Genomic DNA, 64,465 nt, shown 5'->3' on the forward strand with positions numbered 1-64,465 from the left:
CATATCAGATGGCCAGAGGATGCAGAGTTGGGGGATGACACAGATGATGGGTAGCCACTTGATTGCAAACATAGAACAATTGGGTACCTGCATTAATTTGTGAGAACAGGTATGCTGCATTCAAAACCCATCTGCTTTGAAGTGTGCCTTTTAAATAGTATTTTTTTTATTGATTTTAAGGACAGAGTTGAGCTCTTCTGATGAGATGTAAATAAGGGACTTCAGCTTGCCCACTGTTTAGTGAAATAGTGCAAAGTGTATGCAGGGTGGAGCATAGTGCTGCATTGAATAGTGGCATGTCTTACAAATACAAAGACCACCTTTCTCCCTCCTTCTCCAGGTGCAAGGCACAAGCACCTTATACAACTGACATCAGAAGAGCCATACTATCCCCTAAAGCTGTAGCTTAATTTTTATTGTTCTATTGATTGTCTCAGTTTCCGATCTTATCTGACATATCTGTGTTGTGCTTTGCTTCTGTGTACTTTCAGCATCCCAAGAAAAAATGAAGCAGCTTTTTAAGTTCTAGGTTGGATGGGAAATACCCATGACTGACATGAAGGTGGAGGTTGTCCGAGGACAGCATCCAACTTCATCCACATGCTTCCGCACCCTCAGGTTGCCTGGTCATATCTGCTCTTATGGAGATCTTTTTTTTCAGTTGGAGAGCTGCATCTCAACAAATGACAGTGGTTTTGGACTTTTGTAGGCAAGCTGTGTTAAAGGGTTCATTTGACTCAACAACGACAGGATTCTGAGGTCATTATTAAAAAGTCACGATTTCAGTTGACCTCTTCTGGAGTGTCGTCTCTTCTTTCTAATTTCAAAATTAATGATGATTAATTTTTTTTTACAGTTAAAGAACAATGTGATCCTGTGTTATGTTATGTCAACACTAATCACTTTCACTTGAAATGCTAGGGTTAAATAGCTGCCTGTTACCATTTTCACTGAAATTAACATTCTAGTTATTACAATCAAGACAACCCTAAACAAGGCAGACAAAATCATATCCTCAGTGAAACAAACAAGAACTTTGAAACCTTGTTTTGGCGGAAAAGCACCATTTTCTTTGTTTGACCCTTGTGGACTGTTGGGGTTGAAAACAGCCACTTTGAGTAAAATTTTCTGTTATTTGGGGTGCTGGTTTGGCTGAGTGGTGTAGCGTGAATTGGTGTCAAATAATGACCAGTGGCGTTTTCTCCCGGAGGCCAAGGGAATAGAATAGAAGAAAGAATAGAAATAGAAAAATACTTTATTTATCCCCGAGGGGAAATTCAGGAGTCACCGCAGCATTTAAGAAAACATAAGTAAGAAAGAGTATAGAAAGTGCAAAAATGTCCATAAGAAATTAGATGACGACATCCCGTCCACCACTCGTCCACCACTCGTCCACCACTCTCCAGCCCAGCCAGTCTCCACCTCCACAGGGTCCAGGACTGAGCCTCCCCAGCAGTCTGTTCAGTCTCTGTCTCCTGGATCCTGTCTGCTCACAGCAGGCGAAGCTCCTCCGATGTGTTGCGGCGTCCGATGTCTGCTCCGTCAGCCACGTCCGTGAACAGCATGATGCCGCTGGATTGGCACAGCTAGCTCATCCACCCCCCGGAGCGAGATTCCACGTTCCCAACAACGATGGATGGAAGGACAGGTCCACGTCGTCACCTCCCAGCTCACATCCGAGAACCAGCATTTCGTCCTCACCGCCTCCTCCTCAGCTCGAGGGAAATCATCAAGCCCTACACTAGTTAGCATTGACATGCTACAGGCTGCTAACCAGTGGCGGTTTTTCACGGAGGCCAAGGGAAGCCTGGCTTCCCCAAAAAATATAACAAGAAAGAAAAAAAATAGCCTATAAACAAGCTTAACCACAATGTATTTTATATTGTCATTTCCTTGTCAAAACACTACATTGGCGCACCTCTGCTTTGGCTTAGCGTGAGAAGCAAAACAGCGCCCTCCTGTCAAGCTCTCATTGTGTATTACACTACGTATCTCATGCCCTCTGCCCTGTCAGTCAGCACGGAGGCCCGCTTCACTTTGCCTCCCTTAGAAAAAAAAACAGCCTGTATTAGCCAATCAGGTTGAAGCAAGGCTCATCGCTTACTGGTTGATGCATCATTAAAAAAGATATGAGGGAGGCCAGATCGAATCTGGCTTCCAGCCAATAACACACCGTTACGAAAAAATAAACACACTGATTCAACTGTGCCGGCGCCAGTGTGAGTGTCAGTGTTAGCCCACACAGAAAGTTCAGCTATGGATGGTGACAAAGATCTTGATTTTTTTGTAAAAAATGACTTCAAAAAACTTCCTTTTGAGGTTCAACTAAAGGTCAAGCGGGACGGTAGGCCGACTCCAATGCTCCACTTAACGAAGGGCAGAGCCGATGGAAAAGTCCGCTCTTTTTGTGAAGCTAACTATGCTAGAAACGAGTGGCTAACAGGGAGTGCCAGGCTTAACCGGCTTTTCTGCTGGCCATGTCTGCTGTTTGACAGATCAGGCTCCTTGAACAACCCCTGAGCACCACAGGATTCGTGGATCTGGCCAACCTCGCGAGGGCCATGGAGAGGCATTCAAAGTCCAGAGGCCGTATAACATCTGAGCTCAAACTTAAACTTTTCGGACGAGTACGGATTGATGAAGCACTGGATCAAGCGGCTGCAATAAGCGTAACGAGGCACAACCAACAGGTTGGCAAAAACCGTGCCATTTTGAAGAGGTTGATTGCTGCTGTATTATATCTCGGAGGCCAGGAGCAGGCATTCCGGGGCCACAGTGAATCGACCAGCAGCTCCGGCAACAGGGGAAACTTCATGGAGCTTGTGCAGACTTTTGCTGAATTTGACACCACCATGGCGGAGCATTTATCATCAGCAACCGCATTTACCGGCACATCAAAGACAATTCAGAATGACATCATCGAAAGCACTGCTCATGTCATCCAGGAAGAAATTGATAAAGAAATAAATGCTGCTCCATTCATAGCCATTGAGGTGGATGATACCACTGACATATCGTGCAGGTGCCAGCTGACAGTCATAGTCCGCTATGTAAACGAGAGCGGCATCATATGTGAGAGGTTTCTTGGTTTCCATGATATTAGTCTGGAGAGAGATGCTGAAACCATTGCTGCAGTGGTGACGAAAACAATTGGCAGCTACAATCCCGAGACAAAGCTGATTTGTCAAACTTATGATGGCGCCAGCTGTATGAGTGGCCAGAGAGGAGGCGTTCAGGCGCTCGTAAAAGTAAAATGTCGGCACGCATTGTTTGTTCATTGCTATGCACACAAACTTAATTTAGTTTTGGCTCAGGGGACAAGCAATATTCGGGAATCAAGACTGTTTTTTGCTTCTCTCGACTCCTTCCACAACTTCTTCAGCCGCTCACCTAAGCGCACAGCACTGCTCAAAGAAGTGGACAGCATCTGCGTGCCCGGCGGCAGCACCACTCGGTGGAACTTTAAAAGCCGCGCAGTGCACGCAGTGCATGAGGGCCGAGGATCACTGATCACTGCATTGGATCGGATCACAGCTGAACCTGGTTGGGACAAGGATGCAATAGCACAGAGCTCGGCATTGAGACAGAAGCTGGATGACTTTGATTTCATGTTCATGCTTGGGGTTTTCAAGACGATTTTTGGTCTGACTGAGCCCCTTTTCCAGGTGCTTCAGAGCAGAGCGTTGGCCATTAGAAAATGTGAGGAAAGAGTCAATGGCACTTTGACTGCTTTAAAAGCAACCCGGAGCACCGAAACCTTCAATCAGCTGTACGAGGAGACAGTACAGGCTGTTGGGATGCCAAACTAGCTGCGACGCAAGCAGCGCTGCCGGGCCTGGGCAGATTTTGAGCTGGGAGTCACTCCGGATGGGGAACATGAGGACACAGGGCCTGTGGATGCCTACCGACGCCTCTTTTTCCAGCTGCTTGATGGTATTGTGCAGCACATGACACACAGGTTTGAGGACATGAAGTGTCTAAGTTTTTTTTGTGTCCTGGATAATGCGTCATTTAAGACGTATTCCCAGCCTGCAGGATTCCCGGGGGTTGAGATCTCTCAGTTGGTTAAAACCTACCCAGTTTTTGATGAACTGAGACTGAGAAATGAGCTGCAAGTCATCTATGCAGATACCCTCTTTCACAAGCCACCAGCTGAGCTCCTGAAGATGCTCATTAAAGATGAACTGACCTCTGCCTTGCCCGAAGTTTGCAAACTACTGAGGCTGATGCTCACCATACCTGTGTCAAGCACGTCTGCAGAGAGGTCCTTTTCCTGCTTGAAAAGGATCAAAACCTACTTGAGAAACAGCTGTGGACAAGACAGACTGGGACATTTGGCCAAGATCTCCATGGAGTCTTCTGTCACACAAGACCTCAAGTCCCGCGGGGAGCTATATGACAGAATCACTACTCGGTTTGCCACGATGAAGGATAGAAGAATGCCATTGCTCTTCAAGTAGCGGTGAGTTACATTAAAAAAATGTATGCATCTTGTGACAAATGGGCTGCCATGCCCCTGTACCTGTCCAGCTTCAGCACCGTGGACAGCACCATGGCCCGCCGTGGCCTTTTTGATGACAGAGTTGTCACATTTTTTCTTATGCATAATGTACCGTATTTTCCGCACTACAAGGCGCTTCGGAAATAGGGCGCACCTTCGATGACTGGCCTATTTGACAACTGTTTTCATATATTGGGCGCACCGCATTATAGGGCGCATAGATTAGAAGCTATAGTAGTGGCTGGGGTTGCGTTATGCATACACTAGATGGAGCTGCGCTAAAGGGAATGTCAACAAAACAGTCAATAAGTCAGTCAAACTCAGGCTACATCCACACGAAGCCGCACATTTTCCTGTCCAACTATTTTCTGTGCCGTTTTCAAGAAAAGTGCGCTGTAAAGACGAAGTCATTTCTGCCGCCAACAAAAGCCGTTTCCAGAGATCAGTTCGGTTCAGGTATTCTCCAGAACGTCCGCCCCCGCAGGCTTACTGTCTCTCACACATGCTGTCCTCTTTTTTTTCACTGGAATGAATGAGAAGTGGGTAGAATAAAAGTACTGTAACAGTAGGCTACATTGTTTGCATGGAAATAACAGGTGAATACTGAATTAAATTCGTTGTCCAAGCTGGCTTCCTCGGTAATTTTTATCACGGGCCGCCACTGCTGCTAACAGCTAATTGCGCATGTAAACAATGCAGCCATGGTTACATGTAGGATCTCCAGACAAACACAGGAGAAAAGTAGTAAAAAATACCGCCGAAGCCACAAAAAGTTTGGTGTCCGTGACCGACAATGAACCATACAAAGTGATGATCCACTCCAAATACAAAGATGACGAAAAAGAGACGAAAAAATTACAAGAAACGGACAAAGACGAGAGAGCTGCTGCAACAGGCAGCTACTCGGGTAGCGCCTAGCAACCGTAAAAGCCATGGGAAGCCATGCTTCATCACTTTTTTCAGACTGTAGCTGTGTTTTAATGAAAATACTCCTTTATAACAGTTTCGATAATTCTTCTGTGTTTCGTCACTGTCATCTCCTCCTTATTTCTCTCCTCTACTTATTGAGCATTTTACAATGTGTAAAACAGCGCCCTCCTAAATGTTATGCTGTGAATAAGTGGTGAAAATATGATACTGCACACTGTTGCCTGCAAGGAAGCCAAGCAGAGTTGGCGTCCCTTGGTGAAAAAAAAAAAATAAATAACCAATCAGATGAGGCTGCGGTCATGACACTACTCACCTGTGATTGGCCAAGACCGTGTCAAGGGAAGCCACCCTGTCTTTGGCCTCAAACCAATCAAATGACAGAATCATCATCATCATCATCAAGCCACTGAATGAAATCAGCGAGGTTAGCACATTAGCAGTGTGCATGAAGCGGCCGGTTGTGCGTTTGAGTGGGCGGTTGAGTAAATTAATAATACATTTAAGCTAAGTCAAGAGGACAATGTACGCGTGTGAATGAGTGACTGAGGGTGGGGGAGTGAAAGGTGTGTGTCGGTGTTCAAAGTAAGTAAAATGAGCGCTCTCTGGGCGCTCTAACAGGTCATTCCATTACATGAAAAAGCGATATACAAGCTGCAACAAAGTATTTTATGTACCCCACTCCCTAAAAATCATACAGATTAGAGGCTTTGTCTCACTTGGCTTCCTCAAAAAAAAAAAATCCCCACACCACGCCACTGATAATGACTAATTAATTATTAACAGCATTCCACTGGAGCGAAAGTATAGCTAACTTTCAAAAGACATCTAAACTTACAATATGTGAGTTTAAATTTAAGTCGGGGCACCACCCAGTTTTGGAGAAAACAGGGAAACTCTAGAAAGGTTTACTGTAAGAATTTGTCATTTAATAATTCATAGAATTATTAATTATCAAGTCTCAATAACAAAAGGACGCTACATCAATTGTGAATTCTTTTGAACGGTGTACAGACGTCGTTAATTTCAACCACACAAAGACAGAAACCAATTTCTTTATATATGAAAAGTTTATTTATTAACTAAAAGAAGAAATATGTGCATGAATAAATGAACAGGTAAAAGATATAAAAGGATAAATACATTGATGAATGGAAAGTGAAACTGATCATAAATAATGGAATAAATGGAATAAAAGGACATAAACCAACCCACATAAATCTCACTAACCCACCCAAGATCTCTGGGGCATTGACCACGATATACCAATAAATGCAAGATAGTCTTACGCAAGTTCTGAGGCCGATTGTGAGAGCGGAGGCGGCGACAGAGGTGACTGGGTCCCGCTGCAGATGTCTGCGGATGTCCGTTGAGGGGTGATGGACAGGCTAGAGGCCTACTGCAGGTCATCTGAGCGTCACGGAGGTGATGTCCAATGAGTTGAGTCCGTAGAGTCGATTCTAACAACGACAGTAGCGGCTGGAACAGCGGCGATGATGCCGGGCGTCGGGTTGAAACTTTGGCAGAGAACCACTGCAGGGAAAGCAGTGAGCAGCGCTCGTCTCCTGACGTCAGCACATGAGGGAGAGACCCAGGCACCAATAGATGACGCAGTCGGGCTGAGGTGACTCAGTCTCAGCCTGGAGAGTCTGGAGCAGGTGCTGAGTTGTGTACGTGTGAAGATTCAGGTGCAGAAGGAGAAGAGCCTTCTGGATGAAGGATGAAGAAAGAGCCTTCGCGAAGAAGGAGGAAGGAAGAGAGCCTTCGTGTAGAAGGATGAAGAGAGAGAGCCTTCGTGTAGAAGGATGAAGAGAGAGAGCCTTCAGGAGGAAGGATTAAAAGAGAGAGCCGAGCCTTCGCGAAGAAGGATGAAGAGAAAGAGCCAATGTTCTTGTCCTGGAGTGGAGTTTTACTCAGCTTTTCCCGCCGAGTCAGTAAGGTCACTTAATGCTGACGCCCCTCCACGTCTCATCTTTCTGCACGTGGATCAGATTGTCCCAGAGATTATTAACTAACTATAACTTTAAACTGTAAAGAGATTCCCACATGTAATAGTCAAAATCACATTTCTTATGATTTAAGCTTCACATCAAGACTAAACATGACAGGTTTTCCTCTTTAAGAACCCAATAAAATAAAAATCAAGATGTTACAATGGGATATGTTTCCAAGACAGCAGTTTTCACACACACACATTATCAATGATTTTCATTACACAGTACATGTTTGCAAAGGTGAAGATGTACATGTAAGTCTTTGTGTAAAAACATTATTTTTGTGCTGTTCTCAACTGTGTTAATCAAAGAGTCTTTGTTTTTAGGAGAAGGAGGGAAGCAGATCTTCCCCTTGGCATTCCTTCTCTCTTGTTCCCAGAGAGAAAGGTCGAGGGTCACAAAATACGAGATGGAGGCTGGGAGGTCTCTCCAAGAGCAAGATGTTTGTACAGTTTCACATGTCCGTCAGGTGTCAACGAAAAGTCTTTGAATTGACAGCGATGTCTTAATGTTTTACAGTCTTGCAAACATCAGAGAAGGGATGAGGCAGACTTCGGGAGAAAACCACTTTAGCGCAGAGGTCTGTTTTTTCAAAACTTGCTGTATTACCTCTCCTTCCTTGGGGGGGGGGGGGGGGGGGGGGGGGGGGGGGGGGGTTAATTTGGAGACCAGGTCAGAGCTGCGAAACCAGGTCCCAGCCTGACCTACGTTACAGTGGTTAGCAACCAGGCACTTACAAACTTCTGCTGGTCCAGGTTCAAATCCTGCCTGTGACCAGTTTGCAGAGTGTCTTCCCCTACTCTCTCACCCCCTTTAACAAGCCTATCCACTGTCTCTCTCCTATCAATAAAGGCACAGAATGCCCAAAAAATACATTAAAAATAATCTCAGTTATTTGACCATAACTTTTCTTGTATTGCAGCAACTTGAATACATTTTGGGCAGAAAGCTTAATTTACATAATTTATGCAAATACGATTTCAAATTCTTCAAAATGTAAAAAGATCACTGTGGACAAATTTACCGTATACTCGTACTGTTATGGATGTTTTCAGCCACTATACTTTTAACTGCTCTAAAACATATCAAATCGATTTTTTTCTTTACTTTATCTTCACTTATATATCTTAATTCTCTTCTGCCCTGCTCAGAACTACCAAGCATTGGAAAATGAATAATAAATTTAACCTTTTAATGGCCATTTGAAGAAATATTGCACAGATTATGGGAAGGGTAGCATCGAATGACCTATTTTTCAATTAAAAAAAACCATGACCAGAGACAATTTTTTTTTTTACGTGGCATTATAGTCTTAGATATGTCAAAGGTTAGAAGTATCATTGATTTTTAATCATCTTTCATTTAATTTGTAATATCATTTTTTTTTTCAAGAAGTTAGGCATGTACTGTGATGGCTGTTTTCAAGTCACTATACTTTTAATTGCTCTAAAAACATATCAGATCAATTTTTTTTCTACTTTTTTTTTCTTTCTCTGATCTCTTAATCCATTTCTGCTTTTTTCAAAATCACCAAGCATTGAAAAAAAAACAAAAACAAAAACAAAAAAAAAAAAACATTTAACCTGTTAATGGCCATTAAAAGAAATATTGGATGGATTATGGGAAGGGTGCAGCATCAAATGACATATTTTTCAATATGAAATATGATCAGAGACAGAATTTTTTTTTACATGGCAATATAGTCTTCAATATGTCAAAGATTAGTAGCGTCATTGATTTTTAACCCTCTATTACATCAATTATTTCTTAAAAATGGTAGAAAATGTTTTGAATGCTTTTATTACTTAAAATGGCCTAAATATAGATAAATGAAAAAAATACTACTATACTTTTAACTGCTCTAAAAACACATCAGATCAATATTTTTTCTACTTTTTTGCTTAAATTTCCATTCCAATACTGCCCTGCAAGCATTTAACAAAAAAAAAAAAAGTAACCCTTTGAGGGCAGTTTCAAGAAATAAGATCTCTTATCATGGATAAAACATGAATCAACTGATCTTCAAATGATTTAAAGCATATATAAGTAGGTTTTACATTCTGGATTTGACAAGTACATAAGGAAAAATGAGGCTTTTGTCATTCAATAGTCAATGTCTTTCTTGAGAATCCATCAATCCCTCCAAAAAGTACTATATTGTACTTTAAATAAGAGGGGACAAAAAGGCATTATCATCTATTACTGTTTTTCACATTGTTGGAAAATCTATCAAGAGGTGAGGAGTTAAAAATCATGATTACCTTATGAGTTTGTGGTTTGTGTCAATGTGCATCAATGATCTGGGGCCTGGGACAGAGTATGCTCTCTGCACAGCACACCGCAACTCTGACATTCTCAATACTACATTCTGCAGTGTCAACCCTGTGCATTGTTGCACGGACCCTCTGCCACTGCACTCTGTGCCCCTGTGCCCGCAGCAGTCCCAGCATCATGCTATATCCTGCATGTGGGTTAGTAGAGTGGAGGGCTGACACCAGGTTGTCAAGTTCAACGTCAGTAAGCTCACTATACAGAGCCCTTACAGACAACCCCCAATCATTCATACGCCTGCGCAGAGTCCGCTGAGAAACCCTGACAAGCTTTGCAATGCACTGAACTGACAGGCCCATGTTGAGAAGCTGAGTTACATACCGGTCGTCGTCATTGAGCACAACTCTGGGGCACCCCCCAGTTTGCCTCTCCAGGACAACAGTTGCACAGGTCTCCTTGTTATTCTGACCAGTCACTAGGTGATGCAAAGCTGTAAGTGCATGATTAACAGCTCGTGCGGTGTCAAGCTGGCTTGACAATGCACTGAATAAAATTAACTCTTGATAGTCTAGGGCCCTCCTCACAGGAGGGCGGCCCCGTATCATCTTGGAGTCGGCATCAAAACATGTATCACTGTTTACACATCGTATTGTGCATAGGCTTGTGCATTTACATAACGCAAAACTGTCGTCGGGTTGCCCGTCTGGTTCTGCTCCGAGGCGGATTCCACGTCAACAAGTGCTCATGCACGCGTAACATGCTGCGTCTCTGCATGAGCACTTGTTGTTGTTGCCATAGCTGGTGTTGTTCATGCTCTCTGAGAAAATGTTGATATAATAGTGGAAGCAATATTTGTAGCTGCTGGAACAATATCAGGGGCCTGTACTACGAAGCTGGATTAAGTCATCCAGGATAACTCTGTGACAACTCGCTGAACTTCACCGGATCTCCGTTATCCAGATCTGCTGTACTACAAAGCTCGTTATCAACTCAATAAGTAAATCTGGCTGGGAGCTGTGCGCGCACACATTAAATGGGCGTGGTTAGCGGCCCCAGAGCATTTTCCACAATGGAGAAGAGAGCAGCCTACTTTAAGGCTGAGGAGCAGCTAATAATCCTGCAAAAAATACGAGGAGTACTGCAGTATTATCCAGGCTGGAGGGATTGCTGCAAAAAATCACCGACTCTGTGAATGCGTAAATTTCCAAAATGCTGATATTAATAGACCTATCTCATCACGACGGACGACACGGGCAGTTAGGTCCTTATTCATTAATGTTGTCAGTCAGTGTGTGTGTGATCAGCATCATATCCGACCTCATAATTAGAAAGAGTCAACTTTCCTACAAATTCCAAGGAAAACGCTCATTATAGGCAATTTGTATTGCAGATGCAATAGCAGTGGGGGAAAAAATGACGTGGGAGCCCATAAAAAATAGATATAAAAGCATCCTTCCAAGTGGTCAGTATGAATTTCCTGAATTTCTCTTTGGTATTTTTCATTTAGTTTCATGTCATGAAAGATTCCATTTGCACACACTTCTACTTTTCCCTGACAATGTCTCAGTTATGATAATCAGTAAGATATCGTTTGCTCACAGCCCATAAGAAAAAATGGTGGGCCAAAAAGACAGGGGGCGGTCCCGCACCGGAGGACTTCACTCCGGCTGAGCAAATTGGTGACTGAGTGGTCTTTCATGCCCGCCCGAGAGAACCAATTGGTCAGCGGGCGGTCTGTCACACCCTGTGAGCTCTTATCCTGGAACTTAACCTGCTCTGGACCAGGGCTGTTTCCCAAAGCCCAGGTACCTTGCCTTGCCTTGCCTTGGTAGGCGGTGCCTCCGGAGCCACTTCCTTCCAATCCAAGGCAAGTGTCCTGCCTCTGCTCAAAAGGAGATGCTAATGGAACAGCCTACAAAGGCATATTGTGGGAGGAGCTCAGACGGCTTCAAATATTGTCATAACTTGCCACTTTTCTACACTTTCTGCTTTTTTATTGTCACATCATTGACACTCTGCAGGTGCAGCTTCTCAGTAATTATAGTTATGTGAGTGACACACAAAAGAGTTAAGTGGTGGACATGGTATAAGTTGTTATTTTCAGAGGTGTATTTTGTTACTTACATTTAATTTGGAATTTACCACGCGCCTCCGCTGGTGCGTCTTTTCCTTCCATTTTTTTTTTCCTTTTTTGTAGATTCACGCGTTGCATGTTGGGTATTTATAGCCATGGCAAGGCAGCGAAGGATAAACCTGTGTATCCTTGGTCAATTAGCCACATGCTAACCAAACGGAGGACATATGCCTCCGGAGGACATGAACATTGGAACAGCACTTGGGCAGCGACTGATGATGTGGATGCCTGCCCACGCCCACCCCACGCCCACATCAGACCAAGGCAAGGCAAGGTACCTTGGCTTTGGGAAACAGCCCAGGTTTGGCGTTCAGCATCAGTTACCGGGGCAACGTGTCTGGATAATCCACAGTCGTAGTACGGAAAACCCGAAACTTATCCTGGAAGTTGTCTCTCTAAGAGCTATTCCAGCTTCGTAGTACAGGCTCCAGAATCAGTCCGCCTGTCGCCATCGTTGTTGTTGTTGTGTGTGACATCGTGGGTTGGGGGGCGGGGAGTAGGAGGGGTACTATGAGGTCACCGTCTTTTCCGGACTTATCGGTTTATACCAAGTACAGCATGAAGACGAATACACAGATATGCACCTGTAGACCCGTTTTCAAAAAAGATGCGGAGTCATGGACAAATACGGGTCTCTGTGTGTCAATATCACTGGATCGATACTTTATTTTACCGGAGTCATAGAAATTCGTACTCATGTAAGACCCACATAGGTCCAGTGGGGCTCGGTCAAGGAGACTTGAAAGTATTATGGACAGCCTGTCCAGTAAGTGATTCAAGAGCATGTCCTAAAAGAGAAAGAGACAGGGAAGGGGTTGCAATAGTACATACAATAGTACGATAGTACAATAGTACATAAATAGTATGTACAATATGTGAGGAAACCATGAAACAAAACATTTTATAGTATTTTGTTTTAATATTACTGTTGCATAGATGTGTATGTTGCCTTTTACTGCTGTTTTTATTCAGGGCTATGCTCACTTAAGTGTTAAGAACTTGAGCACAGAAATACAAACACAAATGCAAGACACAAAACAGTGGGCAAAAAAGAGTATAATCAGAGTCCAGGCAGAGTTCGCTACACAAAGAGCCTTCTTTATGCCTCCTCACCTGCACCCGCTCCCGTGACCACATCACCCCCGTCCTCCAACATCTCCATTGGCTTCCTGTCACCTTCCGCATACAGTTTAAAATTCTCCTCCTCGCCCATAAAGCCCTCCACCACAGGTCCCCTCCTACCTCACTGACCTCCTCCACCACCACATTCCCTCCCATAACCTCCGTTCCTCACACACCAACCTCATGTCTCCCCCTCACAGAACCAAGCCCCGAACCTGGGGAGACGGAGCATTTTCCATAGCTGCCCCCACTCCCTTGAACTCTCTCCCCACGTAAATCCAAAACTGCTCCGACTTCTCTTTATTTTAAATCTCTGTTAAAAAATCACCATTTTAGATTAGCTTTTAACTTGTGATTGTACTGTTTTTTTGTTTTGTTTTGTTTTGTTCTGTTTGACTTCTGTTTGACTTCTGTTTGACTTCTGTTCATTGCTTGTATTGATTTTAACAGTTGTTAAGTGTCTTTGAGTTCCTGAAGAGCGCTATATAAATAAAATTTATTATTATTATTATTATTATTATTATTACAAAAGGCGGTCCAAAACAGGCAGAAGAAACAGGCAGACATGGGGCTAAAAGTAAGGTCAAAAAAGGCAGGCAAGGATCAGAACACTGCAAAACTCGAGGTGCGTTTCAAAGCAATAAAGTTCCATCCTTCCTTCCTCCATTTGCGTCGTTCAATTGCATCTTAGTCCCTCCCACCAGAGATGCACTGAGAGAGGCGAGGATATGAAGAGAGGAGCGAAGATGGAGGAGATTCGTTTTTAGAGCAATGGGACATCCTCTCCTCCAGAGCGTCACATGAAGCAACGTGTTTCATTGATGATGGCATCAGCTGATCACCTCTGGATCATCCGTCGTTCAGCTCTAACAGCTGTTTGTGTGTCTGCACATGTGTGCTGTAACAACTCTGATAAAACATAAACAGTAACAGAGCTTTGTCTGTTCCTGAAACCAGTTTAAGAAACACATTGCCATGAAAAAAACCTGCTCTCTGTTTATTCTGTGTGCAGTTAAGAAGCTCGAGGATCACTTTACCGGTAAAATGTGTAATTGTTAGATTTGTGAATTATTTATCCTTTACCTAGATCACATCTGATCGTGAACTCTGAAACGTATTAATAAAACCAAGTTTATTGTGTCGCAGGAAGATGTTATTTACTAAATTTTGGTATTCAGTATTAATCATCCGTCATGTTGATTCAATGATGGTTGTGTTCAGTATTTTGTGCTTTAAACTTACAACATTTTATTACCAGCTTTATGATCAGTTTCGGAACGATCCTCAGTGCCTGTTTTCAGCTCTTTTTTTTTCCTCATCAAACTCTGTTGTGTTTGTGAAGTTTCATGTAGAGAAGTCTGAACTGCTGCAGCGTTCAATCAGAGAGTGATATTCCATATGGGGGCATGTTTGTCACTGAAAAGACTTCCGCAAAGCCAGCTCTCCTGTTTTCTCGATGATGGCTCCTCCAATAAGTCTCCTCCCTCCTCTCCCCTCCGCTTTGGGGCAGCCTTAAAAATGGCGACTCAAAGTACTTCCGGTGCCTCAGAGGAGAGAAGAGAGAGGCGGCATGAAATTATCGCTGAGACGCACCCTGACTGCGACTGTGAGTGAAGGCTGGGATAAAGACTGTAAAGTACAACAAACTGGCAACAAGACAGTGAGACGCATAAGACACACAAGAGGTAATGAGGGTGATGCATACCCAGCCATCAATATGTCTTAGGACGTCTTAAGATGTCTTGATAACGAGATCAAGACGTCTCAAGACATGTTTGTATGTCAAGACGTCTTAAGGCATCTTAAGACAAAACTTTGAAGACGTCTTAAGACATGTCAGAGCAGAACATGAGATGCACCTGGACCAATTTGTGTCTTGAAGACACTGAGTGTCTCAAGATGTCTTAAGACATGAGACATTGAGTGTCTTAAGACATCTTGAGACACTCAGTGTCTTCAAGACATTGAATGTCTTAAGATGTCTGAAGACACTCAGTGTCTTCAAGACATTGAATGTCTTAAGACATGCTTCCTTTGTCTTGAAGGCATTCACATCTTAAGATTGCTTAAGACATGGTATGTAGTGTGGACCAATTATAGACACTTTTAAAGTGTTGGTTTTAACTCCCTAGGAGTTGAATCAACACTTCTGAATTTGCTGTGCAGGATCTTCAGACATTTCCGCAGTTGATGAACGTCTCTGCTGCATATTTTACTTCAACAAAAACACAAATAAATGGACTCCCACCGAAAAAATCTGATATCGGTCTGCATTCACGCTTTATTTAGAGAATTTTCAGCGTGTTACTGTCACGCAAAAACACAGCTAAATAGGGCTCTAGTTGTCACCGTGTCTCTTCATCCTGGCAGACTACCTGCATTTGTTTATTTCTGGCACGCTGCACGCAGACTGATACACTAAGCGGCGAGCATCTCGTAGCCAGCTGTGGCTCTGCAGCTGAGGTAGCGCCGTTTTACAACATGATGAGAACTAGTGCCTTATTTAGCGGTGTTTTTGTGTGAAAGTAATGCGCTGAAAATTCCCTAAATAAAGCGTGAATGCAGACCGAGAGATTTTTTCGGTGTGAGTCTGTTTATTTGTGTTTTTGTTGAAGTAAAATATGGCCCCGTCTGAATGCATAGGAAACCGGCTGACGAGCAGGGAGGGGGTGTTTGGTGCGAGTGCTCTGGGCTTCTGCTGCACAAAAACACTGCTGTAGGGGTAATTTCTGCCCTAAACCTTGTGATAGGACCCAACTTGTTCCATTCCAGAGTATCACTCTAAATGTGTTTTATGATTCATTATGCGACTGATCACTGTCGGCCTGTCTTCAAAAATGTATTCATTCATTCAATTCATTCAACACAGTGCTTTTTTATCAGTGCATCCAGCACACTGATATGCTCTGTGTTGTGATCAATGCCACATTTGTGCTCTCTACTTGCTCCAAAAAGCTTTCAAAATTAAACATCAAACTCCTGAGGTACCCACAAAAAGCTGACAGAAGCGATAAAGATATCTTCAGTATCTTAAATCATAAATTGAATCATGTCGTGGTGTTTTTTTTTTTGCTCTACAAAGACTTCTATGCATTAAACTGTAATGTTCTCTTTGTTGTGCTAAGTATTTAACACATTATCCCTTTTAAGCTCATATCACATAGCTTTAAGTAATACTTTTTGAATGAGTTGTTGCTGTTGAGTTGATGTGCTAGTTCACTCTGTAGAGTAGAAACTCAGCTATGGCTTCTAAAAACATAAAGGGGTTGTTGCTTTTTAGTGAGAAACTTACTAATCAACGCTCACAATATTTTCATTTGCTTCATAATACAATATCAGCAAGTTGTACTGTCTTTAAGGTACTTGGAACTAAAACGTGAATAGAAAACAAACCTTTACATTGTGACCACAAGATGGCAGCATGTGACTACAAGAGAAATCACTGCAAAAAATGTCATCCTCGTATTCAGGCTGAACAATATTGAATTAAAGATACAACACCCACCAAACCCAATTTATGAAATTAACGGTACAGGTGTGATTTTGGTATGTCTTGTTTGATGTGCGCGCTGCACAGGATCTCATGTGTTCACCTCTACTTTATTGTTTGAACGGTGGCACAGCAGCAGCGTTTGGTTTTCTCTTCAAGCCCCTCAAACCTTTTCTGTGCATTTTCTGATTGATGGGAGTTCCCAACTAGATCATCAATTTTTCCCTGCCTTGCATTTTTGTTAATCTAATCTCTAACGCTGTGATAACTTAAATCACTGACAGTATTACACACAGGAATTTACGAAAAGTGACGATTAATTCATTTCAAAATACAAACAGAAAACTAAACTATACCAAAAAGTATTGGGTGTATGAAATCAGTAATGTCAGTGGTGTACATGTGGGTGTGTGTGAAGGCATTAGAGTGTATGCGGTGTTGAAGAGTGCGTTAACAAAATCCAAACTAAAACAACGGGTAACTCCAGCTCCTGGCCTAGGCAGAACAGAAGAGAAAAAGGAAGGGGGGAAGAGCAAGAAATGCCCCCTTTTATCTGGGTAGAGCAATGAGCCCAGGTGCTCCAAATCACCCCAGCACCTTGAAAGACACAGTAACAACTGTTAGTCAAAGACGACCAGTAGGGGTCATCACAGTTATCTTATCTTATCTTATCTTATCTTATCTTATCTTATCTTATCTTATCTTATCTTATCTTATCTTATCTTATCTTATCTTCAGGGACCATGAGTATTTTTCTTGAAAAAAGTGTGGGTTTTTTATTTGACCCAAAAGGATAATGATAATCGCTGAAATTAACCTAGTGTGGCAGATTGCACTGCCAATCACTTATTTTAGACAACACAAGGCATAATCACCCAGAGAATTACTTTCAGATGATCTGCAGCATGAAAAGGAGACACACATTCCTCAGCTTAATAAACGGAACACTATTGACAATTGCCCTCATCTTGGTCCATCATAAAGGAGCACTTTTTTTTTTTTTTTGAATGATCATTGCTGCTTTTGCCAGATTCTTCCATTTACATTTTGAGTCCAGAAAAGAAGCAACAAATCCAATATAAAAGTCAGTTAAGTTCGGGGGTAGTGTTTTACTCTGTGCTCCACTAGAGGGCAACGATACTTCAGTGTTCAATGTCTATTGCTCTGTCATCTCTGTCAGTCTACTCTGTGTTGGAATAAATATCACTCTTCTTTTAAGGATTATTTATCCCCTAAAATGCCCCAGCTTTTAAATCTCACCCCTACAGAAAGCTTTATCATTTATTTTGTTATGCATAAGCTAACCAGGAGGAGCCTACATCAAGTCCCATCTGATGCTTACGATAAAGTGCTTGGTTAGTTGCATTAGGTGTGCTTGGGACAACACCTGACTTTCCTATGTGTCCTCTTAGATGCAGTTCTATTCATGGAGTTGAATTATTAGAAAAGAGAACAGCTATTACAAATTGAATTTGGTTTTGCAATTGGGTATTTAATTATTAGTTATGTTGAATTATAATATATATATATGTAATGTAAATAGAAACATTAAGTATTACTTACGTATCTAGTTCAAACTATTTATAGATGTGGGCAGCTATGAGCCAGAGCAAATGTGCCCAAACTTACTTTTGAAAAAGGACAAGGTCAGGCAGCTTTTGCTGATGTATTGTTTCACCCTGAAAGTATAATCTGAATGCTTTGTGTGAACTCTTTCTTTGAGTGATTTCTGTAAAATCAGTCCCTCAGTGAACTCAAACCTCCTTGTTCCATCTCACAGACTAATGACATCAAAGCTCACCTGTCCCTCAGGTGTCTCTGATCCCAGATGATCAGTGGTCAGTTTTCTGCAGTATTACGTGATTGCTTATACATCGGTAAACTCTGCTTCTGAACCAGGAACACATTTTCCATTAGGGGGCAATATGAGCAATACAAATCAGGATGTTTTTATGTCATGATCAGGATCTGGATTTGATCAGGATTGATTTTCATGTTCATACTATTCCGACCTCAAACAAGACTTCTAGACCAAAATACAGGTACATCTCAAAAAATTAGAATATCTTGAAAAAGTTAAATACATTTCATCACTCATTTCAGAATGTGTAACCCATACAGTATACAGATTTATTACAGATAGCGTGAAACATTTCAAACATTTATTGCTTGAAATTTTGGTAATTGTGGCTTATAGATAATGAAAACTTAAAGTCAATCAATCAATCAATCTTTATTTATATAGCGCCAAATCATAACAAATGTTATTTCAAGACACTTAACAAAAGTGTCTCAGGATATTAGAATATTACTTAAGATTAATAAAAAAAGATATTTTAAACAAAATGTCAGGCTACTGAAAAGTATGTTCATTTCCATGCACTCAGTACTTGGTTGGGCCTCCTTTTGCATGAATTACCGCATCAATGCGGCGTGGGAGCAATTAGTGTGTGGCACTGCTCAGGTGTAATGGAAGCCCAAGTTGCTTTGATAGCAGCCTTCAGGTCATCTGCATTGTTGAGTCTGGTGTCTCTCATCTTCCTCTTGACAATAATTGAGTTTGCTGGCCAATCAAGCACAGTAACACCATGGTCCAACCAGCTTTTGGTACCTTTGGCAGAGTGGGCAGGTGCCAAATCCTGCTGGAAAATGAAATCGGCATCTCCATAAAGCTGGTCAGCAAAAGGAAGCATGAAGTGCTCTAAAATTTCCTGGTAGATGGCTGTGCTGACTGTGCACTTCAGAAAACACAGTGGACCAACACCAGCAGATGACATGGCTCTGCAAATCATCTCTAACTGTGGAAACTTCACACTGGACTTCACAACATGGATTCTGTGCATCTCCACTCCTTCTCCAGACCCTGGGACCTTGATTTCCAAATGAAATTGGAAATTTGCTTACATCTGAAAAGAGGGCTTTGGACCACTGAGCAACAGTCCAGCCCTTTTTCTCCTAAGCCCAGGTAAGATGCTTCAGACGTCTCTGATTCTGTCCACTAAAAACAGCCTTGAGACCTACTTATGGGCCTCCATCAACAGGTTCAGAACCACCGCACTTGTAGATTGAATTTGAAGCTCGATCCTTCAAACATTGCTTTTTTATCATGAAGAATATGAGACCCGGGTAACCTCAGGATGAAGTAATCATTTTGAAAACAGTCAGTCAGTGAAACAGAGGATCAGAGCTGGGAGTGGCTTGACACGAAGAATACAACATTTGAAGCCCATTTCTAAAATTTGTCTGTGTGAAGTGGCTCTTGATGCACTCAGGATACCTTTGCATGTGTTTTGAGTTAATTAGTTGATTAGGGTGTGACACCATGACTTTACAGGAGAACTTTTTCACAATATTCTAATGTTCTAAGACACTGCAATTTTGGTTTTCATTATCTATAAGACACAACTATCAAAATTTCAAGGAATAAATGTTTGAAATTTTTTACTGTATCTGTAATGAATCTATGTAATATATGGGCTTCACATTCTGAAATAAGTGATAGAAAATTTTCATGATATTTTATTTTTTTGAGATGTACCTGTATTTCTGATTTCTTCATTCTGAACATTTTTTTCTGCCCCATTTCTAACTTTAATCTGCTTGTGTTTTCTGATGTGTTTTTTTGAAGTCTCACATTTTCACATCCCGATGAATCCAAATTTTTAAAGACATCAGCTGAAGAGTTGTTGAGTTCTGCTGAATGTACAGAGCTTTAGCTTCAGACCAGCAGCCTTTGCACATTCCAGATGGAGTTTAGTGAGATCTTACAGATAGACTTTGGTTTGGTTTGTGACTCTGACATAAAATGTAAATGTAAACATGATTTAAAACATGATTGGTAGCAGTGACATACATTGCAAGATGAAATGGAATTTCAAGCCTGACTTTGGACATGCCTGAGTAGAGGGCAAAAAAAGACACTTCATCCAACAAAAGCATTCCTTTAACAGAGTTATTCTAAAACATCAAGAAATGAGTGCTGTGCATAGATGTTACTTTGATTACTTTTGAGTTGGTAATTGTAAACTCGTTTCATACAGAGATAATCAAAGGGATCCCACACATGCAGCAGATGGTCTTGGGTCTGTCACCACAGGGCACTGCAATGTGTAATTTGATTTAACCCCTATACTTTAGCATGAGAACACGTGCTCGCTGTTAAACCACAGCTCTCCTGTTGGTGACATTTCACCCATGATGCCTTTATTAAATACTAGATAATAGCAACATAAATATTGCAGTCTAACATGGAATTGCTGTGTCTCTATATGCCAAAACATGACCAAAAGAACTCAAACCAGACCAAAACAAAAGAAAAACGTTTAAAACTCTCCCGATGTACATGCTTCAGTCTACTACCAAATGGACTGCAGGTGTTAGATAAAACCCGAAATTACAGGCACTCATAAAAACAAGCAATGAAGTATGTGCATGTGTGCTGTTCATACTTTTATGTGTGTGTGTGTGTGTGTGTGTGTGTGTGTGTGTGTGTGTGTGTGTGTGTGTGTGTGTGAGTGAGTGAGTGAGTGAGTGTGTGTCTCCACTCAGTCACTCAGTGTCCTATTCTGTGGTGAAGCTATAGCCACAATTTGTGCGGGCTTCCTGACACTCCCACCACTCCTTCTGCCAACCAGAGGGAGGACTGTCACCACCAAGTTAGGGCTTCACTCTATCCACTCTCTCCTCACTGTGGCATTCATCACGACATACTGAAAGAGAAAGGTAAGCCCTGTCATGTCTTTTCTGTTGTGTAACTTGTCTTAGCAGCTTTTTAAAGAGGATTCCTCTCATTGTAAACAGATATTGAGAATACCAGTGTCTTAAGACATGGAAATGAACTTATGAAGTGAAAGTGATGTTTGTCTCCAAAAGAAAGCATTCCATCAATACTTGTGATTAGTAAGTGGCCCCTTTTGTTTAATCTGCTTTTTTTGGTTAATAGGATGGTTGTTTTTCATTTAGCAACTATGTATAAATGCATGTTTATTTCTTGCTGTTACTTTTTAGCTTCTCCTTAACTTCATGTCACTGTTGCATGAGTTTGGTTTAACCACAAGTGACCAGCTATCAGGACAGAGAAGACAAGCTAAATATACAGTATAACTGCATACATGCACCTCTGTGATTATAGGTCAGCGAGGTCTCCTCTGCCTGAGCAGATGGCACAACTTCCCCTCTGTCTTTCGAGCTCAGTTGGCATTTCAAGTTGCATTTTTAGCATAGCCTAAAATAATTTGTTGTTCCAACCAAATTACCGAATATAACTTCTCTAATGTAATTGGAAGAAATGGAGAAGGTGAGTGGGATTGTATGCAAGACAGTCAATGGATGACTCTTAGTTTTGGATGTGTTCCCACACATGCAGCATTAAAGAGCTCACTTATCATGTATTACCACAAGTTTTTTTAAGGCAGGAAAGAAATCCTTTTTGTAGCTTTTCACTTTGAATGGAGTTGTACAAAGATTATTTATAGATTTTACACTACATTGTTTCTTCTTCTCTAAGCAGAAAGTATATGTCTACAAGCAATGAAACATGCACCAGCCCATGTTCAGATTAGACATGACTTATCTTGATTGAAAACAGCCTGCAGAAGCTAGCTGAAGGGAATGTCAATCAGTGTTAACAAGCATAAGACTTGACCTGCATGTGTCACCCTTTGATTTGGTCACATACTCTCTAAACATACTGTGATTAAATATAAATTCAGATCACAAAGCTAACTATGAAAATAGACTAAAGTGGCAAGTGGCACAAATACATTTGATAATATCAAAATTTTTCTGTGACTGTTTAGATCCTGAATAAGTGTGTCAGGTGAGCAGCAGCTAATTTTTACCCTTATATATACGTAGAGTTGGGTGTAGACCTCTGGTGGTTGTGGTTGTAATGAATGGTTCAATCTCAAGCCCTCTTACAGTGGGGGGGGGGGGGGGGGGGGGGGGGGGGGGGGGGGGGGGCTGACACACTTAACCAGGAGCCACATGAGACACCTAAATTGTGTCAGAGAGCCATCAACTTTCTTTCATTGTAAAATGAATTATTTTGAATAGCTGATACTGATAATCAGAAGGATAAAGCACTCTGTAAATATTTATATTGGGTTAAGTGAAATTGTGGTTTATAGGTCAAATAAGAAAACAAAATCAATTATTGAATCCTTAAATGATAGAGAAAATGTCTTTTCGTCTTTGTCAATCTGCATCATACATGAACTCACTTTTACCAATCGAGAGTGCTGGCAGGCTGCCAACACTCCTGAATATGGAGGCACTCTCCTATTTTTTTTTTTTTAACCCTTTTCCCCGCTGGTCTGCTGGCTTGTGGTTTCTCCTGATTGTCCCCCAACTTTAAGTATATTTCAGTGAGCTCTAATATTTTTCCAAGTCAATCAAGACCCGTACTTGGGCGTTATATTGAAAACTGAAAAAACATCCACCACTCTCTCTCTTAGTTGGTTTGATCCAAAGACGCTGCAGGACACCTCAGAGACAGAGACAGATAACTATGCCGCACTTGTTGATGCAGAGTTGATCAGAGCCTCAACTGTTTTCTTTCTTTCTTTTTTGGTGTTGACATGGCATGTCGTGAGTTAAACTAACCTAGCTCTGCTCTAACGCAGCATCCTCTCCAATAAGGAGAGTTTAGAGCAGCGTGAATCTTATAGTGAGAAGGCTGACTCTAAAATAGTGAAACGCTTGCCTTTGTTAAGCTCTGTCTGTCTTTGATGTGTGATGCGCATACGCGCTGCGCGTGTACACGACAGCACTCTTTCTTCAGAACAGGAGAGAGTGCAGTTGGAGGAGACTGACTGAGCCAGTGAAAGAGGGCAAATTCAAACCACAATGTCTTGGACAGTGCCTGTGATAGATGAAGTATTAAAACATAGAATAGAATAGAATAGAATAGAATAGAACTTTATTGTCATTGTAACGAGTACAATGAAATTGAAGTCACAGCAGCAATCAAGAAAACAAAAGTAAGAAAGTGTGTAGAAAGTGCAAAAAGGTCCATAAGAAAAAGTGATGACAGCGTGTCCATCATTCTCCAGTCAGCCAGCCTCCACCTCCACAGGGTCCAGGACTGAGCTTCTTCAGTCATGCTCCATCTCTGTCTTCTGTATCCTGTCTGCTTACAGTAGGTGAAGCTCTTCCAACATGGCGTTGGTGTCTGATGTTAGCTCTGTTAGCCATGTCTGTGAAAAGCATGATGCTACTCCGCCCTCTGGTTTTCCCTCTGTTGCTGGGTTAGCATGGCTAGCTCTTCCATCTTATTGGAGATAGATCTTACATTCTAAAGAACGATGGATGGAACATCGTTGATGACATGGACAGGTCCATGTCATCACTTCTATCATTGATATATGCTTACTGGTGCTAGAATATCATTGCAATTTCCTGTATACGAGCAACAAGATCACAAAGCTAAAGCAAATACTAAGTAAGCACTGTGTTTTCTGTACTGCTTTTTTGTATTTGCTTTTTATTAGATGCAACATGTTGAATATGTTGAAAAGGAATCTGGTGTCAGAGGGTAATGTAAATTTCTTTTTGTGTTCAGTTCTTTAGTCAAACTTCAAGTAGAAAATCCTGAATCAGAGTTTTCTTAGAAACTGTCATCTGCTAAGCTAAGATAGCTGGGGCAGAATAGCCAATGTAAGGCTGGCTCCTCCAGGGTGATGTAAAGAATCAACAAGGGAATGTTTAAAATTAAATGGTAAATGGACTTGAGCTTATATAGCGCTTTTCTAGTCATGGACCACTCAAAGTTGCTGTACACCACAGGTCACACTTACCCATCCACACCCATTTGCTCTCACATTCACACACTGATGGATCCAATCTTTACTATGACAGCTATCCATCAGTACATCTAACACAGTCACACCCTTTCATACCCATTCACACACCACTGGCGCAGCAGTGGGAGCAAGTAGGGGTTAAGTGTCCTGCCCAAGGACACATCGCCATGTGTCGCCCAGAGCTGGGCTTGAACCTGCAACCTTCCGATTACCAACCAAGCGCATTCTCCAGCTGCGCCACCGACGCTGATGATGTTGATGGATTGAACCATTTCTAATTGACCCTTATCAATACCCACCCCAAAACACCAGTGAATCTTTTCACATCAACAAAATATATAAGCATACCTATAAAATACTTATAGGCTCACGGAAGAAATTTTGCTATTAATCTCAGTCCCACTTTCTGAATCTGAAGACCAGTGAGGCTAAAAAACAGACCCAAGAAAACAAGTCGCACTACTCAATACCCTCAAAAGCAGTATGCAGTACCTCCTGCTACCATCACTTCATTTTCTAAAGGGGCAAGCAAAGTAGCCCTTCAGTCAAGAATCGCACCACTTGATACACCTAAATATTCCCCATAGTGCACCCTTAAACATTGAAGCAAAAATGTTTGTACTGCATTATGAGATATATTCTCTGATGCATCTTGTTAAGTTAAAGTAAGGATGGGTTCATTATGAGAAGTCTGAGCTTTACTGGATGTTATTTTTAATGAGAAGTTTGCTTACTCCAGTCATCTTTGTAGAGAGGTCAAAGACGCTGAGCAATCCAACATCATCTGCACATAAAGAATGCTCTGTGATGCTGAAGCCAGTGGAGTGTTTTGATGTGGTCAGTCTGCAGCACTGCTGGTTTTCCAAATGAAGAGTGAAGTTTGGAGGAATTTAGGTTTACTACCCACCTATCCACACTGTTTGTCTGTAATGACTAAGAGGCTTTAACATGAAAGAGGGATGTATAGATGAATCTGAGGAAGGTAGAAAGTGGAGCTTCTTTTTTTAGGATTCCAGATGAAAGACTTTTAGAAAAGTGACACATTTGATTAATTCTCCAGTAGTATGCTGAGAGTGTTGTTTACTGCAGGCACGAGGCCTCAACATTAGACTCCATGGGCTTCTTCGGGCTGAAAATTCATCACCGTGAAGGGCAGATTGATAGAATGAATGGATATTTGGAAAATAAAGTTGAAGGTTCAACAGCAGGGAAAATAAACAAAAACAACCTAGCAAACACAAATTCATTAAAATCAAACAATTTCTGTTGGGTGTTGACCTGAGGATTTCTATGGGTTTCATGGAGTCTTTGAGCAGTGGTGATTTTAGGGAGTGGCCTGGTGCCACCCCTAAAAACTCATTGGCCACCCCTTTGGCCACCTCAGATCTGATAGGTAGTTGGCCAAGTTTGTTAACACAAGAAACAAGAGAAATGCTGTCAATCAATGGTGATGGCTGACTGACTGATCTAGAGTCAGTTTTACACTTTTAACTACCACAATATGGTCGGACTGAGGCTGCAGAGAGCTGATTTCTGATCACTGGAAAAACAGTGACCATGCAGATCTGGGATCAGTAGAGCCATGAGATGAGCACGCTGCATCTCCGTGTCACCTGTAGCTCCAGCAGAACAGGACAGAGACAACATTCATTGTAACTTGATAAAAACGGATTCAGACATTTGAGAGGTACAGTGTTGGGCAGTAACATCAAATAGCATCTAGTTAGTAATTTAACTACATTTTTCAGTAACGACGTGGTAGCATCGTTGTTTACAAAAAGAAAGAACTTTTCAGGCTTGGGTGAAAGTCGCTGAGGAGACAGGAAGAGGCAGCAGGCCTTGATTGTGATCTCCAAGGCTTTCACACACTCTCCTGTCATGCTTTTGAAACCATAGCTGATTGTTTTTCAGATGCTCATTTGGGCTCTTGGTCTATAAGTGAGCGGGCTCTCTATTCTGCCTGCACTGTCAAAATAGTCCAGCGTTGAGACCCTGGTGTTCATGCAACGCATTACAGGCATGACGCACGTTTAAATTCGCAAATTCACATTTGGTGTGGCCGCCGTATTAGAGTTACCTTCACCCTCAGGAACGGAGGTTATTCTTAAGTTATATTTACGTTTGCATAGTTCACATCTGGAACAGCGCAGTGCAGTTTGACACCATCTTTTGAACTAACACAAATAACAACCATAACAAAGATTCCTGATCCTGACTCAGGTTTTGGTTTTTAGAATAGGGGAGACCAGGTATGGTTGTAACATGGGGAGAGTTGTAATACTACCAATTCCACCAATCAGGGATAAGATAGGAGTTATTTTTTCATTTTCTAAACTGCTTATCCTGTTCAGGGTTGAGGGTGGCTGGAGCCTTTCCCAGCTGTCATTGGGGGAGAGGCGGGGTACACCCTGGACTGGTCGCCAGCCAACCACAGGGCTGACACATAGACAGAAAACCTTTCACGCTCATACTTACACCTACAGGCAATATAGCTGTTGAGCATGCTTTTGCAACACAGTCTCACTCCCAGCGTGTCAAAAACCGACGCTTGGTCAGGGCCCTTTGGCGTCAGAAGCTGACGCAAAAGTTCTCCCTCTGCGTCCTCATGAGACGCTGCGGGTCTCCAGTTCACTCCAATGTAAACCGACTGTGGCGTTTTACAACGCTGTGAGCTCACATCTGATTGGTTAACGGGGGAAAGAACATCCGGAAGTACTATCCTGTCTGACAGTTTTCACGTTCGTCGCTATTTTACTATGTTATACGCGATATTTCTCTACAAAAAAACATATATTTGTCATTGTTAATTGCTCAATAAGATGTGTCAATGTTTAAGTCCATCAGTTGTCTTTATGTTCCTTTCGATTCAGAGAAATAATGAATTCGATCTCACTTTTGGATGGCCGAAGGTACTACACTACCCACAATCCCGTGGGTTGTTTCCATAGTGACGACACCCAAAAGCTTTGCTTCACCAAATCTTTTTAAAACTATTTATTTAAAAATAATTTAAAATGTTGATGTGAAGTGAATTTACTTATCATTGAAACGCTTTCTTAAATAGTTTGTTTCAATAAATGTTTTAGGGACGTGTTATGACGCCATGGTATAGCCTACATAGCCTACGACCAGCGACGATTGCGGGTGCTTCCCGCTTGCGTATTTTTTTTTTGTAGGATAGATGCGGGAATCTCATACTGTTACGTCTTCTTATAGGCAGATGCTTTCATGATTGGCTGTTGCTATTGCACGTATTACCCAACGGACAAATTGGATCAAGTCGCAGCATGAATATTTATGAAATACCCGGATGGATCCTACGAGAAAAAAAGCTCACCTCCCGCTGTCCCCATTTCTCCCCTGCTTCCTGTAAGTATTAAATGACTGAGGAAATTTAAAACATTAATTTCAGTATCTGTCTATTCAGTTGTTTGTAGGTAATAGTTTACTTTTTAATTTCATGAAGATAAAACAGACTTTATGAGTGTTTTATGAGTCAATCATGTAATGATTTTATTTTGAATGTTGTTTTGAACGTTTCCAAAAATGTACTTGCCGGTCATGCAGGCATTATTTTACAAACTATCCTGCTTTAGGCAAACCCCTTCAAAATATTACCTTTAATTTATATTAATAAAAGTGCTCTGAGGAAGTATATAGGCTTATCTCCATAAATGATATATTTTTATTCACTGCGTAACACCATCTCAAGATAGTTGGTCAGTAGCCAGTAATAAACACAAGTGGCTGATGCAGGTTGTTTAGTTTTTGGTAACTTGTGTCTGTTATTTCCCCTCAACAGATCCTTCAAATTTGTCATCTCATATATTTTGGTTTGAAAAATCCACAACAACCCAAAGGCACTTTTAAGAGCCCTGTCTGTCTCTCTTGTTAACTTGTCCTTGCTGTTGACTTGTCTCACCTGTTAGCCTGTGTCTGACTCTATTTCTGTTTATATTTGTCTTACCTGTCCATAAGTCTATTGTTTCCAAGTTTGTTTCTGTGATCGTGTTCTGTCTTACTTTTTGTCCCTTGTCCGTATCCTTGTGTTGTGTTCTGTTCTTCGTTTGTATCTGCACAGTCACCATGAGTGATTCTGAACTTCAGGAATTGCTTATGGCTGTGGATAGCCTGACTGATCAGTCACAGGTCAGTGGTGATTTAGCAAGTGCAGATGACTTGCTCAGGGAGCTGCAGGGAGAACAAGCTGCAGCAGCACCAGAAGCACCAAGACCTACAGTGAAGTGGAGAAAGAGAACCTGTGAAGGAGACTTAATTCATGGACGGCCAAGATCAATAAGGAATCAGTCTAATCAAGGTCAGTATTGTTTTTACATTATTAATATTAAAAAAAAAATCCAGATTTTAACTTGCAAAATAAATGCAGTATCACTGGTCTTGGATCATTTTTGAAAGAGACACAATAAGGCCACTTTGACTTCTGTGTCAAAGGGAGTATTAAGTTCTGTATGAGCTTACAAAAGTTAGCACTGCTGTCAGATTTATTACATTGTCTTGAAGTCTTGCGAAATGTCTTGGCTTTAGACCTAAATGGGGTAGCATTGTTGCTTTCATATCAAATGTTTCACAATGTTTAAGATCTTTTTCTTTTTATACAGCCTGAGATTTTGAAAAAAAAAAAAACAATCATTATAATGTCACAATTTTTTTTCTCTATATTTTTTTCGAGTGTAGCCCGGCTGACTCGGAAGACTGATCCTCCTGCTGATGCTCCTGAGATTGTATTTGCCCCAGCCATTTCTCCAGAGACACTTGGTATTTACTTAATTTATTCTCCATTATCCCACAGCATAAAGTTGAGTAATATGTACTTGTTTCTGATAGAACTGCAATTTATAATACATCTTTGTATTACATCACAAATACAAATAGAATTGAATAATGGACAGTTACACCATTCAAAGCTACTTCATATGGTACATTTTAAAATTGAAAAGATCTTTGTTATTTTTTTGTACCATTTTAATAGAGGGGTTCTTACAAGATCTGCAGCAATCCCTCAGTGATACCACTGGAGATGAGGTGGATGAGCCAACCCCAAGAGCTTCTCTTCTGGCTTTATCAAACTGGAGCACAAGAAAACTCTCTTTTCAGAGAGTTGGAGGGCAGAGAGACCACGTCTTGTGAACACAACCATAGCACAAGAAAATGCAGCAAACCGTGTCTGCCAACAGTGTGGAAGGAATTCAGCTGTTGTCCGATGTCGTGATTGCCAGCCATCCCCCTTCTTCTGCTCTGAATGTGATGTCAGCATGCACACCAGACATGTGCTTCACAACAGAGATGCCTGTACAGCAGGATTCTTCCAGCCTTTGCCTCCAACAACTTTTATAAAGTGTAACACCCTTTGCCCATGTGGTATGTTCTGGTTTGTAAGTTTCAAAAATATATTTTCTTACTGGATTTGTTGAGCACTTTAGGGTTCAATTGCAGCTTCTTCTGGGTGATTTTAATACTTTTCAGTCATGTGCTTCATGTCACATTTTTGTCATGTAGGTAAACTGTAGTTGAATTGGGTCAGAAATTTGTCACAACGCAATATAGTAATTAATTCTTCTCTCATGTCATTCATATGGTGTTTTCTTGTGCTTTTCAGTGCGTTTTGTACCCATGGAAATCCTTGACAAAGTCTGTGATTGTCAAACACCGTCATTAAGTGTCAAACCAGGGAAGACTGTGGCAGTGATCACAATGAATGGTAAGAATGTAATGAACTTTGGTCCTGATTGAAATGTTTGTTTAATAAGATCTGTCTCTTCTCAACAACTCCCACATGTTGCCATACATTGTTAGAAGGAAAAAAAATCACATGAACATCGAGTGATGCATTCTGCGTTAGAGGGAAAAAATGATTATCTAGGGCAGTTAACATTACAGTGGATTTCCATTTTTTTTTTCCAGGACGCCATGAGCTCAGCATGCCTGAGTTGGTATGTGAAACAGGCCAGGTCAGTTGGATTGCTGGAGTTGATGACCTTCTTCGAAGTGACTACTGGCCAGCTACCCTTCACTTCTCCACCATTTTTGCCATTGTTACTTTTATTTCATTTGAAGAAAGTAAAATGGTTGCACCAGGACTGTCCTGTCAGGCATTTTTAAGAATGCTGGATCGGCGAACTGTCCGCTTTGGCCGTGTGAGTATTGAAGGTCTTTGTCCCATGTTATTTATTTGTATATCTTTGTTGAAAACTGGTGTCCTTAAAATGCATTTGTTTTAGTATCATTGTTTGTAATTTCCCTGTTGATGTTTTTTTTATGATAGAGTGGACAGATCTCAGCTGATAGCTTTTTAAAGAGTTTTTTTGAGTGGGAGGCTGTTCAATTTGAGGTCAACAGCATCTGCAAGGAGGAGCCCTTCGCCTGTCCTGCTTGCAGCCCGGACATGCTTGCAGTTTCTGTTGATGGAAACCGCAAGCATTACTGCTTCAAAAATGCAGCTAGGTACTTCAAAGTATATATATAACTTCACAGTGTTTAAATTAATAACAATGTAAGTCTTTTAACCCGAGAGTGTGAGATATCATCACCTGTCCCTTTGTTTTATTTAGATCTGAGGAACAGGCCATCTTTGAAGGCGTCTTCATAGCAAAGGATGAAGACGTCTCAAAATTTGTCGACTACATACAGAGCACAACCAAACATGTAATATTGCAGACTGTAATTATATATGTTCAGGAATACAATTGTGTTTTATGGAAGTGTTTTTTGAGGTCCGTCTTTCGACCGTTTTAATGAATAAATTTTCATATTGTAGGTCTCTGGGAGAGGTATTTGTGGAGGGGAGTGGTCAGCAGCCAGAGAGACCTCCCAAAGATCTGCCAGCAAGCTAGATGAGGAGGGACTGGAACTTGCAGTCTGTTGGCATGGAGTGCTCCTGTGTGCCCTCAATATGTACAGAGGAGAAATTTTTGCCTATCCCCTGTACTTACAAAATAAGCTAGAAAATAGGCAAATAACATTTTTTTGCATGGATGTGACCTGCAAGTACTGGCCCTACCTCCAAAGAGTCACAAAAAGCTGCCCAGAGCTCCAGTATCTTTTAAACATGAAGCCCTTCCTCTCAGTGTTTCATGCCAAAGCCCATGACTTCAAGTGTGAAGTAAGTAACAATTAGCATCAGACAAAATGACTGTCTACATCTCAATATCAGCACTGAGAAGTTATAATTGGCATTGTTTTTGGAATATATTTTAAAAAGGTGAAATGGAGTGGGGCATATCAGGAGGGGGCTGGGTTGACACTTGACGAGGAGGTGGAACAGTGCAATGCCTTCCTCTCGCGGATAGCAGTGACCACCAAACATATGTCAAAAGGAGGTGAGGTGAAAACCGTAGAAACTCAGGTATACCAAATGGTACAGGATAGAGGTAACACATTTTCTGTTACAGGACGCACAGACATGCTGACACACATGGCCATGCGCTGGAATCAGCAAAAGTTTCACAACCTGGCCACCTCACTGTCCCGCAATCTGAAAGTAATAACGTTATATCCTTTATTATTACATAAGTATTATTTGTCCTTTCAAGTATGAAATATTATTTGATAGGAATAGTTGGGGATGTGAACTGAGTGTTTATTTCATTATTTTTATTACCTGTGATTGTTTGTGACTGTAGACCTCAAAAGCTCTGGAAAACCAGCTGCAGAACCTGGAGTCCATGAAAGCCCAGTTGGCAGTGACTGAGAGCCAATTGGAAGAGTGGATCAGCGATGTGAAGGAGTGGGCAGAAAGTAAGAAAACTGTTCATGAAGCTTTCAGGGTTTAGTCTGATACTTTGTAATTGATACCTGTTCATGTTGAAATACACAATAATGTTATGTTGACACATGACATCCGGTTTAATCTCTTAAAATAAGGTATGGTCTCTGTAGGCTTTCATTTGAGAGCAAGCATGGAACACTCAGTTTTGCAAGCCATTAACTTATAATGCCATTCGAGAATTAAATAAAATTAAGATTGAATTGCACTGATATTGTAAGTCACTGAAGTGCAAAACAAATATACCCTCTCTACAGCAAAGACCAACACCTTGACTGATGCGGATGCCTTGGCAAGCAGGATTGAGTTGCTGGTGGCAAGTATCAGGAAACGTTCCCAGCGTCTCTACAAAGATACAGACAGCAACAAAGGTCGTGCCAGGATCCGCCGCAAAATCAGGGAGGAGAAGGGGATCCTGAGTTCTGTGGTTGAAAAATACAACAAAATGGGACCAAGTACAGGAACTCTGTGTTTGGAGACCATTCTGTCTCAGGAGACAGCTTGGCCATGGCAACGACCACAGAGTGGTGTGTACACTAATAAGTTGACTACCTTCAGTAAATGTAACAAGTACAGAATACCTACATTGCCTTAAATTGTTCTGTAAAGCCATAAAACTTTGTGAAGCCTTTGAATTCCTCATTATGAATTGACCTTTTTATGGAAGTATAACTGTGCCATCAGGATTTGAACATGAATTTCTAACTCTGAATTTTTTCAGCATCGAAATTGGACTTTGAATATTAAAAAACATCGAATTTTAAGCGCTGATTGGTTATTCTCCCCCTTTTATATTTGTCCATGTTGAAATAAATTCAGTGTAAAAAAAATCAACATCTCAAAAAATCCAGTCGAAAAAAAATTAGTGTTAAAAAGAATTCAACATAAAGAAATATCTATGTCTCGAGAATTTCGGTGCCAGAAAATTCAGTGTCAGGAAATTCAGTGTCAAAAATAATCCAGTCTCAACATCCGGGTAACCAAGGGGAAGCAATCGATCCCTTGGTCAAGTCGTACAACGCTCAGCCAATCAGGTTGCGCTCCACTGGTCTTATGACACCATGACAGTTTCGAGTGAACTATGTCGACCAACTCCAATGATGCGGCTTTGGTAAGCCTGTTTATGCTATTTGTCATTTGTGTTTTGAAAATTGCATTATAGCTATGACTTAACATGCTGCACGTTAACCGGCTATTTTGAACGATAACAATACTCAACTTTTATTACGTGGCGTTCGCCAAAACTGCGTCAGCAGCTTGCTAACGGTACGTACATTGTGTTTTGGGGCAACACGGATGAACGTTTTTGATTTGAGGAACAACGATGTCGTTATCTGATTGTTGTAAACAATCGCTGGGTTATCTGGCAAGTAATGAAAATCTCGGCCTGCTAAAACTTCTTCGCCGTGGTGTGGGGCCGCTGCGGTAGCTCACCTCGTAGACCCGGTGTGTGTTAGCCTCCTGAGCCTCGCAGATTCGAGTTCGTTCTCACTTAACGGGACTGGTTTATCGTGTTGTTTATCTGACACAGAAGTGTTTTTTACTGAAATATCATACCATGTGATGTTTCTTCTGCTGAGAGTTGAATGAAGATAATTTTGGGCATAGTTAAGCATGTCTAATAACCCTGAATTAGTGTCTTTTCCCAAAGAAATACATAATATTGTTTTCAGAATCAGAATCAGAATCAGAATCAGAATCACCTTTATTGGCCAAGTATTTTCAAGAATACAAGGAACTTGACTCCGGTTTAAACTGCACTCTCTCAGTACAAATGTGGATAGAATTACAAGAGTAGAAAAATAGAGTTTAAGTAGTAGAAAAAGAATAATAATTATTACAATATTAAATAAAGAACTCTGCACAGAGTAAATACAAAAATATATACACAATTTAAGTTAGGAAAAATAGTGCACTGAATAAATGTCATAAAAAAATGTGCAACTTGCAACAGGGAATGGAAGATGGATGTGCAATAGAAACAGAAACAGAGAGACTGTGGCTGTACATGAGGTATATGAGTTTTTTTAAAGCAGGTTAAGTGTTCATCAGAGTGACGGCCTGGGGGAAGAAACTGTTCCTGTGTCTGGACGTCTTGACGCACAGAGCTCTGTAACGCCGACCAGAGGGGAGCAGTTTAAACAGTTTGTGTCCGGGGTGTGAAGGGTCTGCAGAGATGTTGCCAGCCCGCTTCCTGGTCCTGGACCTGTACAAGTCCTGGATGGAGGGCAGGCTGACTCCGATGATTTTTTCTGCAGCCCTGACAGTTCGTTGCAGTCTGTGCCTGTCGTGTTTGGAGGCTGAGGAAAACCAAACCGAGATGGAGGAGCACAGGACAGACTGAATGATGGAGGTGTAGAAGATGATGAGCAGGTCCTGGGGCAGGTTGAACTTCCTGAGCTGTCTGAGGAAGTACAACCTCTGCTGTGCCTTCTTCCTGATGGAGTCTATGTGGGAGGTCCACTTCAGATCCCGGGAGATGGTGGATCCCAGGAACCGGAAGGAGTCCACAGTAGACACAGTGTTGTTCAGAATGGTGAGGGGGGGCGGAGGAGGGGGGTTTCTCCTAAAGTCCACTGTCATCTCCACAGTCTTGAGCGGGTTCAGCTCCAGGTGGTTCTGACCACACCAGAGGACCAGCTGTTCCACCTCCTGTCTGTAAGCGGCCTCGTCACCATCCTGGATGAGACCAATGATGGTGGTGTCGTCCGCAAACTTCAGGAGTTTCACAGAGGGGTCCCTTGAGGTGCAGTCATTAGTGTAGAGGGAGAAGAGCAGTGGGGAGAGCACACACCCCTGGGGGGCGCCGGTGTTGACTGTCCGTGTGCTGGATGTGATGGACCCCAGCCTCACCTGCTGGGTCCTGCCAGTCAGGAAGCTGGAGATCCACTGACAGGTGGGGGGTGGCACAGAGAGGTGGGAGAGCTTGTGGTGGAGGATGTCAGGGATGATGGTGTTGAATGCCGAGCTGAAGTCCACAAACAGGATCCTCACGTACGTCCCTGCAGAGTCCAGGTGCTGTAGGATGTAATGCAGTCCCATGTTGACTGCATCCTCAGCTGACCTGTTTGCCCGGTAGGCAAACTGCAGGGGGTCCAGCAGGGGTCCTGTGATGTCCTTCAGGTAACTCAGCACCAGGCGTTCAAAAGACTTCATGACTACAGAAGTCAGGGCGACGGGCCTGTAGTCATTCAGTCCTGTTATGGAGGGTTTCTTTGGGACTGGGATGATGGTGGAGCGTTTGAAGCAGGAGGGCACCTCACACAGCTCCAGAGATCTGTTGAAGATCCGGGTGAAGATGGGGGCCAGCTGGTCCGCGCAGGCCCTCAGACATGAGGGGGAGACACCATCAGGTCCTGGAGCCTTCTTGATCTTTTGTCTCTGGAACTGCTGGCACACATCCTCTTCACGGATCGTCAGTGCGGGTGGGGTTGCAGAGGGGGGGGAGCTGTCCAGGGGGGCAGGTAGTCTTTTGTTGATGGGATGAGTGGGGGGTGTGAAGGAGTCTGTTTCAAACCTGGTGTAAAACAGATTCAGCTCCTCAGCCAGATGAGGGTTCTCCACAGGGTGGGGGGATGGTCTCTTGTAGTTGACGGCCTCCTGAAGGCCCCTCCACACCGACACAGGATCGTTAGCTGAGAATTGTCTTCTCAGCTTCTCAGAGTAGCTCCTCTTAGCTGCTCTGATCTCCTTTGTCAGTGTGTTCCTGGCCTGCTTGTACAGGAGCCTGTCCCCACTTCTGTAGGCCTCCTCCTTGGCCTGGCGAAGCTGCCTCAGTTTCCCAGTAAACCAAGTTTTATTGTTGCTGTATGTGTGAAAGGTCTTGGTTTGCACACACAGGTCCTCACAAAAACTGATGTAAGTCCATGAATGTCTGTGGCTGCAGCTTCAAAGACGCTCCAATCTGTGCAGTCAAAACAGGCCTGGAGCTCCTGCCTTGACTCATCCGTCCACTTCTTCACTGACTTCACTACAGGCTTTGCAGATTTTAATTTCTGCCTGTAGGTAGGAATAAGGTGGATCAGACAGTGATCAGAGAGTCCTAAAGCTGCACGGGAAACAGAGCGATATGAGTCCTTTATTGTGGTGTAGCAATGGTCGAGAATGTTCGCGTCCCTGGTGGGACACGTGACGTGCTGTCTGTATTTTCGGAGTTCATGGCTGAGGTTTGCTCTGTTAAAATCCCCTAAAATGATGAGCAGGGAGTCTGGATGCTTCCTCTCCACGTCTGTGATCTGGTCGGCGAGCTGCTGCTGCGCCTCTGTTACGCACGCCTGAGGTGGAATGTAAACACTGACCAGCACAAACGAGGAGAACTCCCGCGGTGAATAAAACGGGCGACAGTTTATGAAAAAGGATTCCAACTGGGGGCTACATGTCCTCTTCAACACTGTGACATCTGTACACCAACCTTCGTTAATATAAAAGCATGTTCCGCCTCCCCTCGTCTTCCCTGAGAGCTCCGTTACGCGGTCCGCTCGCAGGAGCTGGAAGCCGGGCAGATGTAGAGCGCTGTCGGGGATGTGTTCACTGAGCCAAGTTTCAGTGAAACACAGGGCGGCGGATCTGCCAAAGTCTGAGTTTTTCCTGTTGAGGAGCAGCAGTTCATCCATCTTGTTTGACAGAGAGCGGACGTTGGCCAGGTGGATAGACGGGAGCACAGTGCGTAATCCCCGCTGCCTCAGTTTCACGAGCGCGCCTGCTCGCTTTCCGCGCCGGCGTCTTCTGTAAACTCCATACAGAGCTGCTGCTCCTCCGACCAAAACATCTGTAAAGTTCCCTGGTTCAGTGAAAACCGGTGGAAAAATTGTACCAGATGTCAGGCCAATGTTTATGAGCTCTTCCCTGGTGAAAGTGACCAGAGAAGGAGAGCAGAGTGCACTAAAAAAACACAAAAACGCACAAAGTACGAGAGAGCGCAGTACCGAGGCGACCATCCGCGGCGCCATCTAGATAATAGTTTTATAGCTTGTTTCAAATTGTTGTATAATGTAGGACGCATATCTTAAGTGTTCACCCTTTGGAAACCACAGTAGGGTCACCATAATTATAGTGCAGTAACGAGTAACTTTGTAAAATGTATTCATGTTCTCGTTCTGCCAATTTTTAATGCTCCTCTTGCTTTTTCTGCATTGTTGCAGGGCAGTCATGCTGATAATATTTTACAGTCAGCCAACCGCCTTTTACAACTACTCAACTCATCAGGTCAGCAGGGTTCAGCAAGTGTTGGAGTCACAAATCAACAAATGAGGTTTAGTATTGAAATTTACTTTGTGTACATATGGCTTATACTACTCATACATTTTAGATGTATTGATTATTAATAGATTTTCTTGGATACAATTCTGCAGAGAACAGAGACGAACAGAACCAGTTCAAATGGAATTGACCAGGTGAAGAAAAGTTTGTTTAAGTTTAAAACATAAACTTCTCACTTAAGGCTAATATTAAAGTAATTATGAAATGAGCGAAGTTATAGCAGGACTTGATAATACATAATCTTCTAATAATGTCACATATGGTTGTAGTTAGTGTTTTTTGTTTGTTTGTTTTCTGTAGGTCCTTTCCAGGTATTTTCACCAGGGGCAGGGGAAAAAGGCGATTTCCCACAGCAAGTCCTGTTCCTGCCAGGAGGCCTAGGCCACTGGATGTGGCTTTCTATTTGTTGCCAAAGCGATGTGAAAAAACTCCAAAAGAGGAGGAGCAAATAGTCCATATGCATGCAGGACTGGGCCGTAGGACTGCTCATCTAGATGAAAGCACAACACATGAGGAGGTAAAAACATGCAATTGTTAACTTAGTATTGTAGGTTTTGAAGTTATATGGATTTTTTAGAATTCCATGCAGTGTTATTGATGCTCTTCATGATTTCAAGTTTTGACACTATTTTTGGGAAAGATTATATGTGTATACATTTTTTGCTTACAGTTATGTGATGCCCTCAAAGTTTTATTCCCAAAATTGGGGTCAGTTACTGGTGGGTGGCTGCTCTACAAACCTTCAGGTAGGCCAACACTAGTTTGTGTGATACTGGTACTTTTTCATAAAACAAAATACTTAAAATGTATTCTTCACAGTAACCTCTATACTTTGAACTCTGCATGTTTAATATCAAGCATATCTGAGCTGAGGTCAGAGAGCGCAGACCTCCACCAGCACCACAGTCCTCACTCAGATTGTAATTTTCACCATTAATGTTAGTCCTACCTTTATTTCATCTAACTATTTAAAATCATTGACTATGAAAACATACCATTAGCAAGTGGATTCATAATCATATCTAATTTAGTTCAGTGGTTATTCAAAAAAATTGCATTTTTCATCATGCTGGATCCAGACGGTGATCAGGATCACTCCCAAAATGTAATCATTTGTTTCTTGTCCCAATCCTGACATTTCCTGAAAATTTCATTGAAATCCGTCCATTTTTTTTTTTTAGATATGTAACGAACAGAGAAACAAACAAACAGATGCTGATTATTGCATAACTTCCTTGGCAGAAGTGGGAAAAAACAAAACAAAACAAAAAAAAACACCTGGTTTGTTTTAGGTTACTTCTTCAGCCTGGTCTGTTCTGATGACATATTTAGGTGCTTTGACTAAATGTTTGGATTATCTAATAACTTTTGATTGTAATGTAATCTTCCACTCCTGCTATCTGTAGGTGGATGGGGGAGCCGACAACTCAATCTTGTGACTCCCAGTGATACTGGCTATACTGGCGTGATGCTGAAATCTTTAAGTCGTGGGTGTAAAAACCTTTACATTGCCCCAATCCAAGAAGAACTCAGCACAAACCCCCTGCCACTAACTGATGTAGCATTCAGCAACATGCCAAAAGCCACATGTCAGAAGTGTGGATTAGAAGTTCCCCTTCCACTCCTGACAGAGCACATCAAATCTTGTGACGTCATGGATTTCTGTAGCGACGATAACCTGGCCAATGGGGAAACCAGTCGGCTTGAAGAGAGACAGTGTAAGAACTCTTAATGTTCAGCTTTTGTGAGTATTGGTATTGAAAAAACAGAAACCCCTTTTTTGAAAATAACACTCTTCTCAACCTCTAATCAGCAGGTGTGCAGGAATGTCCTGTCTGCACGAAGATGATTCCTACTGATATCATTGAGGTACATACTTCCTCGTGTGTGGAAAGGTATCTATGTACTTTTTATTCTCATTGTCTTTTCAGTCTTTGTCCTGCCTATTCTACAGTTGTAACAAAAATAATTTTGTGAGGGTAGAAGGGCAGGGAAAGAGGTGACACATGAAAGCGTTACATTTGAGGGAGACCAAGAAGCAATGCCTGGACCATCCAGATCTTCTACAGCTATTACAGATGGTAGGTGCTGTTCAGGCTTAGCAGTAGCATAGGAAAGTTAAGGAAGATATAATGTTACATCTGAAATTTTGAATTCTTTTTGCTGTCTCAACAACAAATATTGGTAATGAAACAACCTTATTTCCTTTGTTTTCATATTAGACTGGTTAACCATCACTGACCCCAGCAAGGCCATTTCTCAGTGTGCTGGCAGTTCTCTGCGTAATCATGATACAGAGAGTCCCTTACTTCTCAGCATGGACATCAGAAAAAGCCTTGAAGAACAGGACATGGCACTGATCTCCTTCTACAAGCGGCCTAATGTGGAATGGGGACGACCCCTCAATTGCAAACTTGAAGGTAGCTTCAGTTAAAAGCTACAATTGTCAAAATCTAACTCACTTATTTACCTTGTGCTTTTGCTACCAAAATTGACATTGTTTTACAGGAGATACTGCTATTGGAGAGGGCGTAACCCATTTTTTCTTCTCAACATGCATAGAAAAACTGAAGTCAGGGTTTTGCATAAATTTTGGTATGTATTTTTTTTTTAGCATTTTCAGCATTGTCAAATTTCTAAAAGCTCCTCTTAATGTTGGCCAGACTATCACCAAAATAAAATGCAGTTTCTGAGGAATCACTCTCATACACACCCAGGGGAAATACAAATGCGGACAGAGCCATGTTCATTTCAGTGTATCGCCACATTTATTCTGTGGTCTCAACATCAACAAAGTAACAACACCACAAAGCTACAGTGCCACCTATGGACCAAACTTAGTATAGCACTTCTGGTAATCCAATATACTACAAGGCCTATTTCTTCTTATTGTTCTTGATTAATGTTTTTTATGTCTTAACAGCAGGTAAAAAGCTTACACGTCTTTTTGAGGGGGAGCCTGGGCATTAAGTCCCCTCAGCTTCTCACTTTCTAGTGGAGAGTGAGATGTTCATGATGGCGGGGAGAATGATAGGCCACTCCTTTCTTCATGGAGGACCATGGGTGCGTCTCAAAGCTCCAAAGTTCCATCCTTCCTTCCTCCACTTGCGTCGTTCTCTTGCGTCTTAGTCCCTCCCACCAGAGATGCATGGGAGAGACGCGAGGAAATAAAGAGAGGAGAGAGGAACGGAGGAGATTCGTTTTATAGAGCAATGGGACATCCTCTCCTTCGGAGCGTCACATGAAGCGACGAGTTTCAGTGATGACGGCATCAGCTGATCACCTCTGGATCATCTGTCAGTCAGCTCTAACAGCTGTTTGTGCGTCTGGGCACGTGCGCTGTAATAACTCTGATCAAACAGAAACAGTAACAGAGATTTGTCTGTTCTTTTAACCAGTTAAACACACACGTAACCATAAAGAAAACTTGCTCTCTGTTTATTCTGTGTGCTGTTTAGAAGCTCACGGATCACTTTTCCGGTAAAATGCGTAATTGTGAGATTATTTATGAATTATTTATCCTTTATCTTGAGCCCATCTGATCGTGAACTCTGAAGCTTCAGAGTTCACGATCAGATAAAGTGGGTTATATTACTATCAATATGACCCACCTTATTGTGTCTCAGGAAGATATTATTGATCAGTCAGTTTTTTGTATTAATCCTCTGATTATATTGATTTGATGATGGTTGTGTTCAGTGTTTTGTGATCTAAACTCACAGCAAACCCTTTAATACCAGATTTATGATCAGTTTCTGAACGATCCTCTGTGCCCGTCTTCAGCTCGTCTTTTCTCTCATTAAACTCCGTTGTGTTTGTGAAGTCTGAGCTGCTGCAGCGTCCAATCAGAGAGTGATATTCCATATGGGGGCGTGTCGGTCAGTGAAAAGACTCCCGCAAAGCCGGCTCTCGTGTCTCCTCGATCATAGCTCCTCCGATCAGTCTCCTCTCTCCTCTCTCCTCTGAGCGCAATTATCGCTTTGGGACAGTCTTCAAAATGGCGACTGGGAAAGTACTTCCGGTGTCGTGGAGGAGATAGGACGGAGGAAGCACGAAGTTAACGCATTGAGACGCACCCCAAGTCTTCAGGGACTCAGCCCTGCTTTTGTACATATTCTGCTTGGTGGGAGTCCTGACACTGCCACCGTTACATTGGAGGACTGTCCAGACCTGGACATCAGGGAAACAATTAGGCTTGTATGTTTAATTAAAAAACAGTTTTCTGTCTTTCGGTAATACGTTGTACAATGTGGATACCTTTTTATTTGATCAATCTTTATTTGTATAGCGCCAATTCATAACAAGTGTTATCCCAAGACACTTAACAGTAGAGCATAAAACTCTTCATTTTGTGGATACACATATAAACATATATAAAAACTAGTGCTGTCAGACGATTAAAAAAAATAATCTAATTAATTAGCGGATTTATTATTAATAAATCTAATTAATCACATTTTAATCTCATATCTGCTTAAAGTACCCTAATAAAGAATTTGAATTCTAGGATATTATAAAATTTTTGTGCATGACTAATCAAATGAATACACTAAGAAGTGAAGATTTATAAATCCACATTTTTATTGGTGATTAAATAAAACAAAAGTCAGGGCAACTTGTCCAGAAAATTCTTAGCTCAATCAGGCAACTCAAATTTCACTTTCAGTGTGTTTCATAAATCAAATTCAAAATAAGAAAAAGGTTGAGGACATCCAGCAAACCAGTTAGGCCTGATGCATTATTAAAGAATGTAGTAAAAATATAGATAAACCAATTCAATAATAAAACAAGACTAAGTCTTAAATATGCCATTCCTGTTGTCACCTGGGCTTTGTTTTGTTTGACTAGAGACGCATGTGTGAAGTGACGTGCCACTGCCATGTACGAGTCCTCCTGCTGGCCAATATTAAAATGTTTGTGTGCTATGATTAATTGCGATACATTTTTATGACGCACTAATTTGTGGTGTAATTAATCTAATTAATGCACTAAAGTAACTGCCCTATAAAAAACAAAAACACATATGTATACAAATATATACTCCCAACACCAAAATGAATCCGTATATCCCTTTTATTGTGTATCCATTAGGAATGTGTGTTAATATCAGCAGAGTATTTGTATCAGCCCACAACATGCCATCACTAACTGCCATCTCTGGTATCCATTGTCCTTGACAAGATATTTTACATCCCTTATTGTCTTAAAGCTTGAAGGGGGATCCATACTGTCTGATAAAGATAAACAAAGCATCCAGGACTTGGCCTTTGCATGGGACCTCCCTTCCCTAACTGAGAACAACAGGAGGTGGCTTTTTGAGAAGCTGTTGATCCATGCTGTGAGTGAAACTTAGTTTGATAAATGTCTATCCAAACAGACTGTACATTTGTTTTTGAGTCTTTTGAGTTACTTTTTGGTAAAATAAAAAAATAAAAAATACTGCACTTTTTCCTGATGGTTTCTGTTCTTACTCTCTTTTTACTTTTAACAGGTAATAGGACGTGTGACACGGCAAATAAAACAGCTGAGACGAGGTCTTAAAGAGACACCATTGTGGACACTGATGACCAAAAGACCTGACACAGTGGCCCTACTCTTTCCTAAAGATGTGGCAGGAAATGTCTGCGCGGAGGTTGAATTTATTTTAATATTATCTTTTAGTGCTGTAGAAAATGTTTTTTATACCTTGTAGGCATCCATTACTGTCCATTTTTGTCTTGTTCTTGTTACTGATGTATTCCTATACATTACTTACAATTGACATCATTGGTATCAACCAGTTATGTTTGACCAAAGAGTGTAATGAGTATTGATTTAAGAATCAAAATTATTGTCTTAGTCATTCTATTTTCTTTTTTTCAACATAGGTACTTCTTCAGCGAATCACATGGCCTCGTGAGGATGACAGTGATGATGAAGACTGTTCCATCGAAACTAAGTGCCGCATGTCAGGCTATCTGCGACAGTTCATAACCAATGGTAAGTTTACTCGTCTTAAGAGTTTGTCTAATCTTCTGTTAAGTTAAGCTGTTTGTGCAATAGTTGGCTATTTATTCTAATGACTAATCATCACCCATTTGAATCTACTTCGTAGCAACACCAGCTGAACTCACCAACTTGGTGAAATTCTGGACCGGATGGGAGGTCGTACCACAGAGTCTCTCTGTGGAAATCATTGGGGGCAGATACCCCACATCATCTACCTGTTTTGAGACCTTGCGCATTCCAGGGCATTATAAGGACTACCCATCTTTCAAAAATGACATCCTGGCCTGTATTTGCACTTGTCATACTGGATTTGGTCTTGTGTGAGCTACATCTGGGCCTCAGTTTATGCTTATCAGACATAGTGGCTGAAGTTAAATGTTGTTTTCAAGCTTAGGTGTTCATTATGTCTTGAAGTTGTACAGATATAGTTCTCTTTCTTTTATCTCAGACATGTAGATCCTTCAGGTACCTTGACATGTTTCGGCGGAAACTTCCGCCTTCCTCAGAAGTGTCAACAGATGATAGATATGACGTGTTAAATCAGCTGGTGTTATGGAGGTGTGACTCTCCTGTTAATTTTTCTGACGGGGTCACGCTGTCCATTCCCCTGAGCAGGACGCTGCTCCAGGTGTGTGAGAGCATGTATGCCCCCACCTCCCTGTGCATCGTCCCTGGGTCCCGTTTCCTGAATTACGAATAGAGAAGCCATTGAGATCAGGAAACAGGGCCCAGGGATGATGAACAGGGAGGTGGGGGCATACATGCTCTCACACACCTGGAGCAGCGTCCTGCACAGGAGAACAGACAGCGGGACGCGTGACCCTCCTGTCAGAAAATTTGACAGGAGGGTAACACCAGCAGATTTAACACGTCACACCTATCATCTGGTGACATTTCTGAGGAAGGCGGAAGTTTCCGCCGAAACATGTCAAGGTAGGTGAAAAATCTACATGTCTGAGATAAAGGAAAGAGAACTATATCTATGTTTTCAAGCTTGTTCAGATTGATCTGACAGTACATTAAAGGTTCAACACAAAACAAGTCTTCCTGATCATTTTATTTAGGTATCTTGAAATTGCTCACAAAATTGAACTGCAGATATGTAGATATCACAGCCCAAAGACTGGGATGCAGCTCTTGGGTTGATTGCATCTCTCAAAGATGTCAGTTGTTCATCAGTCAGTGGGCATGCAGTGTGTGGAACAATGACACTCAAGTGATCATCACAAGGAAGTCCACTTTCTTCCCAGTCAATGTTGGGGATATCCATGCCCTACAAATAGAAAGCATTTTAGATTGTATAAAGTAAAAGTGGACACACTTCAAAATATTTTGTGCTTTTAGCAGATCTGATTCAATATCTTTAATTAAATGATTTGTTCTAATTACACATATGCATAACCTCTATGCTGTCTGGTCCCGGAACTGGATTATGTGTGCGACCAAGTTCCCACAGCTGGTTAGGAGTCATGTGGCCCTCTGTTCTTAGTGAATGGTTGTCCCAGCCACTGTGGAAAGTATCGAGGTCATCCTGCAGGCGTGGGAGGAACACAAAGTGGCAGCAGAAGAGGTGCATTTCATTGGCGATGCTGAGGAAGCCCTCTTCTTCAAGGTAGTGGAGAACATCATAGTAGATGCAGGTTACAGCTGTCCACAGGTCTCTCCACAGCCGCTCAATTCTGGAAAATGTAAATACATTTTTAAAAAATAATCAAAAAAGTGTTTCTAATTATCTGTTTAATTTGTTTAAAATATTTTTATCCCCAATGCACAAAAAATAAATGTTAAAATATCAAATATATTTCAAACAATGAATTTCTTTATTTTGTATTTTTGCACAACCCACTTAAGATTTAGAACTTGTTTCATACATACTGCATGTCAATACAGCCTATGCATATGTGAAAAAAAATTGTACATGAAAGTTCCCCAGTAAGTAGTTGTCTGCCAACATACTACCACAGCACAGTATGAAAGAGGTGGCAACCTAGCATCTGGTATCACTATTACTGAACATACCGTTGGTTATGAACACTCTTCCCGGATATAAATGTTTGTATGTCAGTATGTTGCTCTCTTTCCTCCTTTTCTAAATTGATGAGACTGTGAAGCTGTGTCAGTTCGTTTAAAATAGCTGGACAAACAGTCAATTGACCTGACAAAGCATTCAAAAACACAAGTTCTTGTGTGCAAGTAAACTCCAAGAAGTCTAGGTCCAGAGGCATACGTCCCAGAATATTCTCCAATCGAGAGCGAAGCCTTTCCAAAAGATGATTAAGCAGTTGCTCCTAGGAGAGAAAAAATTAAATTAAAAAAATTACCCATAGAAGAGCAGACCCATGATAAGTTCTACTATTTAGAGAGTGCAACTTGTAATAGTAATTGCTTCAGATACTTGAACAGTTTAAAATTAGATGGCTATTGACAATTATTACACAACAACTCGACAGTGACCTTCTGATCCTCACTCTCTACATTTATAACTAGCAGGTATCTGCGTGAAAGAGTCCTTTCTCATGCGCAACCCTAAAGTGGTATATAAAATGAATGCTAAACTATTGTATCACAAAATCAATCTAAAATTCACCGGATGAAAGGCGAATCTGGGCCTCTGCAGGACAATATTAATCATTTACGGCTGTCATGTCCCACCTCGGTGAAGTTCGTTTCAGGTTGGATCTTCCCAGGCACCTGTTGGTCCTTATATCCAAACAACTGCCTAACCGTCGAAGACCCAACGCAAAACTAACTTCACAGCGGTGCACAACCAGACTGCTGCGTAAAGCAGGTAGGTCCGTGGAGATATGCCCGCTGTTCCCCCACCCCCATGCACCCAAGGGCGGCGGCCAAAAGAAAACTGACTAATGTAAATTACGTTATACTGCAACCGTGTATCACAGTTTAAATGTCGGTGTTTAAAGAGCAACTCGGGTTTTTTGACACCTGGACCTTATTTATAGGTGTTTGCATGCTCTATACTCATTCAGACAAACATCGTGCAGCTCGGAGTCCTTCAGAAGTTATTTAAGCCGCGTTTCCACCAAGCAGTCCGGGTCGGTTCGTCTCGGTACGGTGCGCTTTAAGCGGCGTTTCCACCGACTCATCCCGGGACGGATCCCTTAAAACCGAGACGAGCCGTCCCACTTTTTTGGGACCCTTTCGTATGGGTGCCAGACTGAACCGATCCGCTCTCGGGAGGTGGAGCAACACACTGCAGACAGTTGATTGGTCAAAAGAATCGTCACTCACCCCGACAGCGGCTGCATTTCTCCTTGCGGCTCACAGACTTCTCTGAAACGAAGCTTGGTTGCACTTTGTAACAGAGAGTTACGTGAAAATCACAGAGAGGACGAAATGCTGCATGTCTTCCATCCGTGCTCTTTGTTTACTGTGTCGCGTTTTCTTCTTTGTTGGATTTAATCGCGGGGTAAGCTGCTACGGCGTCGCGCTATTGTTTACCAGCTGTGGCTTCCGGCATGCGGCTTACACGCCGCCCACCACGAGAGAGCACAGTTTGCTGTGGAAACGCAAACGGGATGAGACTTTACTGTCCCAAACCGTCCCAAACCGTACTGAACCGACCCGTACTGCTTGGTGGAAACGCAGCTTTAGATCCAACCGATTTTAGCCGCACTTCGCGGAGGCCATGGCAAGGGAGCTTCGGCGCGGCACATAATCTCTGCAAAATCGCTCATTTCGGCTATATTTTGTCATCCATCGCTATCCATCGTTATCACAAACACGCTCCTCTTCTGTTGCCATAGGCGAACACTGTCCACAAGCGCACCACCAGTTCGCATTGAGTCGTGGACATGCTAAATAAGGTCCAGGTGTCAAAAAACCGGAGTTGCCTTTTAATGTCAGTAATACTCACCGAAGCGATATCTCTTCCGTTGCTCGACATGGCTGAGTAGCCGGTTTCTTCTTGTCTCGTTTGTTTGTATGTTTTTTTTTTAACTTCTTTTGTTCTCTTCCTCCGTATTTTTCTCCTTCTGTTCGCTGCTCCTCTTCTCACGGTACCTCTTCTGCTTTGCAAAACGAATTGACCCTTGGTGACCTGTCATGGTGTCAAATGACCAGTGGAGCGTAACCTGATTGGCTGAGCGTTGTACGACTTGACCAAGGGATCGATTGCTTCTCCTTGGTTACCCGGATGTTGAGACTGGATTATTCTTGACACTGAATTTCCTGACACTGAATTTTCTGGCACCGAATTTCTCGAGACATAGATATTTTTTTGATGTTGAATTCTTTTTAACACTGATTTTTTTTCGACTGGATTTTTTGAGATGTTGAATTTTTTTACACTGAATTTATTTCAACATGGACAAATATAAAAGGAGGAGAATAACCAATCAGCGCTTGAAATTCGATGTTTTTTAATATTCAAAGTCCAATTTCGATGCTGAAAAAATTCAGTGTGAGAAATTCATGTTCAAATCCTGATGGCACAGTTATACTTCCATACCCTTTTACCCTTAATGTTTACAGCCTATGTTGATCTCAGGACCAAGAGAAAAGCCTTTGACATTGTCATGGCAGTAAGGAGACTTCAGGAGGAGAAAAAAATTCTTGTCATGGAGATGAACCACCATTGGAAATCTCTTTCAGCTCGTGGTAAATCTCTAAAGGGACAGTCCTGCTTGGTTTCTGGAGCAGTGATTCAAAGTATGTATTTGAATTTCACATTGCATGAATGTGCAAATCAAAGTCTGCTGATAACATTACTAAAACTGTTTTTAACTCTTAATGTTAATTTAAGATTCACCATGGAACCTAAATGAAGATGAGTTACAGGGTCTGCACAGTGTCATTGGAAAAAAGCAGCAGAAGATCAGAGAGATGATGACTCATGCAAGACGCTGCTACCTGCAAGTTTTGTCTGGAGCAGAGGACACCGACTTCCTGCAAGATGATCAGGCTGATTACTCTGATAGTGATTCTGAAGGTTCAGATGATGCACTGTGGAAGCCTAATCAAAGGGCCTTCAGTGCTTTTAACTTATTCACCTAAATCAGATGCTTAAAAGATCCATGTATCATTTCATATGGACATTACAATCAAAGCAACAATATACAGGAATTCAGTTGGATGGAATTTGGTGCTGCGGCAGCACGGTGGAATATAGCTGAGCACTTGGAGCTAACACAACCTGATGCTGGTTTGTGGATTTTTCATTTTCACTGAATGTTTTTTAGCAGGTTTGAATGTTTTGCATTTTATTATTCAAAATTTCAACCTCATGCAATTTTTATGTATGATTTTATTGAAAATCTTTAGGACATATTTTTTGCTGTGATTCTGAGTACTTCATCAGTCTGGTTGTCTTGTTGTCTTCAGCTGTGATGTGACTTACCAATTTGCATCATTTATTTTGTTTTGCTTCTTCTTGATAATAAAGACTATTTTTGCAAACTTGGCTTTGTGAATTCATAAAAACTTGGATAATCCTTGAAAATGTCATTGCTTAGCAGGCTTTGGTGTTCTAATAAAAATGTAAAATTGTGCTAAAAGAATGATAATATTAAAAATAAATGCTTCACTGTGTTAAGCCTTGGTCCTATTGAAATCATTGAAACAAAACAATACATCCCTCCAGAGCAACCTAAGATCTTTTTCAATATTGGAAGCAATGAAATTACACATCGATCCAAAAAAATGTGGACAATGGGCCTAAATTTATAAATCCCTGTATCTACATTTATAGAACAGAAAGTGCATTTCATACTTCGGAAACCGGAAGTGGTAAAAGGACCGTTTCACATTTTTAGAAAATTAAAAAAATTATCAACAATAGAACAGCATATTAAAATTTTTTTAAATAAAAACACACAAGTGGTTTTTCTGTTAGGCTAAGAAGTTTTTTAAATACATTATCAAGAAAGAACTTTAAAGGTGGCCCTATGCTCCCTTCAAATTTAGAACTACAACCTTTGGATTGATTTGCATGAAGCAATATGGCGCGGTTGGCGGGAGTTGTAGTTTTTTTTCTTTATGAAATATTAGTGTTTGATTATCAAAAAGTGGCAGTTGTTAAAACTGGAAAAAGTAGTACACTCGGACATATATGATGATGATAAACCAATGTATATAATCAGATTTCACATATCAAATTTCTTAATAGGAGAACTTTAATTTAACCCTTTTTTATTGTGCCCTTATCTGTTGATTATATCCATGTGATAGCAGGGCTCAAGAGGTTTCCATAACACTTTGTACCATGTCTGTACCCCTTTCTGTTGATGAGTTATAACCATTTGAATATCCTCAGAAGTCAGCAGTCAGGGGCTTGTATTTCAAAGCAGGAAGCATGTAGAGCCTTCATACTGACATATGTTACTCTCCACTTCAAGACCTTTCCAACGATGTATGTGGTTTAGATATCAGACAATTTTTGAATTTTCAGATTTCAGGGCTGCAGGCCGGCAGATGAGTGGGTTCGGAAAGGGACTTGACAGTCAACTGATAAAATTAGACTTTAAGCTCTTTTTTTTTTTTTTTTTTTTTTTTTTACTTTTTTTTTGCATTTATTTTGTAATTATGTACTGACCAAAATGAGACAGCCTTAGATTGAGATAGACAGTGTTTAAAACACTTCATTGTCTTTTTTACACTCCTTACATACCAAAAAAGATCACACCCCAGATCTTTGTGAAAAGTGTCTGGAGGTTGGTAGCTACTATCAGTACCTCTGGCAATGTAAACTGATTAAAAGGTTTTGAGGTATAATCTCTCAAGAACTAAGTAATATCTTTCTTGCAGGTTGAATTTTAAAGGGACCCAGGCTTTTTGTGGTCGGCCTGCCATCTAGACATTTAACACTTACACACTCACAGCTTAATCCATGTGACAAGCTACTGTTATGGACCAAGTGTCTTCTGATTTCTGATTAACTCGATAAAAGATTTACTTTCAAATGTCAGTGATATGCAGAGATGGTCAGGGTTCTCCTTCATTCAGAATTAGTGTTGTATTGAGAGGCAATCAGAGGTGTTTTACAGAGCTGTGGTCTCTTCTTTTTGATTATTTGCTGACGGATCAGTCAGAGATCGATGGCCAAGCACCTGTAGAATAACATTAAAGTTCATTTTTATTCATTCATGTTCTAGACTGCTTATCCTTTTTTGGGGTCGCAGGGGGCTGGAGCCTATCTGAGCTGTCATCGGGTGAGACTAGGGTACACCCTGAACCAGTTGCCAGCCAATTGCTGGGCAACATAGGGAGACATACAACCATTTTCTATCAGACTCACCTAAGGGCAATTTGGAGTCACTAATTAACCAAATGAGCATGTATTGGTCTGTGGGAGAAAGTCTGAGTACTCAGAGAGAACCCATGCATGAACAGGAAGAGCATGCAAACTTTACATAAAAGAGTCCTGCCTGACCCAGGGATTGAATCAGCAACCCTCTTGCTGTGAGGCACATGCACTACCTGCTGCACCACCATGCCGTCCAGTTTGTACTGAACTTGAACTTTTTATATATTTATCTATTTATTTCTTCCCAATCAAAAAAAAAAAATCTGTGATGTGATCTGATGACAGAACTATGATGCTATTTTGCTATATATTGTATTTATGTTCATTAAGAGATACTTTTCTTAACTTAAGCTGCCTACACTTTCACATAGTTGAGACTATCCAGCTGGAATAGAATAGAATGCTCTTTATTGTCACTCTCAGTGTGCTTAGTGTACAACAAAGTTGGAAGTGTATATGTCCTTTGAGGGGCCGATGATCTTCAGGGCTGTTTCCACAGTCTTCTGAGGCCTCGCTCTGTCTGCCTGAGTGCAGCTCCTGTACCAGGTGATGATGCAGTATGTCAGCAGGCTCTCTGTGCACGAGCGGTAGGAGGCCAGCAGCCTCCTGTCCAGATTGTTCTTCCTGTAGACTCAGGAAATGTAACCTATGAGTCTTAATGAATGATGAGATGTTGTCTGTCCAGGAGAGGTCTTTCCAGATCTGGATTCACATGAACCTGACTGTGTGAACCCTTGCCGTTGATGTAGGGGGTGGCTTAGCACTGGTCCCCCTGAAGTTCACCATGTTCTCCTTCGTTTTTGTGGATTTCAGTGCCAAACTGCCAAACAAGTAAAAGGCTAAACATTTAATGCAGTAAATGTTGGATAATTGTTAAGATACTTCAGGGTGTGAAGGTACATGCTGATTTACAAGCCAGGCTCAGGGAATGATCATGATTAATAAAGTGCACTAAGACCATGATAGCCACTTAATGTTGTGTTCTTTCTCTTGTCATGAGTTCAAGATGATTGAAGGCAGTCATCGGCTCCTCAGGTCACCCCAAAGCTTGACTTTTGGCAGTCAGATGACTATTGAGTGTTACAACCCCCAGAGCCCCAAACTTGGACACCTTCAAAATATTTACTGTTTGCAAACAAAACAACAAAACATTATGACACCAAAACAACATTTAATAATCCAACAACTCATAACAGGGCCACACACTGTGAAAACATTGTTGTGTTAAATTGCTGTGCATAAAGTGTAATAGGCTGCTAATAACTGGATAAATTACCATAGCTGAAACTAAGATTTACCTCATGAAGTGAACATATTAGTGAACAAAGTATACAAATTGAACTGAACAAAACATTAAATGTGGAACTTTTTTACAACTTAAACTGATCGGCCGGTTCCCATGTGTCATCCCATGTCTTGCCGCTGCCAGGATAGGAAAGACAGAGACATAAACACAGGAAATAAAGATCAGAGGCTAAAATTTCTTCTGACATATCAAGAAATTTCATGTCTATAATTTCCTTAGTAAACCTGTCTTTCACATTAATAATTAAGCTCTAGTAGTGAATTTCAAATGAGATAGCAACCACTGGATCACAGCATAAATCTTTTGTCGATAGTTCAACATACCGGTTCATGGTCGCTTACGGAGCACTTACCATTGTGAGCATGGTGCCCACCCCACTTTCACTTCTTCTCTGCCCTGGAAGGCAAGCAATAAGAAAAAGGGTGCAATTTGTTAAGAGAAAGGTGTTTTCTTTCATAGACAGAGCCATAACACATATGTGCACTTTTAAGTAGCTAAGTATTATGTAGAAATTCTTTATCTATTCAAATAATTTCTCAAGAACATAGACATCACAGCATAAAGTAGAATCTTTTTAAAAATATGACTTCAATATAAATTTAGCCCTCAGTAAACATGACATACTATATGTAAGCCCAGGACTGGAGGCTTATGCAGAGGGTGACTGATATTTCACAGACCATTTTTGGTACCAGCTACAGAGTATCAATGATGATAGTAAAGATGTCTGTGCAGAAACTGAATACTACAAGAAAGCAGACACCCAGCCATAGACTGTTCACCCTGCTGCCATGTAGTATAAAATATAGAAGTATCCACTGCTGTAGCACCAGACTATAAAATATGTTCTTTGCTCAGACTGTAATACTCCTCAAACTTCACAATGGTTTGGTATTAGAAACCATAAACTGAATATCAAATTAATTTCCTTTTGCAACACATTGTTACAGAGTGGCCAATAAATACAACCCAGAACCTTGCTTTTACATTGTATTTCACAATGAAGCCAAACATAACAAAGGAGAACATACTTACATTTACCAGGCTTCGATTGGACAACACCCTCATACTTAAACACCCTCTGCTTCCTACGTCTTAGGCATTCTAAAAATAGAGAAAGAAGAATCTTATGGGGCTAGCCTAGCAATTTGAGAAGAACTATATGCCTACATAATAATATAAAGGGATATCTAACCTTTCTTTTTCTTTGCTTTTCTTTGTTTTGGTGGGAGGACAGGGCACAAAGATGACACAGGATATGGGGGAGACTGAGACATGGGAGAGGATGAAGGAAGGTGAGACAATGTGGAGGCCAGAGGAGGAAGAGAGGGAAGGGGGCATGGAGGACGAGAAGAGGTGGAGGTTGGTGAAGGATTAGTAGAGAGGGGAAACGGAGGATGAGAAGAGGTGGAGGCTGGTGGAGGATGAGTAGAGAGGGGAAACTGAGGATGAGAAGAGGTGGAGGTTGGTGGAGGATAAGAAGAGAGGGGAAATGAAGGGGGAAAAGAGGTGGAGGTTTGTGGAGAATGAGTAGAGAGAGGAAACGGAGGAAGAGAATAGGTGGAGGCTGGGGGAGGATCAGAAGAGAGGGGGAACAGAGGATGAGAAGAGGTGGAGGCTGGGGAATCATCAGAAGTGGTGGAGAGTGGTGGATGATGAGAGGAGAGGGGGAACGGAGGAGGGTAAGAGGAGAGGGGGGATGGAAGTTCAGTTGGCAGGCAGGATGTTGAAGGTTCAGAGGGGACAGAGGATGTAGGGTGACAGTTAGAAAGAGAAGAAGGTGAGGTATTTGGGATGAGGTGCAGGATGATTTCTTCCTCATCTCCTCCTGACTGTAGTGTCACAGGCTGAGCTGCTGGACAGCTGCTGTCCTCAGGGGGCCAAGGAACTGCTGCCGGTGGGCTGGTGACACTTGGGGAAGACAATCCTGCAAAAATGGAGAAAAAAATGTAAATATTCTCCTGTCACACCATTTTCATTCCTATGTTAAGGATAAAAACTAATTGTACCTGCATTCTGCATCATGAACTATTAGCTGCAGTCACATTAAACTTGTTGAGACAGATAATCCATCCCAGTGTGTGCTCATACTACATCCTTAGTTTATAAGACAGAGAGATGAAAAATCATGCAACCACACTGAGATGAACCATTGCACATTTTTGTGATACTAATCATCTGAATTTTGACTGGGAGTAAGTCTGAACACATGGTAAATGATCTGAGATTATTAACAGCATTGGCATCACTCAGGTATGGGCGTATCATTATCACGGTGTCCACTCAGATAACATGCTTGCCTGACATCTTTTGTTTCAGGCAACAGCAAAAGTTGTTCTCTCTAAAATGGCTTAGAAGTAAAGAGGTTGCAATGTAGCAATGAGCTAGATGTAAAGCCAGGGGTCTGTCTTTCTCACTTTTTGACACTGATTTATTCATCTTGAGAACCACTCCTCCAATCAACACCAAACTTGGCTGATTTCTTGCTTAGAACCTTAAGAACTTTCAATTTTCAGACAGTTTGAGTAAAATAATATGAGATGTGTAAACATTTTCATTATTTAAAAAAATGTGTTAGTGACTGAGTTCTGAATTCACTATAGGTTGCAGTGCAGCAATAATCTGTCATAATTCAGAGGATGACATAGTGAAGTTTCAGGTATGGAGAACATTCAAGTGACTTAGTATTTAATGACACATGTAGTATCACCAGCATTCATTTAACACAACTTATGAAATAGCTAAAATTGAACTGAAAAATAAGCTCTGATTGCATGTGACAAGCTTCTTAAAGTTTTCACGATATCTCCCTTTGATTTTTACAAGGTAATCTGGTTGAGCTGCAGTGACCATTACCAGGGCATGAGAAACTAGACAAGCACATTGTTAATGGGCGCTGTCTATGCCCAGATGGATCCCATTATACGGACGTCCGCTGCACGATTTTGGATCTAAATATCTCCCGAAACACTGCTTGGATCAGGAAAGCCTTCTTGGTGAGTATTTTGTTCTACTTCATTCTATAAACAATGTAAAAGCTGTATGAACTGAACTTATCCTTTGACGGCGCTCTCTCTTCCCCCCGGTTCAAAGCATGTTGCTAGATGTGATACATTCACGGACCGTCGGAAATTTGAAAATCTGACGAGAACACCACTTTTTTCATGTAGGACAAAATCTACAGAAAATCAACCGTTTGCTCTAGCTCAATTCTGTAAAAAACAGGTAATTTTACACTCTCTACTGCATCAAACAAGTCCTGAATTATCGAAAAAGGTCTTGTATTTAAATCTAAAGAATTATATGAAAATTTGCTTCCATCTTCCTGGTGTCATGTTTCAGCTTGGGGCTGCTCTGCACCAATCAGTAACAGTTTGTGTGTTCAGAGCATGTGAAACTGAAAATACTTCACTTTTCTTTGATCCAAGACTTGAATAAAGTGTTTTGTACATAGTTCCTCACAGTTTTTAGCCTTTAGCCCTGGTTCTCTTGACCTCATAGAAGTATAGAAGTTCATATTGCAGTGAAAATGGAGTCCACATCGAGTAAAAATGTGAACAGTAGCAAAAAACGTCCTAAAAATCAAATCAGCTTATCTTAGGTGCAGGACTGTGTAGATTTTGTAAAGATAGAACCATAATACTTTTTTCATTTGTTCCTTATGCCTCAGTGTACCTAAAAATGTGTTGTATATATTCCCAACTTATTTTTAAATGTCTTTTAATGTAATTTTAATGTCCTGGAATTCAAATTCTTTATTTTGGGACCTTAAGCAGATATGAGATTAAAATGCGATTAATTAGATTAATTAATTACAAATCCTGTAATTAATTAGATTAATTTTTTTAATCGCCTGACAGCACTAATTTTATCTAATACAGAAACTTAGACCCCAGCACAGTGATGTGGGACTGTTAAGCTCTAGCTTGCCATTTGTGCGCATTATGGAGCGTTCCACCTCCTTTTACAAACCACCACCAAAAAGTGAAAGTGTTGTTACCATGAGCATACTAAAGAACTGTAATGGAGTCAATTAAGTAGTCAACTGAGAAAACATTTCTTCTGCCCTCAAGGGCAGTGGCTGGATCCTGTCTGAGGCGTAATAGATGGTATTAACCACATACAGTATTTTAGCTCCAAATTGTTTCATCAAAAGGGATTAGAATGAGGATTATGATTAGCATTAGCAGTTAACGTGAAACACGCTAGTTCCAGTTAAATGAATAACTACATGATCACCTCATAACAGCCAAGCTTTTTGAAAATATGAAAATAAAATTGAAAATATAAATATGAAACTAAAAATGTGAATATGAAATTGTTGCTAGGCACCTGTTGGCTATGGCTGCCTTTTGAAGCAGCTCTCTCTTCTTTGTCCGATTCTTGTAATTGTTTTGTCTCTTTTTCGTCATCTTTGTATTTGGAGTGGCTCTTTACTTTATCTGGTTCATTGTTGGTCATGGACACCAAACTTTTTGTGGCTTCAGTGATATTTTTACTACTTTTTCTCCTGTGTTTGTCTGGAGATCCTACATGTAACCATGGCTGCATTGTTTACATGTGAAATCAGCTGTTAGCAGCCCGTAGCATGTCAATGCTAACTGGTGTAAAGCTTGATGATTTCCCTCAAGGTGAGGAGGAGGAGGTGAGGACAACATGCTGGTTCTCCGGTGTGAGCTCGGAGGTGACAACGTGGACCTGTCCTTCCATCCATTGTTGTTGGGAATGTGGGATTTATCTGGGATCTAACGTGGGATGGACGAGCTAGCCATGCTGGCCCAGCGGCAGAGGGGCTGCCAGAGGGCAGAGTGGCATCGTGCTGTTCACGGACGTGGCTGACAGAGCAAACACCGGACGCCACCGCCACATTGGAGAAGCCTTACCTGCTGTGAGCAGACAGGATCTAGGAGACAGAGACTGAACAGACTGCTGGGGAGGCTCAGTCCTGGACCCTGTGGAGGTGGAGGCTGGCTGACTGGACAATGATGGACAAGCTGTCATCATCTATTTTCTTATGGACCTTTTTGCACTTTCTATACACTTTATTATTTTTGTTTTCTTGATTGCTGCTGTGACTTCAATTTCGTTGTACTTGTTACAATGACAATAAAGTTCAATTCTATTCTTTTCTAAATATTTTGATCATTCTTACATTATGTCATTACGTGAATATGTATGCAGCATATAGATCAATGATTAAAATTACATGCACCACACAAGACTGATAGACAAATTAGATAATTATATAATGTATGAGAAACTAATCCCCTTGTGAAATCAAAGTGACTACAACTTACAGATATCTGGGCCGACTTTACTGTCCTGCATGCGTTTCGATTTTTCTTTACAGAAGACGACCAGGTGGAGTCTTTGAGCTCAGCCTGTTTTTTTTTTTTTTTAATTTTTAATTTTCTGGCAGAGGACAAAGGCACTGAGTGCAGCTTCTGCACTGCAGTGCATTTGGGGCCTGGCAGGAGGGGCAACACTTGATTTTTGGCTTCGTCATTCTGAAAAAGAAAGTGAACATTGGATTATTTATGATACTATGTATGCTGTCACATGATATATGTATCAATTTGGATATGCAATTTGCAAACAGACAAATATAGCACAGAGCAACATTTTATGCAAACACAATATTTCTATTGCAATATGATTTTAGATAACAAATTGTCAATACTTGAAAAAATGTACAATCATTAAAAAGTGTATCAACCTCCAGTGCTTTAAAACTGATGACTACATTCAGGTTCAATACACATTCAAACACCAATAAAGACTGAAGGTTTGTACAGTCAAAGTTGACATCATTCTGTGAATAAGGGCCAATGTGTGCTGTCACAGGTAAACACTTATGTTAAAAACATGATTTACATGTCAAGGACAGCTCATAGAGCAAGCAGTGAGGGTGTGTTTTCTACAAAAATCTGGTTTGTATGCAACGGTATATGTAACAATAGTAGTTAAGTTCAGTGCAGTATGAAATATCTATTTTGCAGGATGTGAACTTATCATTACGCAGCTGAAATAAATTAAACCAGTGCGATTTGAGTTGACTTTGATAGCGCTACCTTCACCCCACGTTAAGCTAATTTGAGCTGCTACTACGTTGTTTATACAGATGAGTTAGCAACGAAAAAAGAAATGTTGCAGAGAAAGTTCTCTTTAAATTTCTCTCTCTCTTCCAGAAAATGGTCCAACAAGACATATTATTTTTTTTGTTATGTCTGTTTTGTTATCGACATTAAAATGATCGGGAGAGTTTACAACTTACCTGGCTTTTGTGTGATCAATAAACAATTCTTGACATGAATAACGCAGCATTAACTGGCAGGATCCTTGAACACTACGACTCCCAAAGGGCATTGCGTCTTACGCATCCAATCACCAAGCTTGAGACTGACTCACCAAACTTTTGGCGGACTGAAGCTAAGTGCAGATATTTTTTTAACAGCGTTTCAATAATTAGTCGCGTTTAATCACTTCACTTCAAATATATCTGACAAAATCTTTGAAATGCTTCCATTTTTGATTGGTTTAAAAAAGATTTGGTGAAGCAAAGCTTTTGGGCGTCGTCACTATGGAAACAACCCACGGGATTGTGGGTAGTGTAGTATCTTCGGCCATCCAAAAGTGAGATCGAATTCATTATTTCTCAAAATCGAAAGGAACATAAAGACAACTGATGGACTTAAACATTGACACATCTTATTGAGCAATTAACAATGACAAATATGTGTTTTTTTTTGTAGAGAAATATCGCGTATAACATAGTAAAATAGCGACGAACGTGAAAACTGTCAGACAGGAGAGTTCTTCCGGATGTTCGTTCCCCCGTTAACCAATTGGATGTAAGCTCACAGCGTCTTAAAACGCCGCAGTCGGTTTACATTGGAGTAAACTGAAGACCCGCAGCGTCTCATGAGGACGCAGAGGGAGAACTTTTGCGTCAGCTTCTGACGGCAAAGGGCCCTGACCAAGCGTCGGTTTTTGACACGCTGGGAGTGAGACTGTGTTGGCTAGACACTCTTGAAGCAGTTTGTGGGGTTGCCCTGCTCTCTCACTCAACTCTGCTTTGGACTGAGCAGGAGCTCACTTTGTGAGCTTCACTTCATGTGATTATCAGCTGATCAGATCATTATAGTGATCACCAAGAAGCACTGCTGTTTTGCCTAACGTGGCTTCGCCTTACGCCGCCTGGTATTACTGGACTTTGCTTTGCTTTATATGTTCTGCCTTGACTCGGCTGGGCCATGGTACACCTGGGTTTGGCTGCCTGAGTCATATGTGTATCCTGCCCAGAACCAAACTTAATTGTCGTTGAGCCTGCTGAGTCTGGGCCTTACTTGTGCTCTCTCAGCCGAACTTTACTTGGCTCAGAATAACTGGGCCTATTTGTTTTAAGTGTGTGAAAGTGAGTTAATTAATTTGATTTGGATTTCTTCTTTTGGATTTTGGTTCAGCACTGATTTGAGTCATTTTGTTTCGGTCTCCTTTTCTTCCTGGTTTGATATTTCCTTTTTCCCCTTTTGGTTTATTCACTCATTTCCTTGTGCCTTAATTCTTTTGTTGTCATATTAGAATTTTGGACACAGTTATTTCTTTTGGTTTGTTTCTTTTGTGAATAACAGTTATTTCTGAGGGTTGGTTTGGGTACCCCAAGGGTAATGTGGTATTGACTGTTTATTTGTGGTAAAGTAATTTTGGTTCAGTTATCTGTTTTCTGTTATTTCTTTATTATCCAGTGTAGTAGTTGTGTTCAGGCTACTTTAGCAGTTACCTTTGGTGGCCTTAAATGTATTTTTGATTTATTTGTGGGTTAGTTGGGTTTTTGGTTTGTGTTAATTGAATTAATTTTCTCTCCCTCTCCTTATAGGACTGGAGTCTGGTGGTGGTGGTCCTGGGTTCCTGGTGGTGGTGTTCCCCCTCCTCGTGTGTGATGTGGTTCTTCTTGAGTTTTTGCACAGTTCAGTGTGTGTTTTTCACAAGTTACTGGGTGTTCCCTTCCCCGTCACATCCCAATCCAGCCCACTGGTGAGCCCAGTCCTGCCAGGTCCCCTTTTTCCATTGTTTTCTTGTCTTTTGGAGTGTTTGGGTGCTTTTTATGAATTAAACCTTTTAATCTGTTCTTGTTTAAAAAAGAAAGTATCTGTGGACTTTCTAATGTGAACCACGTCTCTGGTTCCTCTTTATGGACTGACCCGTGTGCCTATCATCAGTGAAAGTGAACCCTTTCCCTGGGTGCAAGTCCAAGGGTGGCGTTGCCTGGCTCTATTATCAAAAGTAAATTAAGGGAAACTCAGACCCCGTCCACTCTAGAGAGAGTGTGTGTGTGCTTGTTTAGGCTGGTTTCTTTCACCTCCTCCACTCGCCACATTTTGACAACAGAGCTTTGCAACTTCTATATAACTGGTTGATTGTTCCTTACTTGACCTACTGTGTTGATATATGAGGAAGTGCAAGTTAAACTTCCATCCTGCCAAACTTCATTTTACAAAAAAGAGCAATAAGGAATATTAACAGAAGTCCATACAGAGCTCCCTTAAACCCCAGTATTCATTAAGTTACAGTTGCTGAAGCTTAATAATAGATTTTAACATGCTACAATTTATGCAAAAAGCTAATAAAAAGCTCTGACCATCAAACATTCAGTACACATTTATAAAGGGAGAAAGCATTACAAGTTAAAAGGATTAGAAATATTTAAAAAATCAAGATCCAGAACCACGCTAAAGGAGCACAGTATTACAGTTAAAGGTTTCTCTTTATGGAACAACCAGGACAGGGACTCTAAGGAAACCAAATCATTCAGTATCTTCACAATACATGCATAAACAAATACAGGGATGAAAGATATTCTTAAACCTTCAACTTAAAATAAATAAATAAATAAGTCAATAAATAGGAATAAAACCACCAAAATATTTACTGACAACCATGATACGATTTTTTTTGTTGGGTTTTCCTTTTGTTTGATGTAAATTTGCATTTAAGTTGTGAATTGCTTTGCCTGTCTTCTTTCTGCAAAAAAGAATGAAGGCAAAGCTGAAAGGCATGCTGGAAGACAGTATTTTTGTTTTTATCTGATCATGTGTTTAGCATTGAATGAATGAAGGGGACTTTTTCTCTTTTTTGCTCCTTTTCATTTGTTTGAGATTTGTGTTGTTTTTATATTGTACTTTTATTTTATTGCAACATAAATCCCCAAAAAAAAAAAGTTAAAATAAATAAAATAAGAAAAAAAAAAACCTTCATCCATCTTTCAGTGAGAGCTGTCCCTTCAGCAGGCAGAGGACAACTGGTTTCTCTAGTCCATGACACACAGTGGCCCTCATTTATCAATCTGAACGTGAGTGTAGGGTACGCTCAAATCCCACGCCAGGTCTGAGTTTGTGTTTGCAAGTTTCATGTCATTATAAGATCACATGAGCGTAAATCATTTTCAGACAGAAAAACAGAGGTTTACAGAGAAATATTTAAATATTAATAGTTAAATTAGATATGAAACAATAGTGTTTCTAACATTTCACTCCTCTTCTGTCAAGCTTTCATATACATCACTTATGCAGAGAGCAGAGAGCTGTCAGCTGATAAATAAATATAATAAATCCATAAAATAAATAAAAAAAGATTACTCTATGGGTTTTAAAAATAAAAAAATAGAGGCTGTTATCAGTTTTTAATACACTCCCATGTCCATGATAAAGTCTCTGCAGAGAACATTCAGAGGATGCTAAATCAAACTTTGAGCCAGGATTTTTTAAGGAAGCCGTATTGATTACAAAATATACTGTGAAGATGATTATTTCACCCCTCATAATTTTATCATGTAAACGTGAATTGTGTGTGAAAAAGTGACCGTTTCATATTAAATTGTGTTCATTTACATGGGATCACAAACAACCCGCTCATCTTGTGGTACAAGTAATCATAAAACTCATTGACACACTTCTTGTCCAGACACCAAATCAACCACGAATAAAGTTAATGGGATCAGTTTTTAGGTGCACTAGTTTGCAGAATTGAAAATGTTTTATCTGTATCTGACACACAGTGCAGGTTAGTCTGTCCCTCCACCACTTCTGCCTGAAACTAACGCAGAGCCGGTGAGAGCTCCTCTCCCTCCTCAGTCTGTGACAGGTTCAGCAGGAGGGGGTGGAGAACATCTCTGCAGTCACTGTGTGAGGGTCTCATCAGGTCCAGGATCAACCTTGACCTCAGCTTTTATAGACAGCCAGGAGACCTGGACTCTTTCAGGACCATGTGGTGCTTTAAGGGCATTTTGAGTGATGTGGCAGACGGTGACCTGAAGTTTGGGAATGTGCAAAAACTATGATGTTTTTATTTATTTATTCAATATTTCAACAGAAAGTTTGTTGAAATAATAATTTTGAGTTGAACTGACTTACATGGGTAAATTGAGTAAGAGCAGCAAATAAAGTGGTTCAAAAAAAAAAAAATCTGTCCGTCCGTCCGTCCGTCTGTCTACAGGGAAACATGCTATGCCTCAGGTTGTATTTCCATCCTTTTGCCATTGAAAGTTATTTCCACTCCTGTGGCTCTTTTCTTTTGATCTGGTTCAGATGAGTGAGTGATTTATTGTTGCATTATGTGTGTGGTGTCAGTGACACTATCCAGCTGCTACCAGCCAATCAGAAACCACATTTGGACAAACAGGCAGTTTGATATGAGAGCAAACTAAGCAGCTATGAAACAAACAAGATGACATAAACCTATTATATAGTCTGCACCAATCTGTCAACAATAACCTCCATTTATCATTCACTTTAACAGACAAACAAACACACAAAGGTCCGTACCTTCCTCAGACTGTGTGAATGGAGCTGCTTTCACCTGACACAGAAAGAGTTCACAGGTTTTTTTCTGTCATTATTCTTTATCCCACTGAGAAACAAAATCCCTTTCTACATACCCTCCAAGTGGCTCTGGTTGTAGAGGCCTTCAGCATCAGGAGGCTGCGTGTGATTGGAGCTGCTTCCACCTGACACAGAAAGCATGATCAGCTTCTGATTGAAACATTCTATCTTTGCATATGCATCCCCTCTTTTCAACAATCAATGCTTTTCCTGCTCATAGAGCTCACAGCTCACTGACACACCATCAACACTTTGCTTCAATGAAATCAACTCTGCATGAATGTTTGTGAATATTTGAAATCAAAGTGTAGAGCTCCACAGCAGCATGCTTCAAAGAGAAGAGAGCCAGCTTATTTGTGAGGAAGAGCAGAAAGAGGAACCCTGCAAACATCCTGACCGTGGAACGTCTCCTGTCACTAAGGATCCCTGTCCCTCAGACTCTCTGCAAGATTCTGACTTTACACATCACTGCCTTGTTGTGGAAGAGGGCAGGCCACACCTACAACAAAAGCTTGCTTCCTTCCTCTAAATGGCATCAAGCTCAACCATTAGCACACTGTGGGTAAATCCATTTTCTCCTCCAAACAAAGCAGTTTACTCCTCAGCACATCCTCTGTGGTGGCTCCAAAGTTTACCAAGAAAAAGCTTTTTAATGGAAGAGCTTCACCCAGCAGCTTCCACACAGCCATGTGTCATTCCTCTTCAGTGCTGTTGATCTTTGAATCCAGCCTGTTTTTAACAGAGATCAAATCACTCCCTCAGACTCCCTTAGTAAAGACTTAATAGACCACTTCAGGGGTCAGACTGACCAATGCAACAAAATCCCAGGGGAAGCAGCAAAGCAGCAGTCCCCAAACCAAAATGCATCTCTGCACTGCCAGCTGTATAAAGATCTCAAAGGCTGAAACCAGGTGAGCCTCTTTGATAAGAGCTCAATCCCAAACCACCCCCTACATACTACCCCTTCACTTCTGAGTATAACTCAAAGTGAAGTCACACTCCTGGTTGTGGAGGGCGCTCTTATTGAAGGGGGAGGGGACAAATATGAATGGCAGGAATGGGAGGCCCTCTTCACTTCACTGGGACACAGAATACTGGTCGCCATGGCAACAGAAAGACCCTCTCTGTGTATGGCTGTTAGAATAGAGTAGTATAGAAAATACTTAATTTATCTCTGAGGGGAAATTCAGGAGTCACAGCAGCATTTAAGAAAACAAAAGTTAGAAAGTGTATAGAAAGTGCAAAAAGGTCCACAAAAAAATAGACAATGACAGCCCGTCCACCACTCTCCAGCCCAACCAGTCTCCACCTCCACAGGGTCCAGGACTGAGCCTCCCCAGCAGTCTGTTCAGTCTCTGTCTCCTGGATCCTGTCTGCTCACAGCAGGTGAAGCTCCTTCAATGTGGCGTCGACGTCCGATGTTTGCTTCGTCAGCCACGTCTGTGAACAGCACGATGCCACTCTGCCCTCCAGCAGCCCCTCTGCTGCTGGGCTAGCACAGCTAGCTCGTCCATACTACCGGAGATAGATCCCACATTCCTGTTACCGTCTCCCAAACATAATATAAACTGGCTCCAGACCGCAACATAAAAGGGACACCACAAGCAAGTTTTGAAGAAAAACAAGAATTTAATTTTATTTCAGACAAATCAATGCTCAACCAAAATGAAACAATAAACCAAAAAGGACTGGAGACCCCGGCCGAAATAATCAAAAGATGGGAAGCTGCCGGGCAACCATGCATTGGACC

The 64,465-nt window shown here is 41.3% G+C and overlaps 2 protein-coding genes across 3 annotated transcripts; one reads left to right on the top strand and one right to left on the bottom strand.

Annotated features, from left to right (window-relative positions):
• The first annotated feature begins 39,111 nt into the window (after positions 1 to 39,111).
• LOC141786554 (uncharacterized) lies at positions 39,112 to 43,971 on the top strand. Its single transcript, XM_074665153.1, has 7 exons — positions 39,112 to 39,178; positions 39,506 to 39,703; positions 42,493 to 42,621; positions 42,775 to 42,915; positions 43,151 to 43,262; positions 43,378 to 43,591; positions 43,887 to 43,971. Exons 2-7 carry the CDS (start codon positions 39,665 to 39,667, stop codon positions 43,969 to 43,971), a joined length of 720 nt encoding a protein of 239 aa, XP_074521254.1. The 5' UTR covers positions 39,112 to 39,178; positions 39,506 to 39,664.
• Positions 43,972 to 44,357: 386 nt separating this feature from the next.
• LOC141786558 (uncharacterized) lies at positions 44,358 to 47,293 on the bottom strand. Of its 2 annotated transcripts, none has more exons than XR_012597842.1 (4): positions 47,146 to 47,293; positions 45,291 to 45,559; positions 44,674 to 44,950; positions 44,358 to 44,544 (listed from the first exon to the last, which is right to left on the bottom strand). XR_012597842.1 is itself a non-coding variant. In XM_074665156.1 (4 exons), exons 1-4 carry the CDS (start codon positions 47,173 to 47,175, stop codon positions 44,522 to 44,524), a joined length of 612 nt encoding a protein of 203 aa, XP_074521257.1. In that variant the 5' UTR covers positions 47,176 to 47,293; the 3' UTR covers positions 44,358 to 44,521. The 2 variants fall into 2 exon arrangements, 1 of the variants encoding a protein (XP_074521257.1); XM_074665156.1 differs by having other exon boundaries at positions 44,661 to 44,950.
• Between the last annotated feature and the right edge of the window lie 17,172 nt (positions 47,294 to 64,465).

This window comes from Halichoeres trimaculatus, unplaced genomic scaffold (genome assembly GCF_033239565.1).
Source record: "Halichoeres trimaculatus isolate MK-OKI-2021-1 unplaced genomic scaffold, fHalTri1.1 fHalTri1_scaffold_43, whole genome shotgun sequence".
Classification (NCBI taxonomy): Eukaryota; Metazoa; Chordata; class Actinopteri; order Labriformes; family Labridae; genus Halichoeres; species Halichoeres trimaculatus.

What these genes read in the sequence shown, in the direction of transcription:
- LOC141786558 (XM_074665156.1), bottom strand. Translation starts at nt 47,175, where the DNA reads ATGTCGAGCAACGGAAGAGATATCGCTTCG. An exon ending in ACGGAAGAGATATCGCTTCG is followed by an intron (nt 45,560 to 47,145) that starts GTGAGTATTACT and finishes TTTCTCTCCTAG; the next exon opens with GAGCAACTGCTTAATCATCT. An exon ending in AAGAGTGTTCATAACCAACG is followed by an intron (nt 44,951 to 45,290) that starts GTATGTTCAGTA and finishes TACATTTTCCAG; the next exon opens with AATTGAGCGGCTGTGGAGAG.
- LOC141786554 (XM_074665153.1), top strand. Translation starts at nt 39,665, where the DNA reads ATGTGGAATGGGGACGACCCCTCAATTGCAAACTTGAAG. An exon ending in AGAAGCTGTTGATCCATGCT is followed by an intron (nt 42,622 to 42,774) that starts GTGAGTGAAACT and finishes TACTTTTAACAG; the next exon opens with GTAATAGGACGTGTGACACG. An exon ending in GCGACAGTTCATAACCAATG is followed by an intron (nt 43,263 to 43,377) that starts GTAAGTTTACTC and finishes TCTACTTCGTAG; the next exon opens with CAACACCAGCTGAACTCACC.